The sequence below is a fragment of the Polyodon spathula genome, chromosome 1 (genome assembly GCF_017654505.1).
Source record: "Polyodon spathula isolate WHYD16114869_AA chromosome 1, ASM1765450v1, whole genome shotgun sequence".
NCBI lineage: Eukaryota > Metazoa > Chordata > Actinopteri > Acipenseriformes > Polyodontidae > Polyodon > Polyodon spathula.
The window spans coordinates 60,569,235-60,641,323 of NC_054534.1; the positions used below are offsets into that span (position 1 = coordinate 60,569,235).

General features: G+C 37.2%; 3 protein-coding genes across 3 annotated transcripts in view; all 3 read right to left on the reverse strand.

Annotated features, from left to right (window-relative positions):
• Positions 1–9,704: 9,704 nt before the first annotated feature.
• LOC121297438 (protein FAM149A-like) lies at positions 9,705–23,638 on the reverse strand. The gene is made up of 9 exons (XM_041223801.1): positions 23,463–23,638; positions 20,247–20,401; positions 19,441–19,544; positions 18,400–18,627; positions 18,029–18,146; positions 15,197–15,325; positions 11,931–11,988; positions 10,352–10,504; positions 9,705–9,820 (listed from the first exon to the last, which is right to left on the reverse strand). Exons 1-9 carry the CDS (start codon positions 23,539–23,541, stop codon positions 9,744–9,746), a joined length of 1,101 nt encoding a protein of 366 aa, XP_041079735.1. The 5' UTR covers positions 23,542–23,638; the 3' UTR covers positions 9,705–9,743.
• A 905-nt stretch (positions 23,639–24,543) lies between these two features.
• On the reverse strand, positions 24,544–30,398 carry LOC121322138 (protein FAM149A-like). The gene is made up of 4 exons (XM_041261719.1): positions 30,272–30,398; positions 30,029–30,171; positions 27,084–27,206; positions 24,544–24,718 (listed from the first exon to the last, which is right to left on the reverse strand). The coding sequence occupies exons 2-4, from the start codon at positions 30,112–30,114 to the stop codon at positions 24,544–24,546; spliced, it is 384 nt and encodes a 127-aa protein (XP_041117653.1). The 5' UTR covers positions 30,115–30,171; positions 30,272–30,398.
• Positions 30,399–58,488: 28,090 nt separating this feature from the next.
• LOC121320411 (toll-like receptor 3) overlaps positions 58,489–72,089 on the reverse strand; it is a 16,644-nt gene continuing 3,043 nt past the window's right edge. The window contains exons 2-5 of the mRNA XM_041258716.1: positions 65,697–66,161; positions 64,040–64,231; positions 61,787–63,630; positions 58,489–58,973 (exon numbers count right to left, since the gene is read on the reverse strand). Of these exons, the coding sequence (XP_041114650.1) occupies positions 58,742–58,973; positions 61,787–63,630; positions 64,040–64,231; positions 65,697–66,134 (2,706 nt within the window). The 5' untranslated portion in view covers positions 66,135–66,161 and the 3' untranslated portion in view covers positions 58,489–58,741. The remainder of the gene's footprint in view (positions 58,974–61,786; positions 63,631–64,039; positions 64,232–65,696; positions 66,162–72,089) is intronic.

Sequence of the window (72,089 nt, forward strand, 5' to 3'; positions counted from 1 at the left end):
CTAGGTGCAGCACTGTGCAGAGATGCCATTGGTACTGTGCCATGTGGTGCTACTTGAATGTATTTGTTATTAATGCATGCTCATTAAGTATATATTGAACATTTTATGTTAAAACACCTGCCCAATTTTACCGGCTTGCAATTACTAAAACTGTAACTTCACAACAGGTTTGCTTGGATTCTTAGAGCTTCTTAATTATAGAATAATAATAATAATAAATGTGCCTCTCTACACTCGGCAGTTAGTCCTTTCATTTGCCCCCCACCTTTGAACAAAGTTAGGCGCGAGACACTATTGCTTCTGCCATTTATTAAAACACTGAATTGTTATACTGCTTTTTAAAATGAATCACTCACCTATAGGTACCAAAACTGACTTGTTTTACTGAATAAGAAAGTTTACTTGGTCCAGAGCTTATCTATACGCAGTTAGTAAAATTTAGATTTAGATTATTATACAGTTAAACTGTTAATGCAAAATATTTTATTTTAAGCAGATAGTGTATATTATATTTTATATTTGCGGCTTTACAAAATTAATACATGAAATGGGCATACGTGTTGAAGGTTTGAGTGACATTTCAAAAATGATGTTTGTTAACTAACCTTGTTGTGATTTATCAGGTTCATACTTCTGGTAAAATGAAAAGTTGAAAGAAGTACTACTTTGTGAATTTCTTTTTCTACAGTCAAGTTCAAATTTGCTTCTGAATGTGTTCCAAAATGGCTCAGAATGCATCTGACAGCATGTACAGCCACAGAGCTCTGGGGGGCCTAGGCAGCCTCCAGACCCTCGGCCAAAAGATTGGCTTTGACCCAAGAGTTTGTCAAAATGATCATTGACCACTTTCACCCATGATACAGTAATAATGATTCTGCATGCATAACATTGTCCACCTTGATAGGTTTAAAAGGAACAATTAAAGTATGTGTGGACATTGAACTTAGCTGCTGAATATCATTAGAATGCAGATATTTTATATAAATACACACACTGCAGGATACAGTTTATATGAGCACAGCTAAGAGGTAACCCACCTTTTTTGCAGCATTGCATTTTTTATTGTTCAGGTGCCAAAATGTATTGGCAACTTGTCATTGCTTATAATAATTTTAAAATGTACTAGTTATTTTGCTTGTTTTCACTGATTATATTATTCACAATAACGTTGATTTTGTTTATCTGTATGGCTTTCCAACCCCCATTGTACATTAGGTTTTCTTGCAGTCAAATAAAAGCACAGTACTGTATTATTTTCAATATTTTGGCAACCTTCTCAAAAGCACACCATATTAATAAGAATTTGAGAGCACAGGAAGTCAAACAAACTGAGTAAATAATATAACTGCAGCAGAGAGGCAGATATAAAACAGATGTGATGGTGAACAGCAATGTGACAATGAGAGAGTTGCTGGTGGGTTGGTTATGTGTTGCAGTGGAGACAGAGAATGGAGTTGAGGAAGTATAATGTAAGTCCAGTTGGTGGGGCTCTTGCGCTGAGAAATTAAGGACTGAATCTAATAGTTTCAGTGAAGAATCTACTAGCTGAGAAATAGAAATAGGGGTTCGGATCTTATTGTACACACTCCCCAAATGTTTTTTTGTTTTGTTTTGTTTTTTAATTCGGGTTAAACTCAATTTCACCAGAAAATAGTGTTAAATAAATATACTTATTAACCTGGCAGATCCCTTTATTAATGTGCATCGATTGACTCTTTAAGCAGTGATTGTAATTCAAATTAAAAAAAAGTAAATTACCTGGGTTGTATACGGGTTGACCCAGGTTGCAGCGACCCACCTCAGGATGTGGGTCGACACGCTTTGACCCAGGTTGAGCGACACAAAATGCACGACGGCCGTTCATCAGCCAACCAAATAAGAAACAGTCACGCCTGCATGAAGGGTTCACTTCCGCAAGGAACAGTTCTTTTTATTCTGTTTAGCCATATTTTTGTTGATTCAGACACCATCAGCTAGATTGCAGCAGGGATGAAGAAACCTTTGCTCTAATCAACATTTGGGCCGATGGTTCAATCCAGAGAAGCTTGGATGGAAGCATCTGTAACAAGCTGCTTCCAGGGCATTGATACTTGCTTTGTGTATTTACTTCAGTCACCCAGGTCGACCCTGCTTTATCAAAAGCAGTGTGAAATCACGTAGCCGACATGCATGACACCAGGTAGGTTCCGACCCGGGTAGAGCATGCCGGTGTGAAAGCCAAGTCACTAGACTGATGTCTGACTTAATTTATTTCTGGTTTGGTAACTCTATTGGGTGTGTTGTTTCTTAAGTAAAGTGTATAAAGAATCTAGCCCATTGTGACATACAGAAACTTACCAAACACTTTGTCAAGCTCTTTCTGAACTTTTCTCTGTTCCTGAGATCCTAACAAATTAATTACCCAGAGTACCAGTATACCGGTGTGCACATTTCTCAATAGAGTTTGTCTTTTAAAACAAATCTTGCTGAATAAATTAGGTTTAAAAGAGTTTAAGAAATATTACAGGAGACCACTGGCACCAATTCCCAGTATGATAATTTAAACATTAAGGGGTACAAACGTGACTGTTTTTGACCTTGGTAGGCACCTATGATACTGTAGATGCTACTCAAGGCTAGTGTACAATAAATTGCATCTTATTGCTAAGGGACAGAAAGGCCTAAGCTTAAAGCAATCAGCTAACCGATGACCAAACACATACTCAAATCAATTAAAATACTGAATGAAGAGGTCTCTAAACACCTCATACTGTAAGCTTATTTTCTCCTATTTGGTAAATTTTAAAGGCAAGAATTTACTTTCACCATTTCTGCAATTAGCAACTACAGGGTAGTAAAGGAAGCTGGAATGTTTTGTTAAAACAAAACTGGAGCAAAACCAAGCAGGGACCCATTGAAAATAGAAAATAATTTGCACAAGAGCAAGCGAGGAGCACATTAGCATACAAAAACTGGAGCAGAGCAAAATCAGCCAGGCAATTATTTTGGAAGCTTAAGAGCAATTTTGAGAGCAGAGCAGAAAAAGATTTTCAATCCTGCTGGGAGCGTCTGATATTATTATTGAATAATTGAATGAAGATTATTGCAGAAATCTGTGTTAACTTCAAATTAAATGAGTCTATGTGATTTTCTTGATGATTAAGAAGTTGTCTGGACATATAGCACTCCCAGTGCATGAACGTTCCACTTATAGGAGTCCGAAACATCTTTATATCCCCCAGAACATCTCCCCTAATATATGTGCGATTTCTGACAGGGTGTAGTTAAACCTCAGATAGAAAAGATTGAGGTAACCCAAAACTGCTCTCACCCAGTGAATAAAAAACAGGTTTGGGCATCTTTAGGACAGGTAGGTTATTACAGATGTTTCATTAAGGATTTTGCTTCAAGAGCGACACCAATGACGAAACTGACCAGGACAAAAGCTTTATGTACAAAACCAGTCCTAGTAAGCCTGGATTTTACTAAACTCTTTACTTTACAGACCAATGCCTCTGAGGTAGGCTTTGTAGCAGTTCTGTCGCAGCAGTGGGGAGGGGAAGAACACCCGGTGGTTTATCTGAGCCGGAAACTACTCCCAAGAGAAAGATAGAAAAGGAATATCTAGCCATTAAATGGGCCGTGGAGTCCTTGAGATTGGTTGGCGAGTGTTCTGGCCCCGAGTTACATTTGGAGCCAAAATGGCCACCAGTGTCCAAATAAATTGAAAACTGGTAAAATCAATTAGGCTGCCACAAGCAGGTATAAAAGGCAGCTGATTTTTGTAAAGGGGGTGTTGGGCAGAATAGAGGGGGTTGGAGACAAGGAAGGAGGAAGGCCTGACAGAGTGGGGAGAAAAGGTAAAAAAAAAAAAAAGTTTTGTTAAAAAAAACTATATATAAAAAACAAAATAAGTGTTTTTGTTTGCGATGAGGTAAAAGACTTAACCTTCCTCATGTTAGTTAGTTTATCATTTTGTATTAGTTAGTGTTCGGGGAGAGCCTCGGTCCAACAAAACAAACAAAACACGCTGAACTTTCACGTGTTTGAGTGCGACCTTGATATTTAAACCCGAAGGATAAAGATGGCCCTTTGGGCCTTTCTACGGATCCAGGACGGTGGACGGGAAGAGGTATATATTATATATATATATATATATATATATATATATATATATATATATATATATATATATATATAAATTGTTATTCATATCAACTACATTTTTTGCAATATAAACCGTCTGGGAATTGAATCCAAGACATGCTTCTAGTGCAGCTTTCACACCACAAGGTTTGTCCTTTCATTTGACAACATTTGCAAGTAGTATAGCAGTAAAGTTACAGTTTAGATAGTAGCGAGACAAACAAATTTTGTAAACAATGATGATTTATTGTCCCGATTGTACAGAAAGCTTTTATCTGATTTTGCAAACTATCACAATAAGCTGGATCCGTTCATTTAGTATATTGTATAGTACTCGAGTCCTGGCTGAACGCACCTGAACGGTGTTCCTGTACTTTTTTTTATGGTAGTCGAGTTCCACCACTTTTTCGGAAACTTTTTGAAAATAAATAAACTATGTTCGAATTTGACCACACACGTGTGAAAGCATATCAGAATATCGCCATCGCCTTGTTCTGGACGTTAAGACAGCAAACTCGCTGTAAGTGTGGTCATGGACTCACGTCAACCTCTGCGTGTTCATTGGAAAAGACAATAATGGTGGGTGGGCAATAACAATCAATCTGTTCTTGTTTATTTGTTCAATCTATCTGTTCAACTCCACCAAACTTTTATTTACCACTACACCGCTGATAGTAATGTCTGATAAAAAGCGTCGTGGGATACTGTCCTACTTTTCTGTTGTTAACAAGAAGCCTAAAACAACTTTGACAGGTAAGTTAAATTTTCATATTTCCTCATAAGTGTAATACATAAAAACAGCAGGGGTGTAACAGTTACAGTGTGTTCACTTTAGCGCTGTGTGGTATGTGCATGTTTGTTATAAACATTCATGAAGACCTTTTTATTTTTAGTTAATATGTGTTTGAAACACTGGTCTTACCATGTATTAAAGTTAAGAAAATTAACATTTATTTTGGGTTCATGAACAGTGATTTATATACGGAATGTTTAGAAATTACAAAAGCAAATGTAAAAAAAAAAAACCCATAAAATATTAATTTGACTTTTCCTCATTATTTACTGTGAGAAGAGGGGTATGATTTGTGTTTCTATCCTAGTATGTGCTGACTGTGATTTACACTTAGTCTCTTCCACCATGCTTCAAGTTCAAGTTCTTAGTATCTGCTTGTGCCGGGTCTGGGGTTTCGTGCCTAGCCATGTTCTATAATCAATTTTGAACAATACCAGTTTTTTTTTTTTTTTTTTTTTTATGTTTTTTTTTTTTTGGTTTGTTTGTTTTTTAATTCAGTAAAAACATTTTACATTGTATGAAGTGATAAGACACAATGTACCAGTGTAAAATTGAACGACCAGCAGCACTATGGAATACAGCCTTCTGTTTTGAGAATAGTATTGAAATTTGTTTTCAGTACTGTATTAGGTTTATAGTTTTACCTTTTTTTTTAACGTAAAAAAAAAGTGAAAGCAACGAACTGATATATATGTGCATATGTGGGCGGGTTGTGGGAATTCACTAGACACGACAGAATTTTTGTTGAAACACCGCTTGGCGCTCTGATTTATTTCTGCCACAAGGTGACAGTGTGGCACTCTGGTCAAAGCACAACCCATTACACCGTGTACCATTTTTTTTTTTTTTTGTTGTTCCTGGGTAGTAAGTGTTATTTCCTAATTGCTTATGCCTCAAAAGTATAGAAAATGGTTATTATTCCCCACAAACTTTGCTTTTGTGACCAGGACAGTGATATTTCAAAATATCACTATTTCCAATGGGAAAACGGGCAAATGTGTGTCTTTTTGTTCACATAAAGTCAGAAAAAAACAACATATGAATCCAAATTAACATGTATTTATACTAAAGTAATACAAAAATGACTACAAAAGATTTAGAAGTGAGTAGTTTTTCGAGATTTACGATTGTACTGTAAATACAGTATAATCGTAAATTCACCGGAATTCACTGCACCAATATAATAACCCAACGTTTTAGTCTTGGCATTTTCACTGCACATTCTCTCCGTTCACAGCTCACGCACTCGCTCAGTTGCACCTCATTCAAGTTCAGCACTAGACTGTCTCCAGTCCCCAGGCTCATGCACCTCCTTATATAACCTCCCATCGTTTCAACACACATCCTCCCCACTCATTCACTCGCTCCCCCTTCCCACGCTAAGTAACGGCGCGACACGTTCCCCTTACAATACACATGTAACATAAAAGACAGACAAGACAAACTGAACAGACAACAAGTCATGCAACAAAGCAATTGTCTGGGTCATTACAATTTTTTTTAATTTGAAAGAACATATATGAAAGCATGACAATCTTTATGTACATACATTATTAAACTATACATTATGTTTATTTATATCTGATAGTGAAAAATAAATAAATATCACGTGAAGGTTAGTTTCAAATCTCACGTGTTTTTTGGGGGTTTTTTTTCAGGCAAATTTTCCATTTTAAAACAGAAAAATAATTTTAATACATATGATATAGATGTCCTGCAATATAAATATATGTGGATAAATGTGCCTGGGGTCTGCAAAAATCAGCAAAAAAAAAAACCTTGGGAGAAAAAGGAGGAGAAAGACATTTGGACCTTACTTTGGGGACTTATTTCTCTTACTGTATGACAGGTATTGATTTTTTTTTTATATATATATTTCACCTGAGTGTTGGGAACTACAAATTAAAAGTGAAATGGTGCTTTTGGCTGATTTACTTTTGCTGCGCCAATACCCTGAAAACACGTAAACTATCTGTGCTGTATAGAGAGTCTGGCAGTTGTCGTGCTTCACTGATAACTTAGTGTGAGGAACTACTACGTTCCTCTCAATGTTCATCTTTATATTTAACTTTTATATATTTAAACATTGATTTTCACATCCAGTATTTGATGACAGTGGTTTAAACTGCATCAAGATACTAAGAATGATGAAAAAAAGACAAAATAATGCAAGATCTGCATACACAACATTTTCAGGTAAACATTTCATGAAATAGTATGCCTTTCAGGATGTTTTTTTTTTTTCTTTCTCTGTGCACCATTTAAGAGTTGTAACCTTTACATCCTTACTATATCATCAAGGAAGGCAGAATAACTGACCAACCCCTGAAGGGTTAATATAATAACCACAGCACTCCATGAACGTTCATGGAGAATTCTGTTTATGCAACATGTACAATGTATGGGCAAAAAACAAGTATGGAAGTTTAAACCGAAATTAAATTTTGGAAATTATGCCACCCAGCATTGTGTCATTGGATATGAATGAATGCAAGAGACTGCAGATTCCAGAAAAAAAATGTATATATTAACTCAGCTCACCCTTGAATATGAAACAGTTATCCAATGCTAGATCTCTCAAGACTTGTAGTCTAAACACATATGTAACATTTGAAATGTTATTACCATACACATCAAGTCATAGTTACAGTGCTACCCCGTTATAACGTGACCTGCTATAGTGCGGAATTGGCTGTAACACCCATAATGCAATTTGACTTGCAAACGTCGGGTGAACGTTCCAGATACTTTAAGTGATCCTGTTGATGTTGTTGTGAACCCTGCTAGGATAAATTTTAATAGAAGCCACAAAAAACAAAAAAAAACCTACAACACTGGGATTTTGTTTCATGGTTGCTCTACCGCATTTAAACACATTTAAGTTGAATGTGGGACATATAGGGCAGGATTTTCAAAAAAGTGTTATTACATCAAACTCATGGTATAGTAACAAGAGCCTTAGTAACAAGTGATCTTCAAACAATCTGTTAATTAAATCAATCCGTTAATGCTCTGAAATTGAGTGGATGAGGTTGTTAATAAATGCATTTCTTGTTAAAAAGCTTAATTGTCGCAGGTCACATGCTGTTCCTGTTCAAACGACTAAATAAGGGGAACTTGTAAATCAAAATACATGTTAACGAGAGCAAGGAAAAATGAACGGAAACATAATTCGCTATTATGGAAACTACTAGCGTACAGCGAGATGGCTCTCTCACCTGCAAGCAGCAGCCAAATGGAAATGAAATAAAAAATAATGGGAATATCTGTTTTGTGTATAATTTGTAAACTTAATTTAAAATTGTGCATCGTCATGCAGATTGTACACTTATTTAGATAATGTCACGTACGATTATCTGGTGTGTGGGTAAAAATCAGACAGCACTGATTTAAAAAACAAAAAAACAAAAAAAAAAAAAATTTTTTGGATGGGGTGGGGGGGGTGGGGGTAAGTCATCTATCTATATTGGCTGAAACGTATTTTCTACCTTTTGTATGTATTTTTTTTCTATGTACATTGGTGGTTGTATTTGTTAGTTATTATACATGTATACCATGTATGTAACACTTCATTATACATTTATTAAGCTTTTAAAATTACGATAGAACTCCCTAACCCAGTACACAATTTGGTTATAGTTTATAGTGCTGATACCGTTGTACAAAAGAGCCAGCTTCTTTGTACAGCAGTATCGGCGCTATCATTTAGTGCAAGAGGTCTCGGGTTCGCGCCTGCCATCCGCCTGTATGTGGATTGCTTCGCCCTGTGTGATGCGTTAACTGAGAATGCTACAATATGTGTGTGTTTAACAGAGAGAGAGAGAATGCATGCATGTCTCCTGTCATATGGTTTTCATGATCATGTCACATTAAGTTCTAGACAAAATTGTAGATATTTATTACTGCCATAGTCTTATCTTTTCACCTATTGATTCGCCCCATTGCCACTGTACTTTATGCATCCATGCATCCCTTCCTGCAATATCATCGGGCAGTGTGTTCTGGGCTTAAGGTTACAAATTGTTAAAACAAGCGAACAAATCTCACTCATAACCACAAGTATATAAGTCTAAAATATTTTACAAAATATTTTATGCAAAGTATGTTAAAGTGACATCGTCTTGAAATCTAAATGCTATGTTAATGTTGTATTTTAAACATCCATGGCAGTGTGTAACAGTTAAGTTAATAAATTAGGGTTTTCTTTTTTTCTGCTGGCTGGTGGAGAAAATGCGTTTTAACGGCTTTGAATTGGAGCAAAATGTTAAGAAGATATCAAAAGTGTTGTCAGTCAGAACAGACTAACAAGATTCTTCTGCTGCTGGAGGCTTCAGGGGACCCCAATACCTCTGCTTTTTTTATGCCTTTTTTTTTTTTTTTTTTTTTGACCACAGCCGCCATTGGTCTCCTTTCTTCATTTTCCACTGTATGCTAATTTGGCCTGTGGGCATTGTAAATCATTTCGGGAACAAAAATGACAATATAATAACACGGTCTCCTAATTATAGACCCCAACAATTGCATTATAACAGGGTAGCACTGTACATATTTAGAGAATATATGACTATAATAAAAACAAATGGCAGATCATAAGCCAAATGTACAATTAAAATAATAAAAAACAAATATGAACACTGTACATACACACACATATATATATATATAATGTGTGTGTGTATGTATGTGTGTGTATGTATATATATATATATATATATATATATATATATATATATATATATATATATATATATATTTTTGCAAGGTTCACTGAAGTGACTAAAATTGGTGTTCTTGTATACCCTGTCCCTCTTTAGCTGAATACAATTCATGATGAGACCATCTGAAATTTCTTTTTTCCATATGTTAGATTCCGATTTAAAGCTCTTGGCTGCTGATGTGGACCTTAAGATACAAGTAAAAATAGGAGATAAATACAGTATATGTTAGTGTTACACACTATAATGAAAAAATAAGACGGCTAATTTTCACAAACAATATGATTGATCGTTAACATCCTTTGAAGAACATGCAATATGGAATATAAATAGAATCTTTCATTAAACTGAAGAACCACACATTAAAATGTGATAAAAAAAGTTTACAATTTTGTTGTTGAAAATGACTACTCCATTTTAGGGAAAAAAACTGCACAATTTAACACAAGCTAAACTTTCTTACTTTTAAAAACAGCAGCGCTATCACTAAAACACAGGGTTTTATGCATAACTATTTCAGAAACTCATTACTGTTAAGAGGGTGTAAAGAGCTATGCTATGTAACCTGACAGTCTAAATGTCTGTGGGACCCCTGTGGTGTATGACATGAAACACTAATTTCTACATGTCTTTACACAATCTATCAGTTCAGGCTGCACATATTCATTGGTTATATACTAATCCTTTGTCTTACAATAATTATACATGAAAAGCTTACCCCATGGTGGTTGGCATCCCTTTTCTTCACCTTCAATGAAGGTGTGATTTAAAAGCTGCCGTTGTTGACGATGCAGAGGTTCAGGGAAGTTACTGGAACCACAGCAAGAAATTCCAATGCTGACCCCAGTCACACCGATATCCTCATGGTCAGCTAAAAGTTTAACAAAATATAGATCACATCGCAGTTATTTATGTTTTCATACTGTTATGGTTTCCCCCTAATATTTAATACAATGGACTAAGATGCCAAGTCATTATTACACTGATGCCCTATGGGTAAGAACCCTGACCTCTAATGGTCATTTGTTTTAAATACATTTATTAATTGTTGTGTGCTCCAACACTGTACCATCTTTGAATGGAGGCGAAGAGACATGGCTAAGTACTTGGCTGTGCCCGAGGATGAGCTTTGAATCAGCAAGGGGAGAATGCAGTGGTTTCCCCTGGCAGTTGATGTACTGACATCAACATAACATACTTTCTAGTGTAGCTAGCTCTTTAGTGCATGGTTCTCTTCCAGCACCTCCTTATGGTAACAATTGCCTGACTGCAAATAAGTCAACAGGACAAAGGAGGTCAGTATATCTTGTTGCTATGTGTAGTATGTTACTGCATTTACATTAACTTTATTCTGGTTGCAAGAGATATTGCTTAGAATTTACACATGTTATAATTCAGCTATCTAATGGTCCAAATTACTACACTATACTATAGTGGAGATTTTATAAATTACCACTATGGGTGTGTAACTGTGATTTCCTCAGATATTATATAGTTTTATAGGGGCCCACAACTGACCCACATACAGTAAACTCCTCCACATAGCAACATCACATATATTTATCATTTTGAGTTACCTGAAGCTGAAAATGACTGCATGATAATGCTGCAAATATATTTAATTCTGTGTCTTTGCTCCAATGTACAGTAGAGTACAGTTGTTTAAACAAACAAGCTGTATCTTATCTTACATTTTTATGTAATAACAGGTGAGTAAGTCCAAGCTTTAGATGAGACAATATAAAATCACAAATGTGGCATATTTCTTAAACAACAAAGAGAATTAAACTTGTCCCAGCACAAAACTGTTCCTTCATCACAGCTCATGCCTTTAACAGTTAGTGATCATTAACAGTTTGTGGTGTGCAAACATGTAAACAAACCCTTGAAAGTACCCTCCTTGGTTTTTGGTGTTTTGATCAACAAAACCAAGAGCTAATGACTCCTGCTCCAGTGTGAAAAACAAATCTAACTGCAGCTTTAAAAGATTGGCCCTATTCTATTAACTTTATAGGCATGAACATAAATAAAACATAAAAGAACACATTTGTAGAAGTATTAATTTTGATTAAATGAAGACATTACTGAAAGTCCAAACGAATAACCTACTGTATAAGATTAGCTAAAAGACTGTATAAGAGATTAGCTTTTATCATCATAGGAATTATTTATTTATTTTTTTAATGCAATTGTCACTCTAACTTTGAAAACAGTCAATGGTGATATATGTAGTTAAACTAAAATAAGCATATAGAATAGTGACAAGACCAGAAGCCTTTCACTATGAGTGTCTTCACCTGTAAAAGATCCTCTCCCAGTCCGACTATGGCAAGCAAAATCCAAAGGGGAGTCTGACTGAAAGAGAAAGTAAAGATTTACTTTTACATCTCTGTTTCAACTAGCTATCATTTCTGTATGCATTACACTGCCAGTAGTTTAAAATACAAATGTATGTATATGGTGGAAGGTTGGCTAGAATTAGTAACATTGCTGTTCTAAAGACAGCCACTGCACAAAAGAATCAGTGTATCTGGGTAAGATCTTTTTTTAAAGCACATACCCCACTCATAAAATATTTGTTGTACTATTATTTACATTCATCAAAATCTACACAATATTCAGTGGGCTCACTTTTTGAAAGGGGTTTCATTTTCTGTTGAAAGGCAAAATCTGCTTCTTTGTTTATGTATAAAAGATTTAGGTTGTTAATATGCAATATTTAAAAACTAAAGGTTATTTATTTAGAGGCACCAAGAACCAAAAAGTGATGTTTTACCTTATCCACTAAATAAAATATTTAAAATAAACACATAGGGAGACTCTGTAAACAAATACATTTCTCATGGGGGAAAAAAATTGTTTTTTGCTTCACAATGAACTTTACAACAGAGTTTGCAGCTGACATTCATAAGTACCTGTTATACCTGTTTAGTTTGAATGACTGCGTTAATTTGTTTTTATATATTTATTGGAAGTGTAGGCCCTACCCAAACTGGAACGGCAACATTGTTTTTATCCAGTTGAGCATTTTGCTGCTTTAATTTAAAGACATGATTAGCCTTTATTTGTAACATTTGTATTTTTTTACCAGAATCTAGGGATCAAGTTATTTTTGTTTTATTAATGCAGAAATCAAAAATGTTTACACGCACATCCATTAATCAAAGTGCAGGGCATGAATTAGTCCAAACAAGTAAAAAGATAGAATGCCTGCACACTATGAAGCTCCACATGTTTGATTTAGTTTAAAAACACCATGCCTTCAAGTAAAATCAACATTTCCATCTACAAAGGTTCTTCAGCAGGAATTGTGATAATGCTGCAGCAAGCTTGTCTTATATAGACATTAGTTGGTGTCCATTAAATACAGGTGAGCAAAAACATTACATCAGACAAAGGAAAGTTAAATGAGTGACTTTATATATATATATATATATATATATATATATATATATATATATATATATATATATATATATATATATATATATATATATATATATATATATGTTTAATGTTATATAATATTTCATAAATCTCATGATTTTCGTGACACTTTTCTCTTTAGAAACGAATGAGAGCTGTATCTTTCAGATCGACATCGCAAAAATAATAAGACATAATCAACATGACAAATATATATACAATCTCTATATAACGCAAGACAGGGTGTGGGTTGTGTTGCGTTAACATGGCTGTGGTTGAGTTGGCACGAAGCGAAGCTGAGTAGAGAGCCTTCATACCAACAAAGACATATGTTAATGCAGCACAACCCACAATCCCTGGAGTGCGTTAGCCCACTTATAAAACAGACACAATAAAACATAGAAAAATAAACTTAGAGATGCAATGTTATGATTTTCTTTCAAGAAATGTGCAGCCACCGAACTTTGTAAATCTTTTCTAGGGATGCCACTCCTGTGTTCACTAATCCTAATTTTTAGGCATCTCATAGTTTTTCCCACATAGGCTAGGCCACATGGACATTTTGTGTGTTACATGTTATTCTACCCTTTATATCAATTTTTTCATCAGATGATGGATGACAAAGGAAGTACATTTATGTGTAAAAATTACATTGGGCACAACGACTGCATATATAATTCCCATCAGGAATTCTATCAAGAAATGTTCTATGAACAGTAGGTGGTAGATCTGAATGCACCAGCAAATCTCTCAAATTAGGTCTGCTGAAAACTAAATGAGGGGGCTCTTTTGAAGCCATTATGAAACAAAGGATCTGAATCAATAATGTACCAATGTTTCTTAATATCCCTAAAGTGGTGTTCCAAATTTGAGTACGTCATTATATAATGTACAGATTCTTTGACCATTTTTTGTTTTGGTATTAGACTTTCTTATTGTGTGACGGAACCAAATTGATTGGCAGCACTACCTATCCAGAACTCTATATAACCTCTCTCTTTAAATCTCGTAAGATATCCACCTGTCATGAATATCTGTCATCAGAACTACAGAACCTGCGTAATCTTCTACATTGACTAATTGGTAGACTCCTCTTAAGTGGTACAGGATGGAAGGTATCAGCTCTCAAAGAAACTGGTCAAATTCGAATGTAGTTCAAATGTTCATATGCATGAAAATTTACTAATTGTGCCCAAGTACCCGTCCAAATCAAAAATATGTCATTGATGTAACAACGGCAGAGTCTTATGTAATGTGAGAAAGGGTTACGCACAGGATCGTAAACATAAAGGTCTTCAACCAGTCCCATGTATAAATTAGCATAATTAGGTGCCACAGTGCTGCCCATAGCTGTTCCCTTAACTTGCAAATAATAATCATTTTAAATAAAAAATAATTATAATTCAAAACTAATTATGTCAATTTCTTAAATGGCCAATTGCTTCTATGCCCCCTTGTTTTGGTATATTGGTGTATAAGCTCACCACATCGAGCCTCACTAATAAGCAATCAGCTTCAATGTCATCTATAGTCTTCAACATATTGATCATATCTAACATATCCCGTGTGTATGACAGGGAGAGATTAAACAGAAGGTCTCTAAAAAAAAAAAAAAAAAAAATCAACATGTGTATATATTTTTTCGGTAAGGGATCCTCACCAGCCACAATAGGCCTTTCCAAAAATAGTTTCAATTCATCATGTATTGCAATGCAAACAAATAAGAAAGCCCGCTCCCTTAGATTCCCTCACATATTTTCGCAGTTTTGAACATTGATATTACTTATTAAAAGGAGTACAGTGTGTGCAAGCCTAGATTGCCATGTTAAAGAAGGTAGCTTGTAATAAGACTTTCAGCCGTGATTCCCGTCGTGTTTTCTGCAGCTTAAAAAAAAATCTGTTTTGTCAGCCTGATAATATTTGGGACCAATAAGAAATGCTAGACCAATTTCTACACAGCTACACAAAGCTTACAGCTGCATACATTTTTTTAGTCATTTCTTTTTCTTGGAGGTTTCAATGTTGCATGCAGTTTTGACCTTACTGTTTTAATTGAGTTTTTGGCATGGCTGGTTACATAACCTTGTACTAGAATTCTCAACTTTGTACACACAAAGCTTGAAGTTAGCATAGCTACCCTGAAAGTGTGTGTTGTATTGGGTCTTGAGAAATGTTCCAAGGCAATGAGCCGTTCCCTGAGAGGCTGTCGACCTGTGCTTTCAGGAATGGCACTGGACCCTCTGCTGTGTGGGTACCTTCTTCTACACTGGAATAAAAAAGAGGTCAATGTTCAATCCAAGTAATGTAAGTTTTCCAGTTGCTCTTATCCGTAACTCAGTTTTATCAAAATGTAAATACAGGCTGGACTATTTTAAATGCCGATTTTGTTACAGGTAGATTCCAATGTAGATGTTAAAATGTATCTTCTAAAATCAATAACTAACCAGGATATCTGTTTTATTCAAGGGATGAGGTGGCACAGTGATTAAAGTGCTTGAGGCTTGGGTTTAAATATGGTCACAAGTGAATGGACTGGATTGTTATCTCCCATCCCTAAATATGCAATTATGTCCAGTGAAGGCATGAGGGTAAAATGAAAGCTCACATTCACGTTGGTTTTGCGGCCCTGCTTTATGGATAAACAAACTTAAAAGATGGCAAAAGATAATTCAATTTCATTGCACCACTGTCAGTTTTGTATAGCTACAGTTGGCTACCATCGCTTTAAATAATGATCCCTGGAGCCCGCCCTCACAAACGTGGGTAAATGTCTTATTGGGCATATGTGTTGCTGTGTAAACGACTCGGTGTGGTTCAGTAGCAGAACTTAGTAATCTGACTGGGATTTGTTATTGACAGCCTGTTAATGAACAAACTATACTGTACCCATTGATTGTATTTCAATCAATCTTTAATTTATATAGCACCTTTCAAAGTGAACCACCATCACAAAGTGCTTTATGAAATATACTTGTGTGTATGTATTCAAATTAGGGCTATATTTTTTCACTGAAAAAAAAGATTATTTTATGGTATAAAAATAGGTATTTCAAGATATTTCACAATCAAACATAATATTTATTAAAAGCCCCAAAAAAGTGTTGTGACACTCAAAATGGATCATTTTCTCTAGAGTTATTTTACAACAAATGTTCCTAAATTGTCTTATGCATGGACAAGCTTAATTGTTTTTGCTGTTTAAGACATTTATGCCACATTTGTAATTTCTTATCTTGTCCTCATGTACCTGAAAAACTGTGATGCAGAATTGTAGAATATTTAGTTTTGTATGTCCACCTTTTAATGACATTCTATTTTCAACATCAATGAATTATCAAACAAAATATAAAAAAGAGACAGAGCTATCTTTAGCAGAAATATTTCTGATCTTTGATTCAGCTGGTGTCTTTTTCGTTGAAGACATTTTAAAGAAATCGTACATGTCTATGCAGTGTGTTCAATCATTTACCGGAGGCAAACTAAACTGGCTACCTGGTTACTAAATACAGCACAGCAGGTAGTGTGTCAATAAGGCAAATGTTTGCTGTATTTATTTTAAGTGATAATTCATGGGACAGGAGCAAAGGGCTGTGTGGAGGAAGAACCTCAGGAATTGAGAATATCAGAAAAGTGTTTTATGACTTAGGAAGGAGTACAGAGTTTCCCTTTGGCTCGTGGAGAGCCGCCTTCGTGGAGGTGAGACCAAACCGATCGGCCTCCAAGGCTGGGAAGCAATCGTTACTTCCCCCAAGGAGAACCTAGAGGGTGGAGAATGGGAACGGGAGAGAGTTGAGATAGATTTGGCTCACAGAGAACCTGGTGCAGATCGAGGCCAGCGCGGCTGAGCCTCTAAGGTTGGGAAGTGAGAAGGAGACCGTTGCAGAGGTGGAGCAGCAGTTGTAGAGTTGGATCAGCATAGTGGAGGAGGATGGCAGGAAGCAAAAATCACAAGACAGAGAACAAGGGCATGATTTGGGGTTTAAATAGGGACATTGTCAGATGTACTTGGTGGGACAGAACAGGGGAGGAGCCCTAGCTCCTTCGTTGCCCGTACAATAATGCAATTACCGTTGATGTTATCTTTGACTTGTAAATGTAAGAAAAATGTACATTATTTCTTTAGAATTGATATTTAAGTTTCGATTTTGTTTTTTGTTTATTTGAGCCCATGCAAATAAGTTGTTCAGAGCAGAGTCGTGAACAGCAACTTAACAACAACTACGATCAGCACTATTTCATTTTTGCTTCAACTGGGTAGTTTCAATAGGCATTTTTTCTCCATTTACTTTTTTAGTAAGCAAGCATGAATACATCAATCACTTTTGTATTGAACCCTCCAATATATACTGATTTGTGGAAGACAGGCCAACATGTCTGTAGGTAAGACAAACGGTAAAGAATCGCAAATGAAGATAAATCAAAATAAGAGAACAGTAGACAAGGATAGAAACCACACAGGAAATACAAATTAACACAACATTGGTGCACGATATCAGCAAACAAATCTTAATAACTAAAAAAAAAAAACTACACTATTTATGAGTTCAGGCAATGGCAGAGAGAGGGGAAAAAGGGTCTAAATACCTGTCTGGATCTCAAAAGGGAGAAAGGAGAGCAGAAGCTAATGAAATGCTAATGAAAAGCCAGGAAAACATAATTGAGCAGCACAAAAAGCAAGAAAAGTACATTCCTGATGGTGAGAGTTACTGAAATTATAGCAAGATTTTTAGGTGTGACAAAAGCTTTATTTTAAGACTGCTTTGCTACTGGTTGCTAACCAGAACAGACTATAATAAACAATGCAAAACCCCTTTAAGCCATTGCTTAACTGTTAATACCGTAGCTGAAAGGGGGATTCCATTTGTCCACCGCATGCGGCCCACAAAGAGGTAAGGCTGGCCCTGACTGTACCAATAACCTAAGTTGTTCTGAAGCCTAGTGTCCTTAGGGATAGATATTGTATACCTACCAGCAGATTACAAGGGACTGAAAGATTCTTTTCCAATGTTTCTGAGTTAATGGGTGGCAATTGTGTTTTCCTTGTGGTATGTACGGACGGGGAGGATACGCAATCAGCACCAGTATTCCTGTAATATTCCAGATTATTTAAAAAAAAAAAAATAAACTTGATTAATAACATTTATATTGGCATCTGTCTATTTTTATATTTGCAATGTACTGGCCACAGTGTTGTAGCACACTGCAACTATAAATAGATTAACAAAGATTAATTAAGATTGCTTAACAAAGTGAAACAGCTGTTACAAAAAAATCTCAATGATCAGTTGACATTTTTGGTGTGCTCAAAAGTGTAGCAAACATGAAATGAATTGATCTTACAGTTTTGTTCCCCTGAGAACTTCATCTCTGTAAACATTCCGGGTCTTGGACCGGAGTGCCTCTAAGCTGAGCACTGGCAGCTTGCGCTGAGCTACTGGTTTGCAGGAAGCTGTTTGCATCATTCTGGATGAGGATAAAATACTGTGGTCTTGTAGTCGGCCCAGTCGGTTCCGAGCTGAGGTCGGAACACTGGAACCCATACGTAGGTACTTCTCATCATGGTCGCAACTGCATTAAGTTAATACACAATTAGTTACCAGCACATACAGTAACATGTTTACAAAAGAATAGCATTTGGAACTTGTTTAGCTGTACAACATTGAAACCCAACTTTCACAGCTATACTATATGTCAAAATCATAAATGGTGGGGATCCCTAGTAAATGAAAAAGGGTATATTTGTTTTGTTGAATCGACACAACATCCCTCACTCCTTTTTTTTTATTTAATTTTTTTTACACAATTAGAACCATTATGTATCTTCTCGATACATTTGCTTTTGTCAGTCAACTTAAGCCCCTTTCACACTGGCACTGCTTCCCAGGTCCGGACTACCTGGGTCACAATCCCCCGTAGTGTGAAATGACATACCAGGCTCGTACCCAGGTTAACCTGGGTCCCAGCGACCCACCTCAGGATGTGGGTCTACACGCTTTGACCTGAGTTGAGTGACACAAAATGATTGACAGCCGTTCGTGAGCTGATGCAATAACAAACAGCCATGCCTGCATGAAGGTTTCACTTCTACAAAGAACCATATTTTTGTTGCTTCAGACACACCATGAGCCAGATTGCAGCAGGGATGAAGCAACATTTGTTCTAATCAACATTTGGGCTGACGATTCAATCCAGAGAAGCTTCCGGGGCATTGATATGCATATTGTTTACTTGCGTCTGTCACCCAGGTCAACCCTGTTTTATCAAAAGCAGTGTGAAATCGCACACGTGACTCGCATGACACCAGGTCCAGACCCGGGTAGGTTCTGACCCCGGAAGATCATGCCAGTGTAAAAGGGGCTTTGCAGAAAAAAATGTACTTACTGTGTCTTCTCTGTTAATCCAGCATGCCTCTGTTGCAGGGGTTTGGCTTGTATAGTCATAACACCTTTCAAACTACTGTGGAAAGCACATGGCATACGAGAGGTCTGGAGGAAAACATTTTTTTCTAATGAGTAAGATGCAATTTGTGTATTATGTTTGCAGTTAATTTTTTATTTTATTATGTTTTGCTGTCTGTAATAACCTTGATTAGTGTGCATCTAGTTGCCATGATCATACATCACATTTTTACTTAATGTAAAGACTCAGTTAGAATAGTATAGAATAAGACTTATAAGTTAAATGTTTAATCACAATTTGTATGAAATTCTTTAAATACATGCAAAAATATAAGACTGCCATACAGGTGTACAGAGAGAGAGATATCACCAAATATCCTATGAACCTGATATTCTCAATACTGTATGCACAATAATATTAATATCACGTTTCATGACGATTGGACTAGCAGTTCTCCTGAAATACGAAAACATATATTGCTACCAGCTCTATATACCAGTGGGGGATAAAAACCTGTTCTGGTTTTGAAAAGTGTCTCTTTCAGTGCTTTGTCAAAATGTCCAAGACCAGTCTAAGGCATTTCCTTAGTTTACTCAATTAACAAAACATTATTTATATGTAAAGCCCTAGATACTGAATGAGGAGGCACTGCTACACAAAATAGTGCTGTTGATGGAAATACACATTGTCCTACTCATTTTTAAAAGCAGCGTGAATACCTTTTGTATTTTTTTCCTGCTGTTTTTAGTAACACCAAAATGTATTGTTTTGTTTACATAAGTTCATACCTGTGATGTAATAAAATTTGACCAGAAGGATGTACTTCTTAACTCAGAGCCTCTGGAGGGCAGAATATTGAAGGTGTCGACTGTTGCACGGGATGCAGGCACAGGTAACAATTTGCCATCTGTATTTTCTAGGTTAACCATTTGTGTATCCTCATCTATAACCAAACAAAAGGGGACATTTACAGTTAATTCATGTTTTTGTTTTTCAGATTGGGAAACACACAATGTGCAAGTCATATTACAGGGTAACAGATTCCGAGCTCTAATTATTTAATTCCTGAAGCTGCATTTTTTCTTCCTCTTTTATTTGTGCGTTTTGAGTCTCCCTTTTCTACTTTAATAACACAATTAAATAGTAAAAGTTTTATTACTGATGCCAAATATAACAGAGTCTTTCCTGCTTCTTCAGGAGATGCATTTTGAAGTTCTGCTGGCACATCTATACAGTACTGCGCAAAAGTTTTAGGCAGGTGTGAAATGCTGTGAAGTAAGAATGCTTTCAAAAATAGACATGTTAATAGATTACATTTATCAATTAACTAAATGCAAAGTGAGTGAACAGAAGAAAAATCTAAATCAAATCCATGTTTGGTGTGACCACCCTTTGCCTTCAAAACAGCATCAGTTCTTCTAGGTACACTTCCACAAAGTCAGGGATTTTGTAGGCATATAGTCAGGTGTATGATTAAACAATTATACCAAACAGGTGCTAATGATCATCAATTCAATATGTAGGTTGAAACACAATCATTAACTGAAACAGAAACAGCTGTGTAGGAGGAATAAAACTGGGTGAGGAACAGCCAAACTCAGCTAACAAGGTGAGGTTGCTGAAGACAGTTTACTGTCAAAAGTCATACACCATGGCAAGACTGAGAATAGCAACAAGACACAAAGTAGTTATACTGCATCAGCAAGGTCTCTCCCAGGCAGAAATTTCAAGACAGTCAGGGGTTTCCAGATGTGCTGTCCAAGCTCTTTTGAAGCACAAAGAAACGGGCAACGTTGAGGACCGTAGACGCAGTGGTCGGCCAAGGAAACTTACTGCAGCAGATGAAAGACACATCATGCTTACTTCCCTTCGCAATCAGAAGATGTCCAGCAATGCCATCAGCTCAGAATTGGCAGAAAACAGTGGGACCCTGGTACACCCATCTACTGTCTGGAGAAGTCTGGTCAGAAGTGGCCTTCATGGAAGACTAGCAGCCAAAAACCCATACCTCCGATGTGGAAACAAGGCCAAGCGACTCAACTATGCACGAAAACACAGGAACTGGGGTGCAGAAAAATGGCAGCAGGTGCTCTGGACTGATGAGTCAAAATTTGAAATATTTGACTGTAGCAGAAGGCAGTTTGTTTGCTGAAGGGCTGGACAGCATTACATGAATGAGTGTCTGCAGGCAACAGTGAAGCATGGTGGAGGTTCCTTGCAAGTTTGGGGCTGCATTTCTGCAAATGGAGTTGGGGATTTGGTCACAATTAATGGTCTCCTCAATGCTGAGAAGTACAGGCAGATACTTATCCATCATGCAATACCATCAGGGAGGCATCTGGTTGGCCCCAAATTTATTCTGCAGCATGACAACGACCCCAAACATACAACGAAAGTCATTAAGAACTATCTTCAGCGTAAAGAAGAACAAGGAGTCCTGGAAGTGATGGTATGGCCCCCACAGAGCCCTGATCTCAACATCATCGAGTCTGTCTGGGATTACATGAAGAGAGAGAAGCAACTGAGGCTGCCTAAATCCACAGAAGAATTGTGGTTAGTTCTCCAAGATGTTTGGGCCAACCTACCTGCCAAGTTCCTTCAAAAACAAGTGTACCTAGAAGAATTGATGCTGTTTTGAAGGAAAAGGGTGGTCACACTAAATCTTGATATGATGTAGATTTTTCTTCTGTTCACTCATTTTGCATTTTGTTAATTGATAAATATAAACTATTAACATGTCTATTTTTGAAAGCATTCTTACTTTACAGCATTTTTTCACACCTGCCTAAAACTTTTGCACAGTACTGTATGTGTTGGGAAGGGCAGGTTATCAATACTGTTGTTTCAAATTGTAATTCAAACACTATGAGCAATAAATAAAAGTATATCAGTTAATCCCTAATCAAATGATTAACTGATATCCAGTGAACATAGCCTTCAACAGCCCAACTAATCAGAAGCCAGAACCAAAAGAATTACATGATCTGTTCTGTTCAACGCATAGCCTAACATTATACAGTGTCTCCATTTTAGAAATACATTGAAACCATGTGTGTGGACTGATACTTATTATGGTTTGTTTAAAACAAATATATAGTGTTTTAGCATCTGACTTATGTTTACTAATGAAGATAGTTTCTATGGAAATGTGATTTGAACAGCTTATGTGCTGGTGCTTGTGTACCAAAGACACCATACATTTCTGTCATTGTGAGCCATTGTGAAAAACAGATGGTGTGCTTCAGATTTTCAAAGGAATAACAGACCGATCAGCTCAGAAACCCAGAGGCAGTGTAAACTGTGCCTGCTATTGTAGTAGGTCTGTTCTTATTTTATGTTAAGCATGTTTTTTTTTTTTTTGTTTTCTTTTTTAACAAGAGTTCAATTAAGTAACAGCCAATATTGTTTGTGTCAGACTTGATGAAAGTCTGTAACAAAATGGTTGATTGTTATTGTCGACAAGTTGTAGATACCACTATTGGTGCAGGAATAGTGCAGGTATTGCAAATTCCACAAACAGAACAAAACATTAACACGTTTTGCACCATATAAAACTGAGGTGATTTTGCCGGTGCTTGCTAGTCTATTAACCAGTTTGAAATGATTTTGAAGCAAATAAAAGCATTTTCGTTTTGGCTTTATTGCTAAAGATTTCACACGTGACAATACTGTTCTGCAATTACTGCATGGTAGTACTGTGATCGTTCCACTGGGTTATGTTGTGAACCGTAGTTTTAAAAATTGACAGATAGCTATTGCTTATCGTAAAAGTTTACTGGTTCTTAAAATAAAGGGCCATACAAGAGCGATAAATACTGTAACTGACTGGAAGGCCTTCTTTGTTGTTCTCCAAGTTGCCGCAGTGACAGTGTAGATGTTACAACAAATTACTGTAAATGAGATACTGTTTCAGCAGACAAACATTTATTAAAATGTTTTTGGCATCCCAAAAGCCACTGCTCTAAAGCCGAAGAAAAACTACAGATTTCATTACAATAAAGTACCTGTGAGTTCATTCTCCCACTGCTTCCTTATAAGCTCTCGTATAATTTCCACCACATCCCTCCAGACATCCTCAAACATTTCAGTAGTGACGGTATCTTTGATACAAGCATCAGGCGAAACAGGAGGAACACCATGGTTACATTTCTTTGGAATCTTTGTAAATTCCAAGCCCTCGTCATCACTAGTAATTAAAATTAAAAAATTAAAAAATTAAAAAATAGACAGACAGGTAGGTTGATGGTTACAACTATATTTTCTTCACTCAAGCTGTAGCCTTCTGCATTAAGGGATTTTATCTAGTGTATTAGTGTATAGTATATTTTGGTTGCCCATTACTACACATAACCAAAAGCTGATAATTAAAATGCATTTATATATTTAAATTATCACAATTGGTTGTTTATTTTGGTATTACACTTAAACTGATAATAGATAGACAAGCAGACGGTGAAGGCCGCCCGCTACACACAAGACACAAGGTGATTTTTCATCAGGCGACAAGACCACACACCTGAAGTGACACAGTCACAAAGCTACAGATTTCAAAACTATAAAATTATTGAAATTGCTATTGACAAAAATATGATCAAGACTGGTACATATTCGACAACATGATTTGAAAATGGAGTGTCTATTTCAACATATATGGCAATAAATCATATATACTAGGCTTCGAAATGGATTCCCATATATATATATATATATATATATATATATATATATATATATATATATATATATATATATATATATATATCTTTCATCTCCTGTATCTTTATAATTGGGATAATCTTTTGCACAAAGCTTGGGGTATTTTCCATAATATTTTTTCAAAGTATTATTTTTCCTCCATCATTTTGGATACTGCTTTACCCTGGTGGACACTGTGCATTGAAGCAATTCTGTAATTACTCAATTCCCTAGTTGTCGAAGAAATCTAAAAAAAAACAGGATTCAGTCCTGTTTATTTTGCATCATCTGTCACGACTCTGATGTGTGAAAGATGCTTATAAAAAGTTTAGGTTCTATTAATTCTGTCACATTGTATCTGGTGTGCTGCGTCCTGAACTTAGTTGTAACTTACATTTCTTTAGTATCATAAGCAAAGTACTCCTCTATTTTCCCATCCACTTCATAAACTTCTTCCTCTAGGAAGGAGTAGAGGGAAGGGTCTGAACATGAAGTCTCACTGGAGCCAAATGCACTGTGCACTGGGGACAGTGTTGCAACCAGCTTCTGACCCAAAAGGCACAGCCTGTAAAATAAAGTGTAACATCTCCTTGCAAACACATTACACAGACTCAGTAAGACTCAAATATTTTAGGAAAAATACCATTTGGTACAGAACAATATGACTACTACAAACTTCTACATCCAATCCCATGCTAGAAGCTGTATACTATATGTCCCAGAACCCTTATGCATCTCTGAAAATGCTGACCATCTGTTGGTTCAACAGTCTTGTTTACCCCTATTTACAACTTGGATTTCTCAAATGGAGCAGTAGGTATGCCAAGCCATTTCCCTGACAGCAACACTGACAATCTGATCAACAGTATTTAAACCAACAGAGAAAATATGTTCACTGTTTACATAAGTGCTAATACCCCATCATATGTGGTAACTACAGGGTAAAGAGATAACAACATTCAGAGGATAGCATTCAAGGCAAGACTGAGCAAGGGAGACTGTCCCTCCTAGAACAAGCACAGCCGGTAGTTATAGCTATTGTGTGATAAGGATTTTGTTCTTTCTTTGTTCCAGGGTACTGTTTGTTTTTTTTCTAAAAATTGTTTTTTTTTTGTAAAAAAATGCTGTTGCTATGCTGTCAGTGCAGTCTTTATGACTTTTTTTTTTTTTTCCCAAACTGTAATGTCTTATTGGAATACAACTGGATTTGGAATCCAGAGTGAATGAAAGACAGTATAATGGTTAAAAAAAAAGATTTCTAATGCTATTTACTCCAAATTGGCAATCACTTTTTTAAAACAGAAAAAAGCAGCCAATAAAGTTATCTAACCAGAAAAAAAATATTTTTCAGTAATCCAGCCCAAAGAATACAGCTCTAAATTATCCATCCATAAACATCAAGAACTTATGCTGTGAAAGACAGTGTTGTTTATAGAGCAGACAGCATTTATTAAGCCATTTATTTGTATGCTTTGCTGAAAACTGCTACATAAATAGTGTAGTCCGTTTATAAGAATCGCATCCATCCGGGGTGTTTTGATTCTTATAAGTGGTTGATTCTTAAAAGCGGACCGATATGAGTACTGTGGTGCAGAATCAAACTTTAGTATGAGAATGATAAGAGCTTGTTCCCTGGCTGCAGTGTAATGGGTTGACCACTAGATATCATGAGTTTCTGCATGTATGCATGCCCACAAAAATCCCACAGCTGCTTTCCTTAATTATGTCAAATGGTTAACTGCTTGTTAAAGTTATTGACATCTCGATAGAAATGGCTTAGCCGATAGCTTTATGATGGGGGTATAGAGGCGTAAGGAAGCAGAAGTAACAAAAAGAAACCAAAACTTGAGTAAGAGATCTAGTGTTTGTTCCACACAAAGTACTGTTAGTTAGTGCTCCAGCTGAGAGCTAGGTTTATTTTGTTTGTTTTATTAGCGGTTGTTTCGCCACGGCAGCGGAAGAAAAATAAAACCAACACCAGTTTAAAAATGTAAATCAAGACTCCAGCCTGATCATTTACACTGTCCTCGGCCACTCTGTGGCATTACAATTAGCAAAAGCATGCCATCAAATACAGTGTACAAATGTCAATGGTGCTCAATCACTGAGGACAGTACATCAAAACAAGTTCTCGTGAGAAAGCAGCTTGTTATATGATCATGGTTATGACTTATGCTCCTCCTCCTCCTCCTCACTGCGCCGCAATGCCACTCCCTCTACATGCATATCACATAACACTGCTGTACTCAGTATGTATTCAATTAATGTGTTTACTTTATTGAAACACATTTTCACTAACACACAAACATACCTGCACAATGCAGTGGCGAAGTCACGTTTGATTACAAACAATGCAGTGTTTCCTGCATCATTGCACTATCCACGCTGCGTAAGTGACTAATCATGCGAGATGTGAACAAATTCAAATTCAGCTTTTGTTAGTTGTACACGTCATTGCGCATGATCAAGACCCGTATTACATGTAGTCAGTTTGTCCCGAAATTATTCACATAAGTGGATTGTCTGATTCTTACAAGCAGATTATTTTACATTGGTTGGTATAGGAATGATTTTGCCCCAGTGGTTTTGATCACTATATTCGATTGATTCTTATATCCGTGATTCTTCTAAACTGGCTGCACTGTAATATGTTTTCCAATATGGTTTGGTGTTTTAAGTAATTAGCAGATGCTATCGCAATGGTGACAGTCACATGACATGTGGTCTCACTCTATCCCCAGCCACACTCCAATGCCTTCTCCTGCTACCTGTCCAGTTTTGAACTTCTGCAAGCTACCTCTGTCCCTGTCATAGGTGCACAGTCAAAGGTATTTTCTGAATAGTATGTGCTTACTAAGGAAGCATCTTTTTAAACTGGTCCAAATATATATTTTCAATGTAATAGCATGGTTAAAACATATGGAGCTTACTCTTTCATGTCACTTGTGCTGTCCAGGAAGCTTGGCGATGGAATTATTTTAGAACTGGATGTTCTCTTCTGAATGTGCTGAAATCCTTCATCTCTGGGCAATACTAACTGACTTCCCAAAATCCTACAGAGAACCGAAAGAAGAGACATTAGTATGCTACTCCGGTTGGTTTTGTTATCAATAATGATATATTTCTTACCTAGCAAAATGTTTCATAGTTTGAAAGATCCATCTGATGGTAACACATTCTTCTGCTTTGGCGATAGATTTGCAACATCATCTAAGGCTGTATCAGGAGCATGGTACTATGGTTTCATCAACACATGTGCCATTAAGCCAACCAAAGACAGAGCAGAGATGATGGGTGAAGAAGCTGTTTTTTTTTCTCTACCAAACCAACTTTACTTGCAGCACAGACATCAAGAAAAAGAAAAAAAAAATCCAAATGTAAATTTGAATGCAGGAAAAAAATAACTTATTAAACAAATATCACATTTTAAACAAATATCTTCTAAAGCAGGGGTGTCCAAAGTTAGCCCTTCTACTCCTGGTCTTTGTTCCAACCCTGCTCTAAATTGTTTAATTGAACCAATTAAACCACCAGCCAGAGTGTGAAGTAAGTCATTATCTCGATTTGTTAAACCTGGAGTGGAATGGCCTTCCAGTAACATGATTGGACACCCCTCTTCTAAAGGGATTCACAATTTTCAGAGAAAAAAAAGTATGTATTTTAATTTGGAAATAAATCATTTAAACCTATTGGCTACCAAATACCATATAGACCAAGCCCACCTTTCACTAAGTGTTCTGCAAGTCTTTCTCTCCCGCTTCTCCAGTGCCTCCTTTGCAACTGGATCTTTCTTCTAAGGGTTGGTGGCCCTCCACTAATCGGCCTTGATTGACCCCTGACTGACATCGGAGGTCACACCTCAATTGAGGGCGCCTCCTGCTGGACTAGATGGCGAGATTCTGGGCCAAACAGTCTAATCATCCTACACTACACTTTCTACTACCCCTAGCCATGCCTCAATCTTTGAATAGTTCATGACAAAAAGCCGAAACACTGTTTGTTACAATTCGGCAAGACTTTTAGGCCCATACGCATAAAACTTACCTATCTCCTTTATCGTGCCAGTAATGGTGTTTAATATGACAGTATTTCATTACTTTTTTTAGAATTTTGAAAGCTTGAATAGGATCGCCACGTAGTCTTATTTGTTCAAGACTGAACAGATTCAATTCTTTTAGCCTGTCTGCATATGACGTGCCTTTTTAAACCCTTTTTTGTAGCAACATTAAATTATGTCTCAGTCCTGAAATTCTAGGTGATGCAAAACTTTTGGCCATCGCGGTACATTGAAAAATACATATTTGTGTCAAACCAGATTGTTACAAGTTGCATTTTAGTAACTACAAGTAAATTGCAAAAAAATATATAGTGTTTTCTAAACCAAGTTCACTATCAAACTGAGAAGTACTGTGTGACAGGCAGGATTTTTCAATAGAGATGTATTTATTTTATTTTAAAGTAGCTTTTTGCATGATAAGGTGTACTGTATAAGAAACAGATTTGAGATGTATTATTGTATGTACTGTATTTTACTTTGCTTATGATACTAAAAAAAATGTAAGTTACAACTACGTTAAGGCCGCTTGTAACGGGAGATCTGTGCTGACTGTCTGGCGCATGTGTGGTTTTGCAGGAAGAGGGCAGAAGCCTCGTAAGATCCGCCTGTCAGTCATGGCAGTGACACGGAGAGGTCGGGAAGAGGGTGTGTTGGCTTTCCCTCTCTCCGAGTGGCTGAGAGGCGGGCCTTGGAGGATTGCTCGGCTCATAAGTACTGCAATGGTTATCTATTCGGGTGCCCGTGACTTGGAATAACCAGAGACGCTGGCTGAGAAGGCTAGTGTAAACACAGACCAGGCAGGAACACCAGTGGTTAGAAAAATAGGCTGAGGAAGACAGCCAACCTGGAGAAAGAAAATAATACATAAAATAAATTGTTACATATCCGAGGGAATGTGTGTGATTAGAAGGGGAACCTTGGCCACCCCAGTGTATAGTACATAGCACAGTATAGGATTGAGACCCGAACTTAGTGGCAATGGAGGTACTGCATTAGCAGCACCTTTATTTTGAGTTTTATTACAGTATTTTATTTTCCCTTTTCATTTCACCTTTTGTTTTCATTATTGTGGGCACCTGCATCAACCTGACTGTCTACTTGTGTTGGTAACCCTGTGGTACTGATTGAAAAATAACCGGAGCTTGCTGACGCTCAGGTGTCTTTTATACATTCATGTGTGCTGGACAGGAAATATGTGCTAACATTAGAGGATCCTTTCTTCTCAACCAAAAGTAAAACGTGACAAAAATTAAATTTCTGGTGGCTACAATTTTTTTTTTTTTTTTTTGGAAGGAATGTGCATATAAGCTATATAAAAATGTAATTTTTTTTTTTTTTCAAAAAGTGTACGCTGCCCTTAACCTGTTACTCATGTCTAGCACCTGAGAATGCAATTAATATCATTTTTATTTTAAACTTTTAGTCATAACGTGACGGTGTAAACAAATGTTGTGTGCCATTGACATTTAAGTAGGCGACAGTTCTTTTGCATACTTCTGACAATTGGTTAGATAAAAACTCAGTAAAAATCTGTGACTGTAAATCATATCTAAACCCATTACTGGCCAGTAAGGTAACCAGGCAGTAGTTTTATAAATTGCGTATGGGCCTCAGTTTCTGTTTCAGGGAGACCCAGGGCTGGGTAGCACTGGGTGTTCAGGTCAGGACTGCACTGTGAAGGAAATCTTGCACCATGCCGGACTGTAGCAAGAGCTGTTGTCAACCACCTTTTATTCATGCACTAAATTAAAAAATGGATTTAAAAAGTCCAGTGCAGCGCTTTAAAAATTCGATCCCGTATTGTTCATTATATCTCACCTGAGATGGGGTGAACGCTTGGTCCACTGTTTACATTCCGTCTGTAGTCCTTGTGTTCTGGAACTCACCTTGCCTTCAAACAACATCTCATCAACATCCCAGAATAGCTGGTGGACGTTTTGGGTGTTAACCCTGTCAAACTCCTGAAATCAAAGGGGGAGGGGGGGGTCTGACTTTAAAACAAAAAACTAAATCTGCAAAAAAATATAAAAGAAAGCCCATCAAAGTCGGACAGTTACTTACATCATCTCTCCAAGAGTAAACAGAGCTTCTTTCAGTAGACAGTCCAGATGCATAACTCTTGATTCCAGACCATGAGCTATTGAGACTTTTTTGTGTAGTCTGACCACTTGATGACACAGAAGCTGAGCAGTCACTGAGGGGGACAAGTACAAAAATAATCCAGTACTTTAGGTACATGTTATTTTAAGGTAAATTAGTACATTGTACTTGAAAATGAGAAATGATTACCCCATATTTCAGTGTCAGTGGCATTACTAATACAATTGATGCTTTTCTAATTTACTAGTTATATTCCTACGTGACTCATGGAGCTGCTTTCACATGTCACCTAACCATCTTTTGTGTTATAATTTAGTGTATATATAGGCCAACCAACTCCCCCCCCCCCGACTTATTATTTAACATTCTGGCCTCATGTATTGCCACAGACTTCTGTCTAATTACTGTTTTGTTTTCAGAGACTTTTCATTTGCAGAAAAGGAGTGTAAGAAATATGACCTTCATAATGCAAAATTAAATCTCGAGTGCGAGGGAGTTAAATATGTTTGGAAGCAATTCCCCCAGTGGATTTTCACCTAGGACATTGATCTTCATTGTGTTTTCACAAATGCCGTAATTCTGAGCAGTCGCAAAACAGTATCTACAATAATAGCTGGGAAAGAGCTACATTAAGAGGTTAATGTTTGGCAAGGCAAAAGTCGTTCTCAAATGCTTTATACATTCTACTACTCAAAAAAAAAAAGTGGAAATAAAAAAATTAAATACCTATGGTAACTTTCAATAGTTTCCAGAACATGTTTTGTAAAGTGTGTAGGAAGAGAACCAACTGCCTTCCCATGAAAATTGTGGTTTGGTATTCCTTTGTAGAGTGCTTTTCTGAAAACAATAACAACAGAGTTAAAATAATATGTGATTGGAATATGTTTTTCATTTCAAAGATGTATCTACAGCCTCATTAAATTTTGCTCAACTTGGTTTAAGTGTATTTATTTGCAATTTCAATAAAACTAAAGGCATGTTAAAAACTATTTTATAAATTTGATGAAATGGTAAGCAACAAAAACAAGAAATGGCAAGTACAGCTCTGGTTTATTTTTTTTTTTTTTCCAGTCAAGCTTTATACAATAAATTACAGTACATGAAAAAAAATAGAAATACAAGACATGCTTGTCAGGGTTGAAACAAAAATGGTCCTCTAATTTGCATGTGAAAATCTCAATTTTCTATTATCCATAATTTGGAAATGCGTCATGAGAGTACAGCAATTAACATAATCAAGGTTAAGTTAGTATTGCATGCAAATTTTAAATGTCTTGGGGCAGTATGGATGTTGTCTTTGTAATGGAGTGGCCCACGGCTTGTGATGTAGCAGTCTAAGTCTTATTAACTAACCTAATAAATACACAAAGAACCATATTAAACACAATAAACTGTAAAATAATGCCATTAATATGTATATACAAACAGTCATATATGAAAGCATACTGTATAGTGCCTAAAAGCAAGCAATATGAAATAAACATTTCAAAGTAACCCGAACTGTGTATCTTTGCAACCTGGATCATCCAGCCGTGCAGCTCTCGTAGTGCAGTCATGCATGTGCATCTTTTAATAGATGTCATCATTATACTTCTGAAGGCAGGCTCGTTCACCTGAACACCCCAATCACATGATCACATCGTACCTCAACATAATACTGCCCTCATTCATCTGAACACCCCAATCGCATGATCACATTGTACCTTATCGTAATACATCCCTCATTCCCAGTGGAAACTTCATAAGACCCCCATCAAAAAATTACTGTTAACAATAACAATAAACGTAACAAAGCAAAAACGTCAATTTTACATTTTACATGTATTTTGATCTTATAAATTAAAACTTCAAAGAAAAACAAGAAAAAAATTCCCCCTGTAAAATATTTAGTTGCAATTTAGTTTAAATCAGAGCAATATAATTTTAAATACCGATGACTAGTATATGATTGCAATGGGAATGTCACATTATATGGTAATATGCATATCACTGTGTATTATTACATATTATTATAGTTATCCATATCACACTGTATGACATTTCCCCAATAACAATGCATCTCAGTAGATGACAAAAGAAGCACATGAAACATGTCTATGTGACTGGGTTCAGAAAATAATGAGAAGGATTATTTAAATCAATGTGTAGGAGCTCACCAGGAGCAGATCTTGAAGTGTATGTATTTGAAAAAAAAAACACTGATATTTTGCATTGATTTGATTAAACCATCATTACTTAATAGATTGTTTTAAAAGTTTATTATTACAGACATTTAGCAGACGAATAGTGATGTCTATTACAACCTGCACGGGGGGGGGGGGGGGGGGGGGTTCTAGAAGATACTGACTTCTCTAAATCTTTCAAATACCAAGAGAGACAATTTTAGGCAAATAGGAAAAACAGATCTATTTTACTCTGTAAATCCACAAATTTCAAGAATATACCCTGTTTCCCACTTTGCTCCTTCCCACATTAATATTACTATTGCAATGTTTACAACAGAGGTGTGAGTTTAATTTGATAAAATCCTTGTGGATAAAAAAAAAAAAAAAACACCAACTCCTGCTTTGAAATCCTTAACTCGGCTACCAGCCGAGGGGGTGTAAGAATTCCCATATCTGAGTGACTGGCTAATAATGTCAGTGCTACTGCATATATATATATTTCCATTACATGACAGTAGATATTAAAACTTCATGCACCAACTAAGACATAGCCTTACAGTAAACTAATGTGATCCATCTGCATCGCCATATATTTGCATTTCTCTCCATCTGATGATGTAGATATCCTTCTGCCTGGTGTTGATGGCTGAAGTGTAATGCTGGCTCCAGGGATCAGCTTATATATATATATATATATATATATATATATATATATATATATATATATATATATATATATATATATATAGTACTGTGCAAAGGTTTTAGGCAGGTATGAAAAAATGCTGTAAAGTAAGAATGCTTTCAAAAATAGACATGTTAATAGTTTATATTTATCAATTAACAAAATGCAAAGTGAATGAACAGAAGAAAAATCTACATCAAATCCATATTTGGTGTGACCACCCTTTGCCTTCAAAACAGCATCAATTCTTCTAGGTACACTTGCACAAAGTCAGGGATTTTGTAGGCATATAGTCAGGTGTATGATTAAACAATTATACCAAACAGGTGCTAATGATCATCAATTCAATATGTAGGTTGAAACACAATCATTAACTGAAACAGAAACAGCTGTGTAGGAGGAATAAAACTGGGCGAGGAACAGCCAAACTCAGCTAACAAGGTGAGGCTGCTGAAGACAGTTTACTGTCAAAAGTCTACACCATGGCAAGACTGAGCACAGCAACAAGACACAAGGTAGTTATACTGCATCAGCAAGGTCTCTCCCAGGCAGAAATTTCAAGGCAGACAGGGGTTTCCAGATGTGCTGTCCAAGCTCTTTTGAAGAAGCACAAAGAAACGGGCAACGTTGAGGACTGTAGACGCAGTGGTCGGCCAAGGAAACTTACTGCAGCAGATGAAAGACACATCATGCTTACTTCCCTTTGCAATCGGAAGATGTCCAGTAATGCCATCAGCTCAGAATTGGCAGAAAACAGTGGGACCCTGGTACACCCATCTACTGTCCGGAGAAGTCTGGTCAGAAGTGGCCTTCATGGAAGACTTGCGGCCAAAAAGCCTTACCTCCGACATGGAAACAAGGCCAAGCGACTCAACTATGCATGAAAACACAGGAACTGGGGTGCAGAAAAATGGCAGCAGGTGCTCTGGATTGATGAGTCAAAATTTGAAATATTTGGCTGTAGCAGAAGGCAGTTTGTTCGCCGAAGGGCTGGAGAGCGGTACACGAATGAGTGTCTGCAGGCAACAGTGAAGCATGGTGGAGGTTCCTTGCAAGTTTGGGGCTGCATTTCTGCAAATGGAGTTGGGGATTTGGTCAGAATTAATGGTCTCCTCAATGCTGAGAAGTACAGTCAGATACTTATCCATCATGCAATACCATCAGGGAGGCATCTGATTGGCTCCAAATTTATTCTGCAGCATGACAACGACCCCAAACATACAGCCAAAGTCATTAAGAACTATCTTCAGCGTAAAGAAGAACAAGGAGTCCTGGAAGTGATGGTATGGCCCCCACAGAGCCCTGATCTCAACATCAACGAGTCTGTCTGGGATTACATGAAGAGAGAGAAGCAACTGAGGCTGCCTAAATCCACAGAAGAATTGTGGTTAGTTCTCCAAGATGTTTGGGCCAACCTACCTGCCAAGTTCCTTCAAAAACTGTGTGCAAGTGTACCTAGAAGAATTGATGCTGTTTTGAAGGAAAAGGGTGGTCACACTAAATCTTGATATGATGTAGATTTTTCTTCTGTTCACTCACTTTGCATTTAGTTAATTGATAAATATTATCTATTAGCATGTCTATTTTTGAAAGCATTCTTACTTTACAGCATTTTTTCACACCTGCCTAAAACTTTTGCACAGTACTGTGTGTGTGTGTGTGTGTGTGTGTGTGTATATATATATATATATATATATATATATATATATATATATATATATATATATATATATATATATATATATATATATATATATATTGGTAGCCCTAGTTTTGCATCTTCAGCCCATTATCCATACTGAAAAAAACTACTACTGTAATATTTATTGCAACCTTTGCAACAGTAATTGCTGTGTGTGTGATAACTTAATATGTATTCTTAATGTGCATTGAAATTTTATTTTGGAAGTATTTGTTATAAGTGATTTCTTCCCCAGGTTGTTTATTTTGGCAGGGGGCCCACAAAGGGCGATGCCAGGAACTGTGCTCTTATTGGTTAGGGAAGATAGTCTGGACTTAGGACTGTCGCTCAAGTGACTTCTAGCCTAGCCTAACTGGGTTCAACTGTAGCTTAGCAACACTGCTTAGGTTTGGAGGGCAAAGAAAGATTGGAACGGGGATACAGTGGTGAGGCGATGTCTTTAAATTCACAATTTAAGAAGTCTGACAATATGTCTATATATTGATGATACTGTATTTAAGGCTTGTACACAGATGAAGAAAACTCTTTGAATATAAGGAGGGGGGTGGAGCATTTTGTGGTCTGTGAGAGGAAGTCTCCTTTGTACAGTTGAGTAGTTAAACAACCACATTTATAAACCATGTGATATTTGCTAGCAGCTGATACAAATGAGATTTTAAATGGAAGGCTAACCGATTAGATTGTTAACTGCCAAAATGTACAAACCGCTATTGGAGTGCCAGAGTTTACTCGTCAGATGAAAATGTTCTTTAATCCACGTGGCACTTAAAACCATAGAAAATTCAAACAGTACAAGGCAGGGGCACAATTATATGGAAATGATTAATAATGTAAATTACATTTGCTCCTGTTTAAATATTATGTTAACTAAGCTGAGGTGTTAACAAAACACACAAGAAGCCAAAAAATTGAACACATCACATAACAAACAATAAAAAAATCATAGTTTTGAGATATGAACATTTAATTTTTTGGCTACAATAGTTATATTTAAGATCTAAAGAACCCTGTCATAACAGAAAAAAAAAGATTGATTACAAACCTTAGTAGTACACCTACTGTAGCAGACATCTTTAGAACACAAAAGCACCACAAAATCAGTCTTTAGGGATGTAGATAAAGCACGAGAATGCGATAGTCATATAAAAATCTTATGATTAGATACTGAAATGCGCAGGTGTTTTCATTCCATCTTTCCCCTGACATTTCTGCCACTTTCCTTGCTACCGGTAGATGAAATGTGAACTACATCAAGGAGTCTAGGTGGAAAGACGCCTATGTCATTAAGCCCACAATCAATCTGTTAAATTTGCAATGAGTTTACTTAATTGCATGACAATAAAGAAATAACGATAATGTAAAGTGGCATACTAATAATATGATTCTTTACAACTTGGGCTTGAGGTTTTTGTTTTGGTTTTGATCACATGACATCCCTTTTAAACTTATTTTGAGCCAATTCTGTTTCCAAATTAATCTGGCTGTTAATTACAAAACAAAACAATGTCACTTGTTTTTAACTTCATATCTTGACTGAGCCTGATTCTTGTTGCTTCATTTTGATTTCAAACAGACGTGACACATTACGTTAATTGCTCATCGCTGATCCTATTTGCATTTCATTCTTGGAGTCGCCCACTTTATCACTGTGTTTTTGTTATTTTCACTCGTTTAACAGTGTCCTGACAGATTTTCTTTTCAGCATAAAATACCCAGTATACACAGCTAGCAAGTCCATCATTCAAAATCTCGATTTGTACCAAAGAAAAAAATCATCTTAAACCCATTAGGAATTAGTAGTTTTCTCTTTATCATGATGTAGAGACAGCTTAACAACGACTAATTAGCATTTAAAGGGAGGTAGAGATTTGGAAAATAAAAACCGAAACGTTCAAGCCCTATTTATAACAAAACAAGACCATCAGATATCTATGTAAACTAAGACAGAGTGGGACAAAACCTTTTATATGAAACTTTTTTTAACAATAATAATCTGAATAAAGTATGCCACTTTCAAGTCCACATCTAGTCAAATAAAATAAAAGACGTGTACACAAATTAGACCATTAACTCTCAGTTGATAATGTTGACAGCTTTTATGTCCCTGAATAAATGTCACTTACCCAACGACAACGAGGTCCAGATCTCTGTTCATATCACCAGTTTTACAGCAGTCGCAGGATAAAACAGGAAAACCCACCACTGTGGCAGTAGCAATATGCATTAGGGCACTATGTACTCAAATGACATACAGTGCCTCAGATACGTGGGTCTCCTATTAATAGCCACTACAGTAGGGTACAGTGTTCATTTTGTTATCTGTTTCCAATACTGCCATTCTAAAGTTGCTGAAATATGACCCTTTCTTCTTGGAGAAGTGGGTCTTTTTCAGTTTTTAAAACTACACCAGTGAGATCTATAAAGGCATCTCTTTCTCTGGATTATCATTTTGCTACAAAATTCCTAGACACGTGCAAATGAGAACCAAAAGCTCTTTGTCCTGGCAAAGCATCTGCAGCAAGGAACCAGCCCACTCTGACTCACACAGCTGGTACTCGGACTACGCCACAGTAAACAAGGGACATGAACAACTAAAGTTCAATCACTTTGCAAGCTGCTGTTTTTTATTTATTTATTTATTTTTTTAAATATGGTTTCATATGTGAAGTTAGAAGGGAAATCAGGCTTTTATTTTCATATCTGTTTTTTTTGTTTCTTTTAAATAACCCAAATACTTTGCTGAATTAGGAGATTGTTATTCCATATTAAACAAAATTATTTATAGTCTACCATAAAGAAAACCGAAAATACATATCTGTCAAATACTGGTAAATTAAGGATTCAAATATACCGGTAATTTTATTTTACAGAAACAGACCTGTAACTGCATGGTGTTTGAACATTGCATAACGTCAGGCTTAGTAGTTCTCGGGGGGTAGTTTTCATCCTAAGTACCACAGTACAACATGAAAAGAGACTGCTGTTGTGCTGACACCCACTCTCAAGCTGAAATGGCAAGAGATTTGAAATACAATCAGGATTCTGGGAACAGCTTCTGTTCTAATGAGGTAACTGGGGTCCTTTGAGCCACAGGGTGCACTGACACTTCATGATGTCATGCAGGTATAATGAGATGATCCCCGCATCTCTGGGTTACGTTTAGTATTGAGCAATACCCTTAAAGTACAAAGCCTATCAATTAGGTGTTCATTTAATACCTTCATTGTATAGATAAAGATCATATCCAATTGGGGTTTATATGGAAAAATAGCTACTGCAACTGTTTGAATTGCTCACTTTGATGTGATATTTTCTATTTGTGTATAGCAAGTGTATAGCATAATAAGCTTCATATATATATATATATATATATATATATATATATATATATATATATATATATATATATATATATATATATATATAAATCCAATAGCAATGAAGTGATTTATTTGTTATGAGGCCATTCCTCATGTCTTGAATTACAATTGTTCACACAAGATCCCATGAAGTGACCACAGTATACCTATAAGAGACCTAGAACAAAAATGTAAATTTAAAATGACACATCACTGTCATAGACAATCCCCAGACCGAGTTATAAATCTGGTTCAGAGCCGAGTACTCCTTATCCTATCGCTTTAAACTATATATCACATGGCTACTTTAAATTTAAATTAGATTATACATGCATTATTTAAAAAAAAAAAACAAAAAAAAAAAGCATAGCTTTTTATTTTATTTGTTAGAATTTAACTTAGCTTATAAGATTTCAATTCACTTAAGAGAAAAATAAAATATCGTGATGACAATAAACAATAAATGCATACTATAGGTTAAGAAGCACAGATTCCTCAAAACTGGATTAAGTTTAGCATGGAGGCCTATATTCTGTACATCTGTGTTTGGAATCAAAACTATCAATTACAAAAGGATTGATTCCATGGGCATGTAAACCTAGAAAGTGAGAAAGCTCTATTATACTATGTTGTGCCATTATACAATGGGAGGTTTTGGTAGAGAGGAAATAACTTTAAAGTCTTCTAATCTACAAGAAGGCTAAAATCACTCACACACACATATATATTCGAAAAAAAATGCATGTTTGTCTAGAAGATTATAGTTGACTTTTGGCCCATATTTGACTCCTCTGCACCCTGAGACCACTTTCAAACACAAAACATCTTTGTTTTCAATCAGACAAAAACACCCACAATTCATGGTTTTTAGGCACTTTTAAGAATTCTGTCTCTGTGAAGATTAACAATCATACTTCACCAACAGGAGCACCAAACAAGTGAGCAAGGTAAATAATCTTACCAAAAAATCATACCCATTGAGATAGCTTTTCCTTAAAAATGTTATTTTTTGCAGTTCATTATCTACCCCGTTCCTGAATTATCAAAAAGAAAATTATATTTAAGATTCTTTAATATTGACTTTATGAATTGAATTTAAACTTAACTGAATTTATGTTATTAATTAAATTCAGTTGCAATTTGAACCTTAATATCCATTTTATTGTCTTTTTTATCACAGACACTAATATCCATGTATTATACAAAATAATAGATGGGCTTCAGTGAGTTAAAGGAAAATAATTCCATCTCGGGTTTCTGTGAGTTTATAAACTACTCGGCCTAACGATCTCGTAGTTTGACGACACACAAACCCGAGACAGGAAAATAATTCCATAACTCACTGAAGCCCATCTATTATTCTCTATATATTTAAATATATTTTTTAAAATGTCATCATGTAGAGATGTTGGTAAGATGCCAACTGTATGAGAAACGTTCACTGGCATAAAATGGCATGGGCCATGCTTGAAATAAAATAATGTTGACTGGAAAAATACACAATTCTTATCAAAAAGAGCATACACACTGTATCGTGCACACCTCCGTTCCTTGTTTGTGAAATGGAGAAAAAATCTCCCACTCCTTTACTATTAAATATTAAGTAAAGACGAACAAATACAAATGTTTTAATTAACTTGGTTCTTTGAAAAAAAAAAAAAAAAAAAAAAAAAAAAGAGCTGAGTGAAGGTTTTAATACCCTGTAGGAGTAATGAGGAAACAACACTGAAAGCACACAGGGTATTACTGAAAGAGCAAACACTAAATTAATGTGTTGGATGAAGTCCACAGGTACATAAGAAGTATATCTGCATCATGGATACAGAAAAGCCAAGGTAAATTAAATGGTTCTGGTTTCTATAGGCCTTTATACAGTAAACAAAGGCACAGTGATTTTGCGTCATATGCGTATGTATTGTTACATTAATATATTATAAATTAGGGCTTGGTAGAAAAAGAAAGATATGTGCATATACGGAGGGGTTGGTATGCATAATATATTTTTGTTTGAACTTTACTAATAGGATTATATGCCTGCCATTACACAACTTTACACAAACACTGTTACACACAATATTCAGTATTACTAGATGTTCTGGTTTAGGGTGTACACTGGCAGTCAAAATTATGGAACACCTGTAAATCTTACTGAAATCTTACAAAGAAATAAAAACTATGTGAAAATCTGGGTTCTTTTAAATGGTAAGCCAGAAAGAGTGAAGTGGAGGAGCGTACGGTAAGTGACTTGCCATAGGTCCAAGGAAGGAGATAAAATATGATGATCGTGAATCACAAGGAAGGCTATTCCGTGACAGAAATTGCAAGAAAAGTCAATGTTTCGTGTAATGGAGTGCAGACCACAATCAACAGATACAGAAAAACTGTTAGCTATGCAAACAAAAGTGACTAGGCAGAAAGACAACTAAAAGAGAAGACAGATTGGTGGTTTGAAAGTCCAAGTCTAATAGTTTCATAACCAGCACTCAATTTGCTGTTGGTTTCAATTCCACATCAGAAGTCACTATATCAAAAGAAACAGTAAAGAGATATAAAGTCAATATGGAAATTTTGTGTATTTCATCAATTAGGTTCTTTTGAACGTGCCGAACTACAAGTGATTCGGTTGTGTACATTGAATTGTATAACATTGAATACAAAAATAAAATACACAAACATAATAAACAGAAGTAAAATATACAACACAATATTGAATATGAAAATGACAAAAGAAAGTAGACTCTTTATGGTTTTGTCTCTTTGTACGTGAGCCGGTGACCAGACAGACATGAAAAGCATACGCGAATGATTACGGCTTGTAACTTTAACTTCTAACAAAGGAGAAAATACGCTGATTGCCCTGTTAAACCAATCTGATGTGAAATGTTATTCGATAGGTACCATTATAGGGGGGAATTTTAAAGCCATGATTGCTCCAATTAAAAGGTACGTCACATGATTATATATAAGCTCAATCATTGGTGATGCTAAACGTGCTTTGCATGGGTCTCTATAACCCGACCTCTATGCACGCGACCAGACTAAACATCAATTACTTAAATCAGAAAGAAGAACAACAGGCTTTTAAATTGATACACTGCCCTCTCCAGATGCCTGACCTTAACCCCATTGAAATGTTATGGGATGAGCTTGACAAGAGAGTGAAAAAATAAGAGTGCAACCAGCATAACTATGCTTTGGGAGATGATTAGGACTGAATAGACAGAAATAGACAGTGACACACTGCTGAAGGTGTGTGACAGAATGCCCATAGTATGTGCTGCTACGATTTCTGACAAGGGGTGATACTTTGCAGTAAAAAGCCAGCGAAACATGTTCTTATAATTCAATAGTTTATGCTGATTTTTCCTTTCGTAATTGTATTTCAGTAAAATTTCTAGGTGTCCCCATAATTGAGACCAGTGTATGTTTACACATCCCAAAGTCTGAACATTCGCTTAAAAATAAATGCAAGGTGTATGCACACTAATTGGCAGCATTCATTTTGGAGAAATAAATGATCATTTTGGGTTTGCAGTCCTTAGGCAGAGAAGTAATTTTTCCAACATGATGTTCTAGAAACTATAATAGAACATAACCCTTCAGACCAATACTTTCACAAGTGAAATGAGTAGAAAAGGATTTTGGCTTGTGCCTTCATCAGTGCTCAGGCAAGTTTAAACTTTTTGATTATTGATTGGTTGCATGATTTTTAAGTTTTGGATACATTTCAGTAACATTCACTGCCCTCAGATAATCTCTAATAATCTCTAATAACAATAATAAATAAATAATAATAATAATATATATATATATATATATATATATATATATATATATATATATATATATATATATATATATATATATATATATATATATATAAGCTGTAGTTTAATGGTTTCCAACCACCTTCAAAAAGTAACTTACAGTAATTTAGTCAGTTTGGAAAACTGTATAAATAGGTAACTATACTGTGTAAGAAGCAGATCAGTGGGATGGAAGTATTAGAGATGCAGTAGCAATATATTATAAATATTTCAGGAATCACCTTTGCTGCAGTTAGTTTCAAGTGTACGTGAAGTTACGGTTATGTACCACTAGATGGCATTGTTGTTAACAATACCTTTATTTTCTATCAAAACCCTGGTAAATACTCAGTGTGTAACTACAGAATGGCTATTAATGATGTCTGAGTACATTGTAGCGGCCATGTCAAACCTAAAGCTCATTTTTTAAGAACCATTTTAATAGTATGCATTATCAAAGTGGACATTTTGATTTATTTAGTACTTCCCTGTTAACATGTTAGTACTATGGAAACTTTATTAAGCAATATATCAAAGCCACACAGTGTTTAACTAGGATGTTTACGTTTGCCAGCACTCCAGAAGTCTGTGGTAGCAATGCTGTAAATTCAATAACAGCCCTACAAAACACACTCCAACATGATTTTTTGGATTTGCAAACTATGAGTTTAAAACGCAGACAGATACGATGCATATGCAATTTGTGGGGAACTAATACTAGTAGCATGTTACAATGGTCTATGAACCATTCTGAGCTCAAGGATGCAATGATAAATGGAAACAAAACAAGAAGTATAAGGAAAGTTTTGCGATATGAAGATAAAGTTTTCTTTTTCAGGTTAATTTAATAAAAACTGACCTTGGAAAACTGTCTGAACAGGTTGCTCTTTTGACTATAATAATAATAATAATAAATAATAATAATAATAATAATAATAATAAAATATTATGTAAAATATGTATATACTCTAGAGTGCATGGAAAAAAATAATATTTGGGAAGGGTAGGGTGTATTACAGCAAACCAACATATGTTTTATCATGGTCTCAGTAACTGTCCTCTTTATTGTTGTTAGTTGTCTAGTGTCCATCTCTGTTTACAAAACGATTTTCAAAGGCACAATCATATACCGTTTGGTAAATTCTTTAAGCGCTAAGATGCGTCTTTGAGGCTTCTACACTGCCTTCTCGTCAAATTACAATAGCTAAATTGAAAATGTAGATGCTGCAATTAGATATTGTCTGTACCAAAGGAAAGACAATACACCCAGATTCTTTAACATATGCATTTTCTAATTAGTTAGCTCAGGGTTGGCTTTTGTAGGAGTGAAACAATTAAAAATTGAAAACATCAGCCTCAGTAGCAAGCTCAAATTAAGGGAACATCTGCATAAATTAAGAATATATCAAGGATGGACTGGGACTGGGGAAAGGGATGGGACTTGTTTGTTTACAAGAATGTGTAATGTGTTATCTGTTTATGTACTGCACCGTGTGAGTGAATGCGAATCTGTTTCGCCAGTTGATGGCAGTTTCTCTCTCTCTCTCTCTCTCTCTCTCTGAGGTTATGGGTGCATCACGAACGGGGAGGAGCATGGCCAGTGAGTGAATGGGCCAGTGAGTGAAGAGTGGGCGGAGTTGCACTGAATAAAACGGGCCATTGCAACGCCAGTGGGGGGAGTTGTCAGTTTGAAAGAGCAATCTATGATAAACAGCAGAATCCACTGCCACACAGAGTGGAAAATAAAAGCAACAGTTTTAACTGCTTGAACTGCACACTGTTGTCTGCCTCTTCCTTCACCGCTGGAATCTACACACATGGTCGGCTGCTATACTGGTGTCAGAAGTAAAGCGAGATTGGAATGGAACTAGCACAAGACACAAACCCTAGTGGCCAAACACCAAGCATATTCAGTCTTCCGGGACTAGTAGCTCACCCACTTCTGCTCTGGATTGCTCGGCGTAAAAATCGATTCTAGCTTTAGGCTTGTGAGGATGCTTATATGCCCTCAGAATGTCAGAGGAGAAAAAAACATAATTGGACATTTCAAATTGGGTGAAAATAAATAAAATTAATAATTGGTCACTCTAAATTTAGATTTAAAAAAAAAAAGAAAAAAACAATGCCAATTGTGAAGGTGCTCTGGAGATCCAAGAAAGAGCGACCTCCAGATGGCAGATCACAGTGCCACGTTACGAACCAGCAGGAGGCAGGATCCCCTTTACTGTCCACCCCACCACCAGCCGCCAGTACCAGAGAAGCAGTGGATCGCAAGACTGAAATTTGACTGGAAGTTCCCCCTGACTGCCGAGGAAGATCCACCTGGAAAGCCCCCAGCTGCTGTCTACCAGAGTGGAGCTGCTATCATCGTCTGCTGCAGAAAGGACAGAGCCAGCTGTCTCCTGCAACCATGCGACAGCCTGCCCCACCCAACGGACCAACATCGAAACTGCCCTGTTTCACTGTAAGTCTTCCTTGCCCAGTTTGAACTATTTGCCGCTGAATACGCCTGGACAGGCCGTAAGAAAACTACCAGCTAGCTTCGGAAGAGTATTTGACCTGAGCTAGGAAGAGACGGTCAACTGTGCTACACTGATGGCGGCTTTGAAGTGACATTTCAGGGACAATGAATCCTACCTTGGTGTACAGTACCAGCTCCAACACCAGGGGAGAGCACCGGGTGGAAAAGCTGGGCGCCCTAGCCGCTCACATTGCCCCCCTCGTGAGACGAGCCTATAGTGATAAGCCAAAAAGCTTCAGCCAGCCGACTGCCCTGGATACCTTCCTGCTAAGCCTGAAACCGCTGCAGCTGCACCTTCAGGTCTGGTGAAGAGCCAGGAAGAGATGGGAGCCTGCGTTCGGAGTGAGAGGTGCGGGGAGATTTTCACTGTTCTTGCTGTGAATTGGAGGGCTCAACAGGAACAGGACCCCGATCTACAACCTGTCTTCCAGTGGCTGCCTGCTCATCCACAACCAAAGGGCTATGGGCACAGTGGAGCAGCCTGGCACTTCAGGAAGAGGTGCTACAGTGATGCTGGGTGGAGCCGCCGTGCGGAGAAGAGCGGTGGCAGCTAGTGGTCCTCCGGACACTTCAACCACTCTGGGTGCTGTTCACGGAGTCCACGGCATGGGATACTTTTGAGGCAGTCCCGTGCCCTGCTCCAGAAGTTCCTGGTGGGGCACTCACAGACAGAGTTGGGCGAATTGTCCCTTCCTCGTTTCGGGCAGCGGAAACATGTTTGTGCTGGTGGACTACTTCTCAAAGTGGCCCGAGGCACACGCTCTGCCACACTGTTATATTAACAATAACCTTGAAAAAATGTGAATATTACTAAAAATAATGAAGAGCAATTAGTAGTGTAAAAAATTAATTTACTTAATTACTGGTCTCTTATTGAAAGGAGGCAATAAATCATTAATCTAAGACAGAAAGATATTTTACAAACTTAACATATTTACTTACTATAGATGTGTATGTTTACCTGTAATAATACAGTATTGTTTCAAAAAGGCTACTCCATGTTGATGAATGATTCCACAAAATGTAATGTAACACACATATATATATATATATATATATATATATATATATATATATATATATATATATATATATATATATATATATATATAAGTATTCAGACCCCTGACCAATTCTCTCATATTACTGAATTACAAATGGTACATTGAAATTTCGTTCTGTTCGATATTTTATTTTAAAACACTGAAACTCAAAATCAATTATTGTAAGGTGACATTGGTTTTATGTTGGGAAATATTTTCAAGAAAAATAAAAAACTGAAATATCTTGCTTGCATAAGTATTCAACCCCCACACATTAATATTTGGTAGAGCCACCTTTCGCTACAATAACAGCTTTAAGTCTTTTGGGGTAAGTATGTACCAGATTTGCACACAGTGTCGGAGTGATTTTGGCCCATTCTTCTTGGCAGATTTGCTCCAGGTTGTTCAGGTTGGTTGGATGACGTTTAAAAATAAAATATCAAACAGAACGAAATTGCAATGTACCATTTGTAATTCGGTAATATGGGAGAATTGGTCAGGGGTCTAAATACTTTTGCAAGCCTCTGTGTGTGTGTGTGTGTGTGTGTGTGTGTGTGTGTGTGTGTGTGTGTGTGTGTGTGTGTGTATATATATATATATATATATATATATATATATATATATATATATATATATATATATATATATATAAATAATGTGTGTGTGTGTGTTTATTTAAAATATATGGAACTGTTACAACACTATAACCAATAAGGTTAACATAATCATAATTTCATACTATTTTATGCTTTATTCAATTACTCTTACCTTTGAATGTCACTTTTCCTCTCTGATCCAGTGTCAGCGAGTATGTCTCCGATATCATGAAGAGTAAATGTATGTTGCTTGTTAAGTGCATTCCAGGTAAGGCTTTCGGTTACACAAATCGATGTCCTTCCTCTGTTATTTTCTGTAGTTGTGCTGGTGGAACTCCCAACATGAAACTGGTTAACTGCCGTTAAAGTGATCAGCTTGGAACTGTGAGCTGGACAGACTAAAATCGGATTAGTTGTACCTGGATTTGGTCCTCCGAGTTTTGATCCACTAGCTGAGGTGAGAGATGGTGCGTTGCTTTTTAAGGTAGGTGGGCTGCAGGACACGATCGACAGTGCTCCAGACTTTCCAGGTAAACTGGATGATGAAGAAGTAAAAGTCATTGCCTTTGCTGAAGAAACAGCAATAACCGAAGTTCCCTCGGATAAACCGTGCGGGACACTTCTTGGTGTTGCTGGAGTAGGAGGGACCAGCGGCGAAACAGGTGATGTTTTAAATGTTTTTGCAAATATAGTCCCCAAGTCTAGCACAGCAACCTTCATATTTTACTATTCCTAAAATAGGAAACCCTGAGCTGAAAGCATAAACGTGTTTCTTTTACACAGCAATAATATGTCAAGCCAGAGCTATCTGCCTACCATAATTATCTTTTTACATTTATTTTTTTTAAGTATTCGATCCTCAAAAAGACGTGCTTGCTCTTCAGCACCCATGGTCCTTGCAAACAACCATGGCCTGTGTCAATTTCCTGGCGGTGAGGGGAAAGCAACTATGGTGATCTTGATAAGGGTTTTATTTCATTCTTGCCATGTTTCCTCTCATATACTATTACTCATGTATATCAGATAAGGAAATGCCAGCAGTCTCAATGACAAACTGTATTTCCCATATGCTGGAACAAAAGTTTGGTTAGCTATCATCAAAAATAGCACTGGTTGCTATGCAAAACAAACGCACAACTTCTGATCGGGTGGAGTAGATTTGTTTTAGTTTTATCAAGCAGAAAAAATACCGACAATTATTCATTGCGTCTTGAATTGTTGACGTCGATGTTCGCCTTCTTTTAACGTACAAACAGTTAACTTTAAAACTTATTTTTGGGTATACTATGTAACATTTGCAACAATAGTACTTTTATATAGGCCACTATTATAACGATACTGTTTTTTTTTTTTTTTTTTTTTTTTTTTGTTTTTGTTTACATTGCTAAACAATAATTTTGTCTTAATACAACTTTTAACACTGCCGTTTTTTTTTTTTTTTTTAAATAAGCATTCTGCCGTACGTCACACAAAAGACGTAAACGCCTTGAATGTTTTGTTTATGGTAGCAACTTACAATAATTGGAATAAAATATTTGCTTAGATGTGTGGTTGAAAAAATAAATGTTGTAACTCGGTAATTTATGGAGTTTAATGTACCTTTATGAAACACAATTCTTATTATAGTTATTACGCAATATCCTTACATGTAAAAAAAAAGACTTATCCCACAATTCAAGATAACAGATTAAGGACAAGCATTTTGTAAACGCATTTAGTAAAAAAAAAAATATCAACAAAAAAAGCAAAATACATAACTCTGGGCACATTCTATCTTGCATATTTCCTTCAGCAGAGACAGGTTGCATACACAATGCTTGGCTGCATCTTTTTCAGATCAGTCCAAAGCATTTCTATTGGACTGAGATCTGACTGCAGATATCATTCCAGAACTTTCATCTTGTTTTTCTTCAAGAATTCCAGATCTGACTTAGCCGCATACTTTTGAATGCAGTTGTCCTGTTGGAAGATAAACTGTCTGCCAATCAGCTGACAAGCAGATGGGGTCATAGTACTTTGTAGGATGTTTTGATACCTGGCTGCATTCATTTGATCTTCAATCACATGGCACCGCCATGTCATGATTGAACCACTTCCATGTTTAATTGTAGGTACAAGATTTTCTTTGTTGAAGGCTTTCCCTTTTTTTCTCCAAACATACTGTGGTTCATTTGAGGGGGGGGGGGGGGGGGGGGGGGGGGGGGGGGGGTTGGAGTTATATTTTAGTCTTGCTGGACCAGATCATTTTGTTGAAGAAAGCTTCAGGTTCCTGGTCATATTTCTTGACAAATTGTATACGATTTGTTTTATGGATTTTCTTTGTTTTATGGATTTTCTTTAGTAGTTTGCAGCAAGGTCTACATGTATACAACTCTTCTGTGTACAGTTTCATGCACTATTATGCCTGATGCATGTAAATCTTTCTTTTTAAGTCATTGGGGGTCATGTATCAAGCATTAGCAATGGCATTAAGACCACAGCGCCAAATTTACGCCGGCCTTAAAATTGCCATGTATGTATCTCAGGGATGGAAATAAGACTCGCATTGCATAGCACTTTGATCTATTCCTGGTTTTACTACGAGTTTAATAAGACATCCATGAGCTTGTTGCCTATACACTAGAGCTAATCCAGCTCTTATTAAAACCTGACATGGATAAAACTGCTATGCAATAGGAGTCTTATTTCCATCCCTGTATCATGACATTTTTGGCAAGTTAAGGCAATGTTATCACTGCCAAAATGTGCTCCGTCATACAGAGCGCTCCCCCACTTATTAGCCATGCACTTTAATGCATGTCAAGCCTTAGTTATATTCATGGGCAAATTGTAGGTGGGGCTGATTTGCAAATGAATTCTGTTGTATAATAAGCTTGGTTCATTAAGTTATCCTTTTCATTATGCATATTTGGTTGTATCCATCTTATAATAATAATATAATATAAAGTCAAGACACTTAATCAACACAGGTCATTTCTGCCTCTCCAGATGAGCTAGCCAGGCTTTAGTAGGTTAAAACCTCTACATTTTATTTAAAACACAGGTTAGCCCATTTTGAACTGTCATTTCTGCCTCTCCAAATGACCTACCTATTGTTCAATTGAGGTAGCCGTTTTGGAGGAAAGGTTTTGTTTTTCACATTAGTCTGTTAATCTGTGCTATCTGTAGTCCATTTTGCGCACCGGCGCAGCGCATATACGCATTTAAATGTGGACTTTGTCAAAATCTTTCTGGAAATGTACTTAAACCATGTCATATGCTTTGTAATTGAACAGATTGAACGAACAGATTCAATTCTTTTAGCCTGTCTGCATATGACATGCCTTTTAAACCCGGAATAATTCTGGTCGCTCTTCTTTGCACTCTTTCTAGAGCAGAAATATCCTTTTTGTAGCGAGGTGACCAGAACCGAACACAATATTCCAGATGTAAAGCTTTAACATTACTTTCCTTGATTTAAATTCAACACTTTTTACTATGTATCCAAGCATTTTGTTGGTCTTTTTTTCCCCACATTGTCTAGAGGAAGACATTTCTGAGTCAACAAAAACTCATAGATCTTTTTCACAGATTACTTCTTCAATTTCAGTATCTCCCGTATGGTATTTATATTACTGTGTATTGCCTGTGTGCAGTACCTTACATTTTTCTATATTAAATGTCATTTGACATGTGCCTGCCCAGTCCTGAATGCTGTCTAGATCATTTTGAATTACCATTGCTGCTGCAATGGTGTTTGCCAGTCCTCCTTTTTTTGTCTCATCTGCAAATTTAACAAGTTTGCCTACTATACCAGAGTCATTAATGTAGATTAGGAATAGCAGAGGACCTAATAACTGGTCCCCGTGGTACTCCACTGGTTACCTCACTCCATTTTGAGGTTTCTCCTCTAATCAGTACTTTTTGTTTTCTACATGTTAACCACTCCCTAATCCATGAGCATGCATTTCCTTAAATCCCTACTGCGTTCAGAGAATTAATCTTTTATGCAGGACTTTGTCAAAAGCTTTCTGGAAATTTAAATAAACCATGTCATATGCTTTGCAATTATCCATTATCGATGTTGCATCCTCAAAAAAATCAAGCAGGTTAGTTAGACATGATCTCCCTTTCTTAAAACCATGTTCACTGTTTCCCAGGATACTGTTACCATATAGGTAATTTTCCATTTTGGATCTTGTTATAGTTTCCATAAGTTTGCATATAATAGAAGTCAGGCTTATTGGTCTGCAGTTACCTGGTTCGGTTTTGTTTCCCTATTTGTGGATTGGTATTACATTTGCAATTCTCCAGTCTGTCGGTACAACGTTGCGAGCATGCAACCTCAAGGACCGTCGTGCCTACAGAAGGCAAGCAAGGATCTACCACATTCAAGAGGTAGAACCTGGAGAATGTATGCGGCGTAGCCCAGCTAACCGGCGTACATATATCGGACAGTCAGCCTCCTCTTTATATAGCCCAAGATGTAGCCAACCCTGTAGTAGAGTGTGCAGCTACTCTCCAAGGTAGGGGTAAGCCAGGGACAGAGCTCTTGTCCTATCCACATAACAACTCAATGCCCACACCGGGCAGAGGAAATTCAAACTCCTATCCTCCTCCGAAGCAAACGGAGGTTGATGGAAAGACTCCAGTGCCACAGACTGGTTTATGTGGAAGGCTGTGATCACCTTGCGAAGGAAGGCAGGGTTTGTACGCAGTGACACCCTGCTGCCATCGGCCCAAATACGCATACACACCTGCTTTGCGGAGGTGATAACCAAGAGAAAAACTGTCTTCATAGACAGATGCTTCAACTGTATCGGCTCAAACGGGGCCTTCGTGAGAGCCTCCAGCACAACATTAAGGCTCCATTCGGGGAGAACAAACCTCCTGGGAGGTCCCGTTCAGGAGCCAGACCCATAATTGGAACCTGCCATCCTTGTGTGGTGAAAGGATGTGTTTAAGGCCGCAAGCATTCAGGGCCCCTGCTGAGGCTCCTGAGGTTAGGGCGGGACATTCCAAGGTGGCTGCCTAGGACAACTGCCCTGGAATTGCCTCCTGGAACGCTGTTGCGCAGACAGACCGCACCCTGCGTTCCTTGTACTCTGCGGAGGGGCTCCATTTCCCATCTCTGCTGTGGCCTGTAGGCGATGCCTCAGGTCACCCAGCGGGGCCGTGGGCATTGGGACCATCCTTGTGACGGTACATGCCAGGGGGGCCTGCCATTGGCTCGACCAACTCTGCTTCGGTGCACAGTGAGGGAGTAGCGCGGCTACCTGGCAAGATGGTTTGCATTGCCGGAGGGAACACTGTAAGATCTCCTCCACAGCCGGCCCGAATATATGTCCCGGTAATATCAGCACATCCATCAACCGCCGCCTTATCCGTGTCAGGCACCCTTGCTTGCGACAGCCATAGCCACCACCAGGCTTGCCCTTGAAGACCAGAGATTGAAAGAATGTTTGAAAGGCAGCGAAGCTCAGTGGCCACAGGCTCTGGTAGCGGTGTCTCTGTGAGCACGCCATCCAAATAAGCAGTTAGAAAACCCACAGTGTTAGCCAGGCGGGTCATCTGTGCCTCTGCTGCATAGGGCCTTTTCAGATGTGCCTCCGTAACCCTACACTGAGGGTTCGGGCACATAGGGTCCCTAGACAATCCACCCACAGGTGGGGCCTTAACCAAGGCCGTGATGGTGGAGTCAACCAAGGGGAATCCTGCCAGGCCTAGTTTCTCAGAGCCGAACGGCTTGCTTCAACATACTCGGCACTGACGCTGGTCGTTCCCAAGATCCCATAAATTCAGGGAACAGTGGGAAGGGCTGTGCTGTGGGAGCCACTACATGTGTCCAAAACATGGACTGGCGAGGCTCTTCCGGTGTCATCCAGGGGATCTGCAAAAACTTTGCAGTGAACCCCATCAATGCCAGCATGGAGCTGTGCAGTGGTGGCAAACTAGTCTCCGAGGCAATCTCAGAGCTAGGTTCCGCCACAGTCAACGGTGCTGGCTCCTATTCTTTCTTCATCTTTGTGGGAAGGAGTCCTCATCCCAGGAGACCCCTAAATATAGCATGCCCTCCTCTGCCATCAAAGACTGCAGCTCCGGCTCGGCCTGGGCGCCCATGGGAGATCCAGGGGCCGAACCTGGTGCGGGTGGTAGCGGGGCCGGGACCTCAAGCGGTGCATCGACAGTAGCTCAAGGACCTGGGCCATCTGTTCCTTGAGATAAATATCTCTCGTCTGCCTTGAGCGCTTCACCCTTCTCGTCTGTTATGATGTACCCTGCACTGAAAAACCGTGCAAAGTCGCAGAAGTCCTCTCGGCCCATGGCCTCAGCGGGGTAAGGCGGAGGATGTGGTCCCACACGAGTGAAAGGCTGTAAAAGACAACACACTCCTTTAAATAAATACTGCACAGGCAGTCGACTCACATACCACAGATAGGAAAGCAGCATCCTGCAACGCAACCGTGCGCAGGTTGCTGAGGAAGAAAAAAAAGAAAAAAGGCTAAATCAGGAGTCACTGATTCCATTAAAGCAGCAAGCCAGCTTTCAGCCCGAATGACAAGGGAAATGCAGTGTCTTGAAAGGCAAAATGAGAAATGGCTTTGTTAGTATGACGGTTTTAATCCCTCGGTAGGCAGGACAGAGGGCATCATCCCAGGAAGGGGCTTATTGGCAGCACTGGTATAGAGAGCTCAGATAATACCTACCAATAGGCAGGCATATCCCATACATAATGTTGTTGGTGGTCGTCTTCGAATTGAAAGGGAACTTTGAAGTCTGTTTTAAAGTTCTTATGTCTGCCCCAGTACACTGATAGTTTAAGGATTACTGCTCACATTATCAAACAGGTAACATAGTAATAATGATCCATGAGCTGGTATGGAACAGAAAAGCCAGAGCACTTGTTATGTTGTTTTTCTTCCTGCAGTGATTTAGAGGACAGATCTCAAACCCCAGTGGCACTAGAACAAACATTTTGAGAAGAGCTTTGAAACAGACTTTTTACAATTATGAATGTAAACAATTATGAAAAGAAAAATGACAGGTATTATTAGATAGTTCTATTAAATGTTTGTAAAGTTGCCAATACTTTTGTCATGAGCAAACATTTTAAATTGCTTAAGATTTTTTTTTTTTTTTTTTTTTTTTTTTTTTATGAAGATTGTTTGTTAACGACCAGAAATTGTGTATTTTGGTCTTTGTGATATTAATTAGTGGTTGATGTTCACAAAATGCTTGTATTTGACAGATTTTCTTGAATGATCTTTTATTAAGTATAGGGGGCCAATACTTTTGTCTGCAATTGTACTATATACTGTAAATATATATTTTTTCATAGCACAAGCAAAGTCCTTGTTATGCATTGAGAACTGATCTTTAAATTTGCAGGCCATTCTAGTGATGATTTGTTCACCATTCTTGCTGTACCCCTCTCGGCTTTCCTGGTATTCAAACAAAACAGAAACCTGTCACCTGGAAACAAAAGCAGCCTTGACAGATGAGAAGTAAGCATTTCAGCAAAGATAATATACTCCCTGTGGTTAGCAAGAACATCACCAATAAACCTGTTATATTTAGCCCACTTCTTTTTTTTAAAAAACTTTTGCCTTCAACACTTATATCAAAGCACCTATCCTCTTTACATTTCACTGCTGAATGCTCACACAAAAAACTTATTATTAAGTATTGCTGATATATAAGTACTAATCACAGACATGATGGGCACAGACCAGTTAGGTATTTAGGGCAAGAGATGTTTGACTTTGCCACTAAAAAAAAAAGGTGGGCATACACTTAGTTATATACTTTTAAAAAATGAAGCAATTAAACTGTATAAAACAGTCTGAATAGCTTCTTACAATTGCTCAAGCTATTTTGCTCTGCTCTGAAAAGTGTCCTTTTCTTTATATATATATATATATATATATATATATATATATATATATATATATATATATATATATATATACACACACACACACACATACTCCATGGGACCACAGGGACCACTCCATGGTGCTGTGATGTCACAGTGGCCCTGACCACTGGGACCACTCCATTGAAGTGGTCAGGACCACTCGGACAACAACTCACTGCCGCTGTTGTATTCTGATTTCACAGCTGTATTATTAATTTTCTTCATGGCTAATTATTGTTTCATTTTCTCATACTTACTTTACAGTGTTATAATTAATGCAAGTGTCTATATCTAATAATGGGGTCGGGACCACTGTAGCAGTTGCCATTCACTGTGTACTGGGCATGCTGCTGTTACGTTATATTGTTTTCAGCCGTATTGTTCGTTTTCCTTTCGGCTAATTATTGTTGCACACTCTGATATTTAATGTACAGGGATATAATTAATGAAAGTGTTTTTATAATAATAATAATAATAATAATAATAATAATAATAATAACGGGCTCGGTCGGGAGCACTCAAGCAGTTCTCATGCATTGTCTGTACTGCCCTGGGCCATGGGACCACGCTCATGCTGCTGTTTGGCTACATTATGATTTCACAGTTTTATTATTCATTTTCCTTTCGGTAATTATTGTTGCATTGTATGATGCTTAATGTACGGTGATCTAATTAATGCAAGTGCTTATATCTATTAATAATGGGCTCGGGATCACTCAAGCGGTTCTCATTCACTGTCCTGTGTACTGCGCAGTGGTCCCTACTTGGGTCTGTTCAATACTGTGTATGGAGATTATTTTTCAGTTGTACTGTCAGAAATATTCTTTTTTCCATTGGGTAAATATGACCTTTTTAAAAAAGAAAAACAACTTGCCATCATGAACGCTAGAAATAATAATAATGTTTAATATAGATGTGAAAGATTGGCTTTATTGGGGAACCTCCACCATGCTTCACTGTTGCCTGCAGACACTCATTTGTGTACCGCTCTCCAGCCCTTCTCCGAACAAACTGCCTTCTGCTACAGCCAAATATTTCAAATTTTGACTCATCAGTCCAGAGCACCTGCTGCCATTTTTCTGCACCCCAGTTCCTGTGTTTTCGTGCATAGTTGAGTCTCTTGGCCTTGTTTCCACATCGGAGGTATGGCTTTTTGGCCGCAAGTCTTCCATGAAGGCCTCTTCTGCAGGATTTCTCCAGACAGTAGCTGGATGTACCAGGGTCCCACTGTTTTCTGCCAATTCTGAGCTGATGGCACTGCTGGACATCTTCTGATTGCAAAGGGAAGTAAGCATGATGTGTCTTTCATCTGCTGCAGTAAGTTTCCTTGGCCGACCACTGCGTCTACAGTCCTCAACGTTGCCCGTTTCTTTGTGCTTCTTCAAAAGAGCTTGGACAGCACATCTGGAAACTCCTGTCTGCCTTGAAATTTCTGCCTGGATGGATTTGATTAATATTTTTCTTCTGTTCACTCACTTTGCATTTAATTGATAAATATAATCTATTAACATGGCTATTTTTGAAAGCATTCTTACTTTACAGCATTTTTTTCACACCTGCCTAAAACTTTTGCACAGTACTTATATATATATATATATTTTTTAAGTCCAGTCACCACTGCTTAGAACGAGCATGTTTGTGTACACAATAACCTGACATTCAAAATGTCCCTCAATCACCAGTTCAGTAAATCATAACAAACAAGTTTGTATGCAGTTAAAAAATCTTTATTAAAACACTCATTACACTAATACAAAAAGATGTATTAACCGATGAATGTAATAGAAAGCAAGTGCAAAAAGGTAATACAAGTGCAGAAATGTATGGAACTGGTAGGCTAGTAAGAACGATTACTACAGTATACGCATTGTGTTTGTTATTTCAATCTATGCGAATGGCACATAACTAGATCCAAACATCTGAGGTTGCCTGAAATATATGGTGTGCTTAACACGGTATAAACGATGCCTTCGTTATTGAAATCAATGGGAATGGCAAACGCTATTTGTCCGACATAAACGGCTGCCCAAAAACTCTGTATGGTGTAAGTGGTGGATACTGTATTTTTTATTTATTCCTGTACAAGCTACATAAGATATTGCATTTTCTCAAAATTAACAATTAAAAATAAATTATTCAGCTATTCTCAACATACTTTTGTTTTGAAAGAACACAAAACACTAGTAAGGACAATGAAAAACTATTTGATTTAAACAACATAATTTACATGCATAATAATATACACTGAGTATACAAAACATCAGTAACACCTGCTCTTTCCATGAAATAGACTGATGAGGTGAATCCAGGTGAAAGCTATGTTCCCTTATTGATGTAACCTGTTAAATCCACTCCAATCAGTGTAGATGAAGGGGAGATATGTTAAAGAAGGATTTTGAAGCCTTGACACAATTGAGACATGGATTGTGTATGTGTGCTATTCAGAGGGTAAATGGGCAAGACAAAAGATTTAAGTACCTTTGAACGGGATATGGTAGTAGGTGCCAGACGCGCTGGTTTGAGTGTGTCAAGAACTGCAAAGATGCTGGGTTTTTCACACTCAACAGTTTCCCGTGTGTATCAAGGCTGGTCCTCCACCCAAAGGACATCCAGCCAACGGCAGGCCACTGGTCGAAAACGGCTCATTGATGAAAGAGGCCAAAGGAGGCTGACACGAATTGTGCAGAGCAACAGACGGGCTACAGTTAGTCAACTGACAGTCCTGTACAACATTGGTGCCAAAAGACCCATAAAAGAACACACAACTCGTCGTACCTTGACCCGAATGGGGTATGGCAGCTGACGACCTAACAGAGTTCCACTTCTTTCAGCAGAAACACAAGAAACTGCGGTTGCAGTGGACTAAGGAAAGAAAACACTGGACACTGGAGGATTGTGAAAACATTGCCTGGTCTGATGAATCCTGGTTCCTGCTGTTTCACGCTGATGGGTGGTCTAGGGTATGAAGAAAACCACATGAGTACATGCATCCATTATGCTGCGTGTCAACATTGCAGGCTGGTGGTGGTGGTGTGATGGTGTGGGGTGTGTTTTCATGGCACACATTGGGCCCCTTGATAAAAGTGGAGCAACGTTTGAATGCCACAGGATATCTGAACATCACTGCCAATCAGGTGCATCCCTTCATGGCAGCAGTGTATCCATCTGCTAATGGATTTTTTTAGCAGGATAATGGCCCATGCCACAAGGCTAGGATTGTCCAGGAATGGGTTCACGAACATGACAGTGAATTCTGCTTACTGCAGTCCAGTTACCAGTTACCAGATCTAGTTGTCCAGTTACCAGGTCTCAATCCAATTGAGCATCTGTGGGATAAGATGGAACAAGCTATTCGGAGTAGAGATCCACTAGCAGCCAACTTGACACAACTGTGGGAAGCATTGAATTCAACATGGGCCAGCATCCCTGCGGAACGCTTTCGACACCTTGTAGAGTCCATGCCTTGACGAATTGAGGCTGTTCTGACGGCAAAAGGGGGTGCAACTTAATATTAGGAAGGTGTTCCTAATGTTTATAGTAACCAAACTGAGCTTGGACAACTGGTTCTTTTTGCCCTTTTATAACACAGACCCAAACACAGAGAAGTAGTTTTAAAGTGCTAGTGCACTATTTTTAATAAACAAAGAAGCAAAAACAGAAAAACTAAACACCTAGCTCTTCCGAGCACTAACTAAACATACACAGGTCCCTGACTAACTTGCAGTAACTTGCAGTAAGCTGTTTACCTGACATTGTGATACAGACGCACTTTTACACAAACTTTTTAAACCAAACATAGGTTTTAATACACAATACCTTTACTACAGCAGTACCCACGTGCAGTCGGGCTTCTTCACACAGAATCAGCCCTGAGTGAACAGACTGCCTTCTTTAAATACCCTTTACCAGCATCTAATTTACAATTTCCCAGGTGCAGGTGATAACTAACAATAAACACATTTAGCAATTTTTTTAACAAACATGCATGCGCACATGATTTTGGCATTCTTTTCAAGGTCCAAAATATCATAAAATTAACAACAAAACCTAATGGTGCAAAACTTCTGTACAATCTCTTTTCCTTTCTTTTATCATCTGACTCGTTATTTTGTTAATGCAACTAATTAAATGTACATGAAAATCAGGTATAAACTTTTTCCACACCAACAGTGCAATTTATGGTTGAAATGTGTAATGTTGATGGATACTGGAATTATTTAACAAATTCTCCTGTGTTTTAGTTACTAATGCTAGATCAAGAAACATTATTCTTGTAATCTACCTACAAAATATATTGTAATAATGGAGTTCCTGTATAATACATATAAAAGATTGCATGTTGTAAGCAAGTTCAACTATCAGTGGATAATGGCCACTAATCAGGCTTACTAAATCGGGGTACAGTCTGTTAACTAAAGTTATTTATCTTTCCCTTGCTCTTCGCACCACAAACCAATGATTAAAGTTGCAGAGTACAAGATCCTGGATCAAACTATCAACAAAAAAAACTCCTCCGATGGTCTTTATACTAAAACCTATTACACCAAGGATAAGATTTTTGAAATGCCAAATGCAGAACTAAACTTGAATGTACATATTTTACTGAATTAAAACTGTCAAACTGAGAAACATTTTTTTGGAAGGCAGCGTGAAAATATTACTGTTGCATTCTGTTACTTGAACCCAGCGCCACCTTCATTTTCTGACGAAAGGCTTTTACACGATCCCTCTGCACTGGCCAGTGCAAAATACAGCATGATTTGATCATTCCTCTCCGAAGGAAAAGGGATTGGTATAATTTGTAATCTGGGATGTCCTCTAGAAAGATTAAAACAATGGAGTCCCGGCTCTGTTCAATGGCTTGATGTATCGCATGGTGCACCTTGAACCTGGGTAAAGCAACACAGAAGGTGATTATTTATCTGAACTGCAGTTCATCTTCTATTGTAACCCTGCTATGCATAATAATCCATACCTATTTATGTCTAAAAAGTTCTATATGCCTTGCAAAAGTATTCAGACCCCTGACCAATTCTCTCATATTACCGAATTACAAATGGTACATTGAAATTTCATTCTGTTCGATATTTTATTTTAAAACACTTAAACTCAAAATCAATTATTGTAAGCTGACATTGGTTTTATGTTGGGAAATATTTTTAAGAAAAATATAAAACTGAAATATCTTGCTTGCATAAGTATTCAACCCCCACACATTAATATTTGGTAGAGCCACCTTTCGCTGCAATAACAGCATTAAGTCTTTTGGGGTAAGTATGTACCAGCTTTGCACATTACCTTCTATTACCTTTGTTGGAGTGATTTTGGCCCATTCTTCTTAGCAGATTTGCTCCAGGTTGTTCAGGTTGGTTGGACGACGCTTGTGGACCGCAATTTTCAAATAATGCCACAGATTTTCAATGGGATTGAGATCAGGACTTTGACTGGGCCACTGTGGGACATTCACCTTTTTGTTCTTGAGCCACTCCAATGTTGCTTTGGCCTTGTGCTTGGGATCATTGTCCTGCTTAAAAGGTGAATTTCCTCCCAAGCTTCAGTTTTTTAGCGGACTGAAGCAGATTCTCTTGCAGTATTTTCCTGTATTTTGCTCTATCCATTTTTCCTTCAATTGTAACAAGATGCCCAGTCCTTGCTGATGAGAAGCATCCCCACAGCATGATGCTGCCACCACCATACTTCACAGTAGGGATGGTGTGTCTTGAGGCATGGGCAGTGTTAGGTTTGCGCCACACATAGCGCTTTGAGTTTTGGCCAAAAAGCTCTATCTTGGTCTCATCTGACCACAAAACATTTTCCCACATTGCAGCTGGGTCACTCTCATGCTTTCTGGCAAACTCCAGACGTGCTTTCAGATGGTACTTTTTGAGTAACGGCTTCTTTCTTGCTACCCTCCCATACAGCCCAGTGTTATGCAGAGCTCTTGTTATGGTTGACTGGTGCACCATTACTCCACTCCCACCCACTGAACTCTGTAGCTCCTTCAAAGTGATTGTTGGCCTCTCTGTGGCTTCTCTCACAAGTCTCCTTCTTGTTTGAGCGCTGAGTTTTGAGGGATGGCCTTGGCAGCACCTGGGTGGTGTGATGCAGCTTCCACTTCCTGATTATTGATCCAACTGTGCTCACTGGGATATCCAAACACTTGGATATTATTTTGTACCCTTTCCCTAATCTATGCATTTGTATTACTTTATCTCTAACTTCTGTAGAATGCTCTTTGGTCTTCATTTTCCTTCAGATTCACAGCCTTACCAATGATCCTTCGACAATGGGGTTTTTATCCAGAAAATGTGACAGCAACTTTAATGGTTCACAGGTGGAGACCAATGGTAAGGTAATCGTGTCTTCGTTAGGGCAATTTCTTTCATTGGTGCAAACAGGGAGCTTCCACAGCACAGGGGTTGAATACTTATGCAAGCAAGATATTTCAGTTTTTTTTATTTTTCTTAAAAATATTTCCCAACATAAAACCAATGTCACCTTACAATAATTGATTCTGAGTTTCAGTGTTTAAAAATAAAATATCAAACAGAACAAAATTTCAATGTACCGTTTGTAATTCAGTAATATGAGAGAATTGGTCAGGGGTCTGAATACTTTTGCAAGGCACTGTGTATATATATATATATATATATATATATATATATATATATATATATATATATATATATATATATATATATATATATATATATATATATATATATATATAGTGGTGTTACATCAAACAGTCACATGTAAGCAATCTTTCCTGGTCTTTTAAACTGCCGACTGCAGTTTTTATTTAAAACATTTCAAGCACTGAAAGTCCCTTTTTAAAATTCCTACACCACATAATTATTCATTGGAAACCAAGAAAACAAAAACATAAGTGAATTGAATTACTTTAGGTTATAATTGCATCTCAAGGATCTGGTGAATTCATCATAACCCACAAGAGTGACCCCTTTGATGCAATTATAACCGTGTAATTCACTGCAGCCTATCTATTATTCTATATGTAATACCCACCACATTTTCTTTTCATAAATCAAACAAAGTTGTATCTTCATGAAACTGTTACTGAATTGTCACTAAACATTTTCCATGAGTTAGAGCTTTTTGAAAAGGGCCTAAGAGTCATCTATATTTTAAAACTGACATTCTTGAAATGTAATCTCCCCAGACCTCTCCTTGTCGTTAATATAAATAAATTACCTGCTGGTGCTGTTTAAATCACAAGGGTTGGTTTGGCCCCTCAAGAGATGGTGTCAGTATTCTTACAGGTGTTTTTTTTGTTTTTTTTTTTTTTTTTTTTTTTAAGGTTTCATAGGCTACTACTAAAATGAGTGAGAAGCAAAGTGATAATTGGCATGTTTTTAACAAATTCATGAAATTCAGTACAATGCGGTTGGTTTCCAGAACAGTCCATTCCATGCATAATTAACCCTCATACAGACTTTTAAATAACTGATGTGTACAAGGTTCAGTGAGGGAGCTATAAATAAAGGTTATTAAACCTTTTGTATTTTTCAGATGCAGGACACCCATATGTTGGTCTCTGGATTATATGTTGTTTAGAAATGCTTTTTTTTTTTTTTTTTTTTTTTTTTTTTTTTTTAGTTCATGAATTTGGTTATCAAGATGATTGTTTTAAGAGTCCCAATAACACAAGTTAAACATCAGGGGAGAACAATTATCTTACCTGCTGCACCAAGGATCCTTTAACAGAGCTTCAGTTACAACAAATATTATTTTTCTGCTCCTGCTCATACTCCTGACAACAGCATCCAATTCTGATGTACCAGCTACAAAGTCCCGGTCATCAAAGCAAAAACGATAAACTGCCTGGTCATTATTTTCCAATGGCATGAAGTTCCTTTCTATCCAATCCATATCTTTACGAGCATAAATTATGTATGCATCATATTCAAATCTATTTTCCCCTATATCGACTTCTGTGTATCCAAGGACACGATTCACAAACACATTCCAAAAGAACTCTATTCTCCATCCTTGGAAACGAATGAAAATGACACAAACCAGAAATACAAGTAAAAAGCTAGCACTGAATATAAACAGACTTTTAAATGGTGCAAGGTCCTTACAGGCGGATGTGTCAAACAGGCGGACAGAGGAGTTGAAGAACGAAGGTGGGGTGTTACAAATATATTGTGAATTCAATCTGGGAACACTTGTATTGGTCTTATTTAGCCAATTCACAAACCAAAACATACTTTCACATGTACAGTCGAAAGGATTCTTCTCCAAATACAGTGTCTGCAAGTTTTTGAAGACTGTCTCAAACACATTGTTTTCCACTGACGTAATGAGATTTTTTTGAAGGTTAAGCACCCGTAGAGACTTTAGGTCATCAAAAGTGAACTTTAGAAGAACATTGAGGTTATTTGGACCTAAATCAAGTTGAACCAGCTTAAAGAGTCCTCTGAATGCATCAACAGGGATCTCATCTAAACCATTAGAGTCCAGTTGAAGTATCTGAAGGTTAGCCAAACCCTTGAGGAATAGCAGTGGACCCCCAGGGTTACCATTTTTCCAAAGGCGGGCTAAGTTATTGTGCTGCAGCTTCAAGATTTTCAAGTGCTGGAGTCCACTGAACAGAGCCTCATTAATGTTAGCTATGTTGTTGTTGCTGAGGTCAAGCACTGTAAGGTTCTGGAGGGGCTGAAACGGAGAAGGACTCAAATCCAGAGTTCCAGACAGTGTGCGTCCAAGCATTAGAGTTCTTAGAGTAGGGGTATGGATAAAAGATGAAGATGACAAGGTGATTTTTTGGTTGTAAGACAGGAAAATCTCCTCAATACTGCTAAGCCCTCTAAATTCTTCTCCAGTTAAAGTCTGAATGATCGCATTATGACCCAGGTATAGCTTACTTAGATTTCTGAACCATGTGAAAGCTCCATTCTCCAGTTTTGAGATTCCAATTCCTGTCAGGTTAAGGAACACGAGAGGTGACTGGGCCAGAGAGAAGAGTGTTTTATTGGTAATGGTTTTTAAATTCATGGAACAGCTGCTCAAACTCAAATATTTAAGGCTTTTTAAACCAGAGAAAGTTTCCTCTGTAATGCCTCTGAAAACGTTTCCATCCATTAGCAGATGTTCCAGGTTTATAAACCACTGAAAGGAGAAATCATCGAGTATGGGTGTTTTTTTATGTTTTGTCAGGGATTTCTTAAGATTTAAGAAATTTAGGGTTGACAAGTTTGAAAATGTGTTTTTGGTTAAATGTGCAATGCTGTTCTCCTCAAGGGATAAATATTCTAATTTCTGAAGCCACTGAAATGAACCATCGTTTATAGTAGACAATCCATTTTTGGAAAGATCCAGAGCCGTAAGGTTAGTTGCTTTAAGCCCTTTAAAGGTGCTGTTAAGTATTTTTGAAAGACGTGTGCCCTGCAATGAAAGGTTACGGAGAGCAGTTCCTGACAGCTCATTACAGAGTTTCTCTGTTAAAACAGAATCAAGTTTGGTGTGATCCATTACTAGTCCATGCAGTTGCCTAATGGAGCGGAAGCATCCCGGCTCAAACTAAAAAAAAAGGGAGAAGAATTTAAGTCTGGAGAAATCAATAAAATCAAAGGTTAATTCACCAAGCCACTAAATCAGGGGTAGACAACCCAGGCCTTTCCAGTTCTGGTCTCTATTTATTTTTTTTTTAATTATGAAACATCAAAGGTTCTAATCATTTAGGTATAAAATTCCTATTTGGTTTTGAACTGAATATTGTTTTGAAAAACTACTTTATTTGTTAGTAAAAAAAAAAAACACATGGTGCAGCAGTTTTAACTCAGCACATAGTGTATGTACTTTCTATATAATGTTATTCCTTTCATCACATTACTTAGTCGTGAGTAAGAATTAACTTGAATGATTTTACAATACTTGTAGTAATATGCACAACGGTGTGTTTACTCATGTATTACAACAGAAGACACACCTGTTTCAGTGGAAGGGAAGACAGTTCCAGCAGTTTCAGTGAGGTGTTGCTCAGACAGGAAAACTCATCTTTCTTAAGCACAGATATTTTATTTCCTGACAGGATAAGTTCCTGAAGATTCTGCAGTTGCGTATGGGTTCCCAGGTTAGCGGTTGTCAGGTCATTGCGAGACACGTCCAATTTTCTCAAATTCTACAAAAAAAAAAGACTATGTATAACAAGTAAATTTCTGCATGTTATTCAGAATCTCCCCAAAAATTTCAAAAAACTGGAAAGGCTAGAACTTGTCAACACATTTGTTTACCAGACTAAAGGCAGAATTCCAAACTTTAGTGGGGAATACTTGTTTTACTGCTTAATAAAGCATACCAGGATTTATTTTGATCAATAATCAATCACATGTAAATAAAACCAACGTCAATACTGCTCCTCATGGTTGATTGGGTTGTGGGTGACTATGTTAGCAATATACTATAATCCCCCAACAAGAATATCAGTAACACATTACAAGTCTCAGGAGAATGATAACATGTCCTGTAGAACAGCATATCATAACATGCCACTAAATATTTCAGACTTGTGGGTCCCTAGATGTAACCTTTACTAGCTTACCCAATCAGGTGTCAGTGCCAGGCACTACATTTGTATAACAGTACATTCTTGTAACACACATGCATATTTTTTTTTTTATTATTATTATTATTTGTATTGGGCCCTATTCACAAAACTTTTTATGACTGTTCTGAGGTATGTATTTGAAGGAAAGTGCAAATATACACACTGCTCTTTCACACATGCTCTACCCGGGTCAGCTACGTGATTTCACACTGCTTTTGATAAAGTGGGGTTGACCTGGATGACAGGCGCAAGTACACAATACGCGTATCAATGCTCCGGAAGCAGCTTGTTACAGACGCTTCCATCCAAGCTTCTCTGGATTGAACCATCGGCCCAAATGTTGACTAGAGCAAATGTTTCTTCATCCCTGCTGAAATCTGGCTCATGGTGTGTCTCAAGCAACAAAAATATGGCTAAAGAGAATAATCAAAAACATTGCCTGTGGAAGTGAAACGTTCACACAGGCGTGGCGGTTTGTGAAAGGTGCTTTAGATTGAATAGGTTTTTTGTTTTTTAATTATATAAACTTTTAGCCATCTCCATTAAACCGTAATACTAATGCTAAGGAACATGTGTTAAAATATATCTATAATGTGTATTTACTTCTTCTACTGATGTGTTGTGGTCATCATCACCTCATTAAACCTATTACGTTTATAAATTTAGATCAGTAATATTCATAGCCATAGTCACATGTCCAATGGAAAAGTAAATACACGAAGGGGGTGGAATTATCCTGTCGTGTTTTGTCTGGTATTTTTACTGCAGTGAAAGTGACATCTAGTGGTGAAATGCAAAAAAAAAATAAACAGCTTTCTGCACAGCTCAAATATTAATCTGCATATTATATTATGAAGGAAGCTTGTGTCTCAAAACCTCTGAAGTGTTTTTTTTTTTTTTTTTTTTTTTTTTTTTTTTTTTTCTGATAGTTTGCACAGGCTAAACAGCAGTTGTAAACAGACACCAAGGAATTCTTATTTGAGTGTAAAATTGACCATGATTGTGAGCTTAAAAAAAACCCTTCCTACCAAAATCCTACCTCTAGGCTTCCAAAAGGATCTCCTTTGAGTTTAATCTTGTTGGATGATAGGTTCAGTTCACTGAGGTTAGAGCAGTAAGCAAAATCTTTCTCAGACAACTCGTACACTTCATTGTGCTCCAATTTCAATTCCCGGAGGAGTGGCATTGGCTGGCACAAGCCTTGTATTTTCTTGATTGAGTTAAACCCTGCATTAAGATAAACAAGCTGCTTGTATTGTGACATAATAGAAGTGGGCAACTCCTTCAGCTGGTTATGTGACAGGTCCAAGGTGGTTATATTGTCAGGAAGATATGAAGGAACTTCCTTGAGCTTCAGGTGACTACAGTCTGCACTCTGATCTTTAACCTCACACCCCATCTTCTTGTATTCCACAAAGCAGAGGCAGGGGGTTAAAAGTCCCACACACAAACTGAACAAGCAAAAACAGATGTTCATGGTTTCAGGATCTCTAACAGACTTGTCCTGAAAAATACAATAAAAGGCATTTAAAACGTTAGCTCAGTTAGATGAGAGGAAAAGAATACGATTTGTATATTGGTTACATAATATCTGTGGATAGAGTGCTGTATATGCACCTAATATACAAAGATGCGTATAGTCCTAATATTCAAAGATGTGTATATTGTGCACAAGCCATCTGTCAAGTTCCAGCTCTTAGTAAACAAAGAACATATGCAAACAACAAATGCAAACGTTTCCTCATTTTATGTGCACAATGTGTGCATTTTATGTGAACAAATACCGGTAGTGAGAAGGATTTGGGTAGCTGCATAGATAACTGCAGAACTGAAATATCTTGTGGTTCTCAGAGTAAAATTTTATATTTTTGGATTTTCTTTTTTTTTGAAGTATACGATACAAGTAATCCTTTTGAACCAAATTTCAGATGATGGGCCCTGTACAAAATTCACTGTTAGTAAATGTTATTGATGTCCGATTTATGTATTTTGCAATTCCCTAAATCTGAATTATGTTCAGCATCAGTAATAATGGTGTGTCAGTGAAACTCATCATAACATTAAACAATGAACAATAAGATTCGCTGCTGTCCTTATCAGGTCATTCCATATGAAATCAATCTTCAAAAACCTCGACCTCCTTTGATTTGTGATTTTTAAGAAAAAAGTCCTTTTGCCTTTGGGAGCGGTGGTTCAGTGTGACCTCCCGTTCATGAGATACAGTTCATCAAAGCTGACCCATTTTGGACCCCCCACCTAACCTTTCCATGGTCATAACTTCCTCCATAATTGACACAGAAAGGTAGATTTGGTGTCGTTTTAAGGCTCTAGAAAGACAATATATCCAAAAGTTTACAAAATCAGAGGCGGTCAAGTGAAAAATGGCATTTTTTTTTTTTTTTTTTTTTTTTTATTGATTTCATGTCCCTATCTATAATCAAGATGAGAATTTTTTGTAAATAAGAAATGTTTGTCTAATTGTATTGCCTATTCTTACCATTTGATGTTTTTTATGGAAAAAAAAATACTGCCATGTTCTGTCCAAAAGGGGCTACTTAATACCAAAACATTTGGAATACATAATTGTTGGTCTGGTATGCACAAATGTTAAACAAAATGCTTAGTTTAATATAAATATATAGACTTCAGAATCAAATGAAACCTACAGGGTGTGTTTCAGACTCTCCTGTTATTAGTGTGTACCTTACAGGTTAATTTCCAAAAATATGCGGTTACCAGTATATGGTTTAACTTAAAAAATAAAACTTAGACTTTACTGTTTTAAAGAAAACATTATTACTATTGTTATTATTTCTTTCTTTCTTAGCAGAGGTCCTTATCCAGAGTGACTTACAGTTATTAAAAATATCACAATGCAGATAATCACATTACAGAAAGGGCTTGACATGGTCTGCACTGGGGTTTCTACCTGTCTAATATATATATATATATATATATATATATATATATATATATATATATAATGTGTGTATGTGCGTGTGTGTGTATGTGTTAGTTTCACAGCAGTTTTGGAATCTTATGATTAGTTACCGAGTTGGAACACACGCACAGTTATTAGTTTATGTATTTAAAAAAAAAAAAAAAAAAAAGTCTGTCACTACACCTCAGCGGTTCGGCTTGAATCATGGTGTAGCAGGTCTGTCCTAAAGAGACAAAAAAATGAATATTTCCACATTGATTGTTTACAATCATTCGGTCAGTATTTTCTTAGCGCCTTTCATAAAGCGCTTTACAAGAACAACAAGGAAATCCATAATACTTCAAATACAGAGAAATGCACAATACATGACATACAGTGGATATACAAGAGTAAAAGTCAAGTGTATTTGCCCATTTTGTGATGCGGGAGGTGCAGTTGAAAAAAATAGCAGTGCTGAGAGGCACTGTGCAACAGTACATAAATATTTTCAAAAAAACTTTTCCTGCAGGAAGCAATCTCTGTGAACTAAAACATGACTTTGCATAAACAGCAGTCATTTTTAACCAAACCAGTGAAAAAATAAATAAATGCTGTAACAGAAGCATCTTTCCAAGCTGCTTACTTTCTAGCAAAAAACAAGACAGCATTTACATACGGTGCATTGGTAAAGGGTGCAATGACTGTCATGGCTGAATCTTTATTCAAAGATTAAAAAAAAAACAAGCCAGAAATAATGTCTGCTATAACTGACGTGCAACTGGGCGCTAACACTGTAGCAAGGAGTGTATCGGCATTATCCAAAGATGTCTGTGAACAGTTAGACAGGGATTTATGTTGTGGTCAATGGGGAGGATCGTGGTTGTGCTGATCACAAAACCTGAGAATGCAAGAATGCAAGCTAAGCGATCCAGGGAGGGAGAGTGCTGTGTGAGATTTTATTTTTTATTTTTTTAAATAACAGATGCTCAGCAATTGGATCCCACTAAGCAGTGAATGGCAAAATAACGCAGAATACAATGCAGTTGTAGTAATGCCAATGTCGTTTTGAACCTTAACCGACCACAAATAATTAAAAAAAAAAAAAATAAAAAAAAAACCTTTGCACAGTGGACTGGCTCAGTGAGTAAGCAAGGTAAACAAAACTTAATACTTATTTTCACAGACAAGTGCATCATTCCCTGTTAATCTGCTGAAATGGAACATTCTTCAAAGGTAAACAGAAGCCACTGGCATTGCCACAGGTGCAAAAGTATTGTTCAACGACAGCGTAATTTAAAAAAAAAAAAGCACTTAGGGAAACATGGTAAGACATTTAAGTACTACAATTTCTATATTGCACTTTTTAGGATTACGAAAGCATTTGTTATAGTGTGTGATTTTTTTAAAGTGGAGAAATGGTACATCCTGCCGTTATTCCAACTTCTAGGCATTGCCATATAGTGCTGAATTCTGAAGTTGATAAACTACATTGCAAATCTCCAAAGTAGGCTTTCATTAAATTTGTTATTGTCATCGGTACCCTAAAAAAATCAAATGCTGCCCAAAGAAGTTCAGGTGGCACTGAACCATATGCACTAGCCAAATCCAGGAATGTCACATGGAGCTCCTTCCTCTCCTTTTTTGCTGATTGAATTTGTTGACGGATTACACCGATGTATTCTAAGCATTACCCAATGGAAAAAAGAACATTTCTGACAGTACAACTGAAAAATCATCTCCATACACAGTATTGAACAGACCCGAGTGGGGAACACTGCACAGTATACAGGACAGTGAATGCGGCTGAAAACAATATAACGTAACAGCAGCATGCCCAGTACACAGTGAATGGCAACTGCTACAGTGGTCCTGACCCCATTATTAGATATAGACACTTGCATTAATTATAACACTGTAAAGTATGTATGAAAAAATGAAACAATAATTAGCCATGAAGAAAATTAATAATACAGCTGTGAAATCAGAATACAACAGCGGCAGTGAGTTGTTGTCCAAGTGGTCCCAGTGGTCAGGACCACTGTGACATCACAGCGCTGAGTGGTCCCTGTGGTCTCATGGAGTGGTCTGGACCACTGGAAATTATTTGTGTTAAAAAAAATAAATAAATAAAGGCAGACAGGATTATCACTTCAGAAATTGCATTGATTGCCTTGCTCATCACCACAGGTAAGATTAGCCTCTAATGGACCCTGATATAGCTACTATGTTTCTGGCTTACGAGTTTGATTGCTAGAAATATCAAGAGCACAATAATGTGTATACTGCATGTTCATTGATTTGTACCGAGATCTGGTGTTATTGTGTTAAACTGTATTATAGTACACTGCAGTTTTGATAGGCCTAGGCTGACTAAGAAATATGTCTGGGTTTGGTCAGTGGAAAAGGTGGCAACCCTAGTCTACACCCAACAGTGGCTCACATACACACACTCCCAAAACTAGTGAGGCACAATACCACAGTCAAAACAAGACAAAACAAAAGTCCTGTCAACCTGAACTGACCGGGTAGCTACAGTACAATAAAATCAGTAGAAAATAAGATCAAATTCAAATAACACCAAATAATACAGTAAATAATTACATTTAAGAGTGAGTTTGACTAAAAGCAGTTAAACTTATAGTAAAAATATTTGCTTATTGTCCATTAAGAGCACATAATACATACGATAAATAGATTTCAAATAAGAGCAGTTACCAAAAATGTGAGTATGGTGAGTATGGCTATGCAAGAGTAGACTCAAGTACAAGATACAGTGAATGGTTATAATTAGGAGCAGTAGTAGATTACAGCAATGTATGGAGCAGTACGAGTACAAGCTGATGCAAGGGGACAGACCAATATGAAATGCATAACAGGAAAAAAAAAAACATGACAGCTTATAATTTAAAATTCCTAAAACAAATCTTAAAACCTATAATGTCATTACATAGACATGAACTATTATACAAACTAAAAGTGGAATGACATAGAATGACAACTGTTTTCCATGGAATAACAGGTCATTAATACCAATAAACCAGTAAAATCATAGATAAATAAGGAATCTTAAAACCCCTAATACAGTTTCTTACAAATAAACTAATGTACAAAATAAAAGTGGAATGAATTGGAAAAACTGTTTTTCCTTGGAATGAGGCTTGGGATGACAAAAAACTAGTAAAACTATAGATAACTAAGGAATAACAGCTCATATTTTACAATCCTGAACGCAAGTATTTTGATTTACATGCATGTCTCACAAATGAAGTACTTGGGTAGTTGTGTGGTGTATGTTGAAATGCAAGCCCCATGGTACCACTTCCTACATTGACAATAAAGAACCATACAGTCCACAGCTGAGAAGCTGCCAGAACATAAACTGCCTGTGCAGGCAGAGCGTCTGCTGTTGTCATGGTTTGTAAGTGTAGATAAGTAGTGCATACGTGTTTTTCTTTCTTTCAGAGGTATGCACATATATGTTGCCAGGAAGGTTTTGTGCAGATCTGAATAGGAATGTGGAGCTGTCCTATCCAGCCTTTTGCACTTGCAGTGTTTTTATGTTCTGAAATAATCACTGCTACCCATTTGCAAACAGAAATGATATGATTCCTTGACAATATGCATATCTTTCACTTGTGATGAATGTAAATGTATTCAAAATTGTGTACTGCCCATAGTCATATGAAATGTTTTGCTTCACAGCATCAGAACATAGGAACTCATTCCACTCCTCTTTATTGAAAGTTGCACTGGCTACCTGATAGCTGGCAGCGACGATAAATAAGAATTACTATTAAAACCAGGACCCCACACATCAGTGTTTTTGTATTATTTGTTAAAGCTGCATTGCTTTATAGAAAATTACACAAAATATGAAGGTTACCAGCTACAGCACATATATATATATATATATATATATATATATATCTATCTATATATATAGAGAGAGATAGAGAGAGAGAGAGAGAGAGAGAGAGAGAGAGAGAGAGAGAGAGAGAGAGAGAGAGAGAGACACGCACACACATATTGGGCATGCTAGAATATGGCTGTTTTTTTTGGCATTGCAAACGAGAAGAAATTGCATCTTGAATCACTGCCGAATTGAGCCAGTTTTCTGGGTCTAATGATTGCACACAATAATTTTGAGGAAGACCCTGATACTTCATTTCAATTTCAGGCATGTCCCATGGAAAACTATTCTTTATATTGCTTGACTTTGGTGTGGAATGTTTGGCAGTTGGATTTCCATCTTCATCACTGAAGCAAAATTGTCCAGTTCCTTCCCCAAAGAAGCTGGTCTCACTGAAATGCGATGCTCATTCAGCTGTTTCACTGTAATTCAGTGTATCACATTGCCCTTGCTTCTCTCTTGTGGAGGAGTCCAGCAAGTGGAATGTAGTACATTTCCATGCTATGCTTGGAGTCATTTTGATTCTGCTTAGGCTTCCTACGACTATCTACAAAGTCATCTAGCATTGTATCTTCACCATGTGTTCTCTTCATTGCACCTTT

What these genes read in the sequence shown, in the direction of transcription:
- LOC121297438 (XM_041223801.1), bottom strand. Translation starts at nt 23,541, where the DNA reads ATGTTTGAGGATGTCTGGAGGGATGTGGTGGAAATTATACGAGAGCTT. An exon ending in TGGGAGAGGATCTTTTACAG is followed by an intron (nt 10,505 to 11,930) that starts GTGAAGACACTC and finishes TTAAACTTTTAG; the next exon opens with CTGACCATGAGGATATCGGT. An exon ending in GGGATGCCAACCACCATGGG is followed by an intron (nt 9,821 to 10,351) that starts GTAAGCTTTTCA and finishes TTGTATCTTAAG; the next exon opens with GTCCACATCAGCAGCCAAGA.
- LOC121322138 (XM_041261719.1), bottom strand. Translation starts at nt 30,114, where the DNA reads ATGTTGTTTGAAGGCAAGGTGAGTTCCAGAACACAAGGACTACAGACG. An exon ending in AAGCGTTCACCCCATCTCAG is followed by an intron (nt 27,207 to 30,028) that starts GTGAGATATAAT and finishes GGTTCTCTGTAG; the next exon opens with GATTTTGGGAAGTCAGTTAG. An exon ending in AGCACAAGTGACATGAAAGA is followed by an intron (nt 24,719 to 27,083) that starts GTAAGCTCCATA and finishes TTTATTTTACAG; the next exon opens with GCTGTGCCTTTTGGGTCAGA.